General features: G+C 36.2%; 2 protein-coding genes across 2 annotated transcripts; one reads left to right on the top strand and one right to left on the bottom strand.

Moving 5' to 3' along the window:
* Positions 1-12,715: 12,715 nt before the first annotated feature.
* Positions 12,716-53,312, bottom strand: LOC106058713 (C-type mannose receptor 2-like). The gene is made up of 16 exons (XM_056004420.1): positions 53,127-53,312; positions 51,755-51,934; positions 45,513-45,664; positions 44,489-44,596; positions 41,782-41,891; positions 41,441-41,580; positions 37,083-37,570; positions 32,889-33,001; positions 24,158-24,216; positions 23,945-24,036; positions 21,266-21,335; positions 18,670-19,856; positions 17,582-17,765; positions 16,377-16,634; positions 14,880-15,047; positions 12,716-13,867 (listed from the first exon to the last, which is right to left on the bottom strand). The coding sequence occupies exons 1-16, from the start codon at positions 53,203-53,205 to the stop codon at positions 13,617-13,619; spliced, it is 3,639 nt and encodes a 1,212-aa protein (XP_055860395.1). The 5' UTR covers positions 53,206-53,312; the 3' UTR covers positions 12,716-13,616.
* A 695-nt stretch (positions 53,313-54,007) lies between these two features.
* Positions 54,008-55,036, top strand: LOC129928974 (uncharacterized). Its single transcript, XM_056045585.1, has one exon. It carries the CDS (start codon positions 54,008-54,010, stop codon positions 55,034-55,036), a length of 1,029 nt encoding a protein of 342 aa, XP_055901560.1.
* Positions 55,037-72,089: the final 17,053 nt, after the last annotated feature.

Raw genomic sequence — 72,089 nt, 5'->3', positions numbered from 1 at the left:
GCTCTATTACGCTGAATGATGACAATAACTCCACACATAGTAAAGATCAAGACACGGAATGTGGTCAGTACAAACTCTAACGTGAAAAGATATATTTTGAGAAATTGGGTAGAGGTGATTTGAGTGACACATCTCGCATTGACGCAGGTAGAGTTAAATAAATGAAGACAAGACCAGCACCGAGCACTGGTCGTTGGCGTCATGCGTCTGGCGATCATCTCTTTGGGAATGGTCATTACATGTGACGCCTATCCCGCCCCCTCTCTTCTGCTCACATTTCACTCCTTGTACATACTCTTTCCTCCAACCCTCCCCTCTCTAACGCGATATTTGTTTTTAATTTTAAAGTAATATCTTAAAAAACATTTTTGAAAATAAAAGTGTGCCTTTTTATAAACACACATACACAAGCCAAAATGTTTATTAAAGAAAATGGTGTGAAAAACAAACACACATTTACATATAGTACGTGAAAAATATGTCTTAACACAAATACTCAGGCAAAACATAGATATGAATAATTCTTTTAAAAGAAATAATACAATAAACGTACATAATTTATTTCGCGCCAAAACGTCCCGTCGCCAAAACGGCTAGCGCCAAAACGACCTTCGCGCCAAAACGGCGGGGCCAAAACGGCGGCGCCAAAACGGCGGCGCCAAAACGTCCTGCTTCGCTAAATAAATATGTGTGCTTGTATTTTTGCCTTGAATTAAAACCTTTAGAAAAGAACTTATTATAACCCTAACTTATTATATAACGGAAAGTCTTACTTACACCGGTAATCTCGTTGCATAACATAGATTTAGAATATCAAATGTAGATCTAGTAACCAAAGAAATAGAAACGAAATAGTTGGAGTTTTATGAAACATTTGACCTGTATAACTATTTTATAGTGTAAAGACTAACCATGGCATGTGCTATTTCCTTGTCTGACCACTAAAAATACAACTAAAGCTATTGCATAAAAGTTAAACGCGCAAGGAAAAAACAACTCGGGTTGTCTTGTCATTATGGACTTCACACTCAGTACACTATATAGACCTACACATGTACGTTTATTTGGCCAGGTTGTTAAAATCAGTCGGACACACCGTCTATTTACTTTCTGGGCAGGGAGGGAGTATAACTATTTTAGCGTAAATCTAGATCTGCGAACATGCTTGACTAACCATGCCAGTGTGTTAGTTTCTTGTCTGACCATTTGACATTAAGCAAACTCTATTGCATAACGCGCAATTTAAAAAAATACAGGGTAGTATCATCTACTACACACGTACAGTACACTAGGCCTACATGTGTATGTCTAGCTGACCAGGTTGTTAAAATCAGTTGGACGCAGTCTATATATTTTAGTGTCAGAGAGGGCGTGGATTAGGATTTTGTTTTGTAGAGTTGGTTATCCTAATGCTTTTAGATCAATATAGGCCTAACTGTCGATTCTTAGATCTCAATAATAAGTATTAAGACTATAAAAAGAGTGTACTTAATATTTCTGCTGTTAATAAATGATTGTTTGCCGCACAAGAATAGATCAAAACCACTAAATATTGACTTAACTAACTAAACAGATTACCACTATAGACAGAAATTAAACACCACCACGTGGCTTACAAAAAATTCAGAACAACCCCATTCATAATATTGCATAGACGCATTTGGCATGTCTAATAACATTTTATAGTACTGCTACTTTCCAGTGCAGTTATTGACTCTCATAACTTCTACTTTACCCCCTTCAAACGCAGACTGACTAAATAGTTGTCAACTGCATCATTTTTTTTTATAACCAAAGTTATTGATATCACATGACCAGAAAGCAGGGATGTGTGTTTCAACCTTGACCAAATGTTGAAAAGTTGTACAAATTGTAATTAAACTTTAAGAAAAAAATTAATTAAACTGCGATTTTAACTAAACTTTTTTTTCTAGTTCAACCTTGGCCTAAATTAACTTTTTAGTTAACTTTTGCCCATCACTAGAAGTACGCTTTTTATTTCTTGTATTATCAAGGCATCAGAACATCTCACAGAACGTATTCACTTAACATAGAGTGTCCCGGCTATCATTGACCTGAAAAAAAAAAAGGCTAAATATTGTATACTAGTCGACCGGCGGCGTAGCATACGCCGCTATTTTGCAGGGCCGACATTAGGCGCCTGCAACCAATGCGACCGCAGTGGCACCCGCACTTTCATAAGACCCGCACTTTTATAGTGCCCGCTCTTATTCAAGGATTAGAAATTATTAAATTAAACCATTTTATAACTTAAAAGAGATTTCCCGCGCCCTCCTGTCGATTTACCAGGAGCACTTTCATAGGACCCGCACTTTCATAGGACCCGCGCTTTCATAAGACCCGCGCTAATTCAAGGTGCATAAATTAATTAATTTAACCATGTTATAATTTAAAACATACTTCCCGCACCCTCCTGGCGATTTACCAGCAGCTTTTGGAAATCTCCCGAAATCGCTAAATATACGAAAAAGTTCTTAAAATATACGGAAATATATACACGAAAATTGTCATTTTGGGTGTCATTCAATATGGAAAACGCCAATCTTACGCGCGACATTATGCATCAGCCGTAATTGTGTAATTTGGTGAAAGAAGCTTCTCGCGCCTCAAACTAATGAAGAATTACTTGAGGTCAATAATTCTCAAAGATAGATTGAAACATTTGGTAATTCTTGCTATTGAGCGTGATTTATGTAGGAAACAGAATTTTTATGATATACTGTATGACTTCGCTACACGCAAGGCTCGTAAAGTATTTCTGTACGTAGAAAAGAATGAATAAAATGGATAGACGAATTTATTTTCTAAAACAAACTCTTAAATTTCACTTATTATCCGTTTCCCTACTCAAACTTGGCCCCGTTTCGCTTAGGGCCCCACAAGGGTAAGTCCGAACCTGCTATTTACATATATATATATATATATATATATATATATATATATATATATATATATATATATATATATATATACATAGTAGATTACATAGATTAGTTCCTAGTCCAAACCTCCCGCTGGACAAATGGGAGGATGGGAGCGGGCAGAGTTTGATACATTTAAACGACAGTCCATCGAGCAGCCAGTCATCCGTAGTGTGAACACTACTCTTGTTTTCTCGTGAACTATCCGCAGAGTGATCTTTCCTTTACTTCTTGACAAAACTCTTCGTATTTTTTGTTTACAATTCCCTTTCTCAGCTTACAAATTCTTCATGGAATAAGGATGGGTGTACACTGGACATGAATCTTGAAAACGGCTCTACACTTTATGTTTAATTTTGTGACAAGAATTACACTTTAATTTGCCACACAAAGAAAACTCAGGTTTGAATGTTATAATTTTTTAAAATATAATAATCTAACAAGTTTACAAAGACAGTTTGTGTGGGAACACAAACTCAAAAAGTAAAATTTTTTTGTAAATATAGTATTAGTATTACAGAACATTTATAACTTAGCAATACAATTGTTAAAAAAAAATTTGACAAAAAATTTAAAACCGTTTGCATCAATGTATTAAAAATATCTTACATGGTCATCTCCCTGACTAAATACGCTCTAGTGTTTGTTACTATTAATAGTGAATAGTTGTAAAAATGATGTAATTTTATGAAAAATCTGCTTGCATAGTTGATTTCAAAAATTAAAATTTTCACTTTAAGAAAAGAAAAAAGTAGCCCTCGCATGAGAACTTTGAATGGTCTAAAATATCATAATGTCGGATTTTCAATATCTTTTCTAGTTTACGAGATCTAAACGGAACGGACGGACGGACAGACGTAAAGAAAAACCACACAAAACTAATAGCGTCTATTTCACTTTCGGGGGCGCTAAAAATGACTAATGGTGTAGTGTTCAAGACAGTCTATATCTTAAACACATGCAAGTCAACGGATATTCCCGGATTTCTTAATGACTAAAGATATAAAACAAATTAGTAGATGTTCAATTTGCGCATCGTCTTCTAAATCTAGGTTCATAAGTCTATAATTAGAATTTCAAGTACTCTAGAGTAGATTTATACATTCGCTTAACCAAGATTTTTTTTTTCGGGGGGGGGGGGGCACTGGGGCTGGGTATAAAAAATTCTTTTTTTAAATTCTATCATTCATTTGTGGCGAATAGCATAATGATCGCTCTAATAAAGTTATGTCGACTGTGTCTTTATCTTCGTACCAGATTCAAAGCGAGAGGGGGGGGGGGACAAGGGGCAATATACACCCTGGCGCTACTTCCAGGGGGGCGCCACACGCAGAGAGGGGCCCAAATAAATAAACATTATTGTAGATATTTTAGTGAGGTAAAACATTGTGAGGCTATTTGTCTTATATTATTATTAAATACTTTTTATTTATAAAACTATTTTTCTATGTCATGTTCATAGTTGATTTCCCTGGGCGCACATTTCGCTCACTACGCCTCTGCTTTATATTTTTTATGTTTATTATGACTGTTTGTCTGGATGACTCCAATAGACCTCTTTTGTGAATGACGCCTTAATATTTTAATATGCCAGAATGGCCATTGTGTAATGCGTACATAGACGGAAGTAGCCCTGTAACTTTTAAGAGGAGGCCAAGTTATTGACTTAAGTACGGTTCGGTCAAATTTCATATGTTAGTGCTGTTAAAAAAAACAACCTTGGTCATCTATCCACTTTTAAGTGGGTAAGTTAATTGTATTGTTTGTTCTCAAGCTCTTGCATTGTTGCGATTGTAGATGATATTGTTTAACTGTTAGAATGAGACAAGAGCGATTGTTACGACATTATTGTTTTAGGTCCAGTGTCAGTGTGGCTTGAAACCCTGTTATGTTAATTGTGATTGCATCGTCAAGAAGATAGAGAGGGTTGGTATGGGTCAAGCGAGACCAAATCGTTATAGAAGGCCTCAACACTGACCTGCAACGTCACAACCTGTGGGCAGTTGAGACCAATAGCTTGTTGCCACGTCGTGCAGACCTTCCCACCCCCTTTTTTTTTTTCTAACTGGTCCAAATAAGGGACAAAATCATAGCGTATTGAAAAAAGCTAAAAGCAAGGAATTGCTCTAAACAAAAACTATTGATTAAAATATTTGTATTCTCACAGATGTATTATTGTTAGTCTAGATCTATTACAAATTTTAATTACATGATTGATCCAAACTAATTGATGCTATTACACTCTCACCCCCCCCCCTTTTTTCAAAGTTAATGGTACACAAAATCGGACCATAGCGCAATGAGCATGCTAAAAAGCATAAAACTTGGGCTAAGAAACTTAACTCTGTATCTCCGTAATTATTTTCCGCGCTCATGAGTAATTATTCATTATTCCCATTTATATTTCACTGGCTTGTTAGGGTTAAACAATGGACAATGGACACAATTGGTAGAGATAAACGCATGTCCATTTTATAACACCAATTAAAGTTTATAAACCAAAAAAATTAAGTTAAATTCATGATGCCAAGATAACGATGGTATCTTCAATCAGGAGAGAAAGAGTAAAGATCAAAGCCAGTAATAACAATATTTCATATCGTCAAAGCTATTATTGTTAGTCTCTATGAACTAGAAATTGATTATATGATTGATTCAGAATAATGGAAAAATTAATTCACTCAATATAAGCTTAGTTGTTTGTTTGTTTTTTAATTTTACTTTTTTCTGTGATTTTCTAAAGATATTTTAGGACACTGTTTCTGAGTGAAATCTGGACTGCCTTTACTTACTCGTTCAAAGGAGAAGCTTAAAGAGGAATTTATTTTCAAAACTAGTTGGATAAGAAAAAAAGCTGTCATCATGAAAGGAACCGAATCTAAAATTCAACAAAGTTTACCCTTGGAAAAATAATATTGCTTTTTGTTCAAAAGAGTTTCGTGGGTTGAAATAACGTCGTCAGATTTAAATTCTTTTGGTCAAATTGACAAAGCAACATGAGAGAAACTGAGCAGCTGACATCATTTTAAACCTCATCATCATCATCATCAAACTCCCTTTGTGTGAGGGTTTGAGAGGCTCGAATCCGCTCATGCAAAAGCCCTGGACAGAAACCCTGTTGTCTTACGTAGTGCGTAGATCTAGATGTCGAGACGAGACGGAAAGTTTTAAACTGCAAGGATATTAAAGAAAAAAAAAGGCAATAAATTTGTGGTCGAGGGCTAAATATGCTTGATCTTGGCTTGTCTTGGCTACCTATGTAGAGGGGCTCGAGGTTCGACACCCGACGTCAGCAGAGTTGTGTTTACTGAGCGCCTAAAGGCAGCACGGAAAAACCTTCTCCCAGAAACCCCCTACCCCCACTGGTTCACAAATGAGATTGGACCACAGCGCTCTGAGTATGCTATAAGCATGAAATAAGTTCTATTTAAAGCAATAATTTATAAAGTATTTATTTCTCCATCTCAGCAAAGATAAAATCTTTCAAAGAATAACATTTGCTGTTTACATGTGAACACTGAACCAAACTAAGGGATGTAGCTCATATATCAACTATCATATTTGTCCTTTACAGAAACACAAAAAAGTTACACCAGAAAAAATATTAACAGCTTTAAAGGTCAAAATCAGAGCATGCATAAGTCGAGTATGTATTTCAAACCATTAGCTACAATAAAAAAAAAAACGCAAGCTAAAAATCTATGGCTATATTACAAGGTTTTCGGGGCTTGCAAAGATACCACCTTCTTCCCTACCCCTTTCCGAAACTAGTCCAGGCAAGTGATAGGGTCATAGCGCATTGATAACACTAAAGTTTAATAAAAACCAATGGAAATATATTTGTAATCGCACAGATTTATTATGTACAAGTTAGTCATAGTTATAATTACATGACTGATCAAAACTAATTGACACAATTACATTTCATATAAGTTGTTTTTTTTTAAGTATTCCTTTTTTTTCTTTAACATACTGACCTTCTAATAACTAAAGAAGATCCTTCTTTTAACCTGTTTTATAACTTATTTTTAAGTAATAAAGTACTTTAGTGTATGCATCACTTTCTCTGACAGTATTAATAAATCTTAAACATGTGAGCCCATTGATTTTTGTTAAAAGAAACAAACATTTTTTATCAGATGTTTATATTTTATTCATCTGTTCATGGCTGGCACTACAGCTGACATAAGCGACATTATCGAAACCATTGCTTTATAGGACTTGTCCATCACTGGCTGGTCTCCCCCTTCCACGTCTTACAGCGTACACTAAAGCAAAGATGCAGAGACTGCAAGCTGACAAAACAGCTATCACAAATGCTGCTACACAACCACCACTGATGGATGATCCCAGGAGCTCACTACTTGGTGGAATGTTGACATCCTCTGGGCCTGGGAAATAAGAAATTTAATGCTTTAATTAAGATCAATTTAGTGTAACGCGTAGCAGAAATATAATGAAATGCATATGGGTCATGCAATGAAAGGAGTGGTAAATGTGCTTGGCTGCTAAACCGAAAGGGTGTCAGGTTCGAATTCCGGTTAAGACTGCTTTAGAATTTCTCCCACACCCATTCTCGGATCAAGCCTAGACTTAGCAAAATTATTCAATGACATAGACAGGACATGAGAAAAGTGTTAATCAATTAGACAATTAATTACTGGTAATTCGTTATTGTATATAATAGCAGCAAAGGAAACTAATCCTTCAGTATTCACAGATATAGCTAAATGTGTTGAATTTAGTCTCTCTAAATAATTGTTAACGCTATTTCTCGCTCACGTATTTTCCGATCAAAGTGATACTATCAACACGTATTCATTGTTCCAAACGAAACATGAATCAATAAACAAAAATACTCAGTTAGTCAATTAATTATTAGTATTTAATTATTTTGCTTGATACCGAATAAGGGAAATAACTTGCACATAATTTGTAGATATAGTCTTAAGGACGGAGTTCTTCCCCTTAGTTATTTTTAAAACCATTTTAAATTTTGGAGACCTCTGAGTAAACCCAAGTAGACAAAGAAAGAAACACTGATCATTATGGGTAAAGTCTGTTGGTCGTTGTGCTGGCCACATGCCACCCTCGTTAACCGTGGGCCACAAAAACAGACGACCTTCACAACATCTGCCCCATAGATCTCAAGGTCTTAAACTTTACTTTTATTCTAAGTTTCTGTCTTCACCGAGATTCGAATCCAGGACCCCAGGATCGGACGCCAAGCACCTAACCACTTAGTCACCACTCCCCTTGGATTCAAAAACAATAATTTAAAAGTGTTTAACAACAGAATTAAATATACAATTTCATCACTGAAATTTAACTCATTTAAAAATCTCTTTACATGTCAAACAACTTTGAAATTACATTGAGATGATAGAAGAAATATAACATTAGTAAAGCTTGTCTTTGATTTCGGTGATTAATAACGACTGCAGTATTTCCTGTGGCTAGAAAAATAACAAATTATAAGATAAAAACTTTGCACAGTTCGGGCCACATTTCGATACCCGGGAGTCGGGGGTGCACGTCATGCGAGAATGCCTGAAGCACAATGACAGCATTCATCTCTAGACTGTTCCTGTCTAGTGTCTAACAGCGCTCTGGTACGCACTATGACATCATTCATCTCTAGACTGTTCCTGTCTAGTGTCTAACAGCGCGCTGGTACGGACTATGACAGCATTCATCTCTAGACTGTTCATGTCTAGTGTCTAACAGCGCTCTGGTACGCACTATGACAGCATTCATCTCTAGACTGTTCATGTCTAGTGTCTAACAGCGCTCTGGTACGCACTATGACAGCATTCATCTCTAGACTGTTCCTGTCTAGTGTCTAACAGCGCGCTGGTACGCACTGTGTCAACATTCATCTCTAGACTGTTCATGTCTAGTGTCTAACAGCGCGCTGGTACGCACTATGACAGCATTCATCTCTAGACTGTTCCTGTCTAGTGTCTAACAGCGCGCTGGTACGCACTGTGTCAACATTCATCTCTAGACTGTTCATGTCTAGTGTCTAACAGCGCGCTGGTACGCACTATGACAGCATTCATCTCTAGACTGTTCATGTCTAGTGTCTAACAGCGCTCTGGTACGCACTATGACAGCATTCATCTCTAGACTGTTCCTGTCTAGTGTCTAACAGCGCGCTGGTACGCACTGTGTCAACATTCATCTCTAGACTGTTCATGTCTAGTGTCTAACAGCGCGCTGGTACGCACTATGACAGCATTCATCTCTAGACTGTTCATGTCTAGTGTCTAACAGCGCTCTGGTACGCACTATGACAGCATTCATCTCTAGACTGTTCCTGTCTAGTGTCTAACAGCGCGCTGGTACGCACTGTGTCAACATTCATCTCTAGACTGTTCATGTCTAGTGTCTAACAGCGCGCTGGTACGCACTATGACAGCATTCATCTCTAGACTGTTCATGTCTAGTGTCTAACAGCGCTCTGGTACGCACTATGACAGCATTCATCTCTAGACTGTTCCTGTCTAGTGTCTAACAGCGCGCTGGTACGCACTGTGTCAACATTCATCTCTAGACTGTTCCTGTCTAGTGTCTAACAGCGCGCTGGTACGCACTATGTCAACACTCATCTCTAGACTGTTCCTGTCTAGTGTCTAACAGCGCTCTGGTACGCACTATGACAGCATTCATCTCTAGACTGTTCCTGTCTAGTGTCTAACAGCGCGCTGGTACGCACTGTGTCAACATTCATCTCTAGACTGTTCATGTCTAGTGTCTAACAGCGCGCTGGTACGCACTATGACAGCATTCATCTCTAGACTGTTCCTGTCTAGTGTCTAACAGCGCGCTGGTACGCACTGTGTCAACATTCATCTCTAGACTGTTCATGTCTAGTGTCTAACAGCGCGCTGGTACGCACTATGACAGCATTCATCTCTAGACTGTTCATGTCTAGTGTCTAACAGCGCTCTGGTACGCACTATGACAGCATTCATCTCTAGACTGTTCCTGTCTAGTGTCTAACAGCGCGCTGGTACGCACTGTGTCAACATTCATCTCTAGACTGTTCATGTCTAGTGTCTAACAGCGCGCTGGTACGCACTATGACAGCATTCATCTCTAGACTGTTCATGTCTAGTGTCTAACAGCGCTCTGGTACGCACTATGACAGCATTCATCTCTAGACTGTTCCTGTCTAGTGTCTAACAGCGCGCTGGTACGCACTGTGTCAACATTCATCTCTAGACTGTTCATGTCTAGTGTCTAACAGCGCGCTGGTACGCACTATGACAGCATTCATCTCTAGACTGTTCATGTCTAGTGTCTAACAGCGCTCTGGTACGCACTATGACAGCATTCATCTCTAGACTGTTCCTGTCTAGTGTCTAACAGCGCTCTGGTACGCACTATGTCAACACTCATCTCTAGACTGTTCCTGTCTAGTGTCTAACAGCGCTCTGGTACGCACTATGTCAACACTCATCTCTAGACTGTTCCTGTCTAGTGTCTAACAGCGCTCTGGTACGCACTATGACAGCATTCATCTCTAGATTGTTCCTGTCTAGTGTATAACAGCGCTCTGGTACGCACTATGACAGCATTCATCTCTAGACTGTTCCTGTCTAGTGTCTAACAGCGCTCTGGTACGCACTATGACAGCATTCATCTCTAGACTTGAGACAACAGTCACAGATGGTGCTACAATCCCCAGCGCCTTCTTCGTTACCTTTTGTGCAACGTTTTTCACTTAATCCAAGAATGGGAAGTAGGAGAAATAACGTGAGCAATATACCATCCAGACCGGAAGATGTATTGATATAAGCTTTGTAAAAAAAAGTGTGTGTTTAGTTTATGGTACATTGAATTTTATATTATTATTATAGTTTTTATATAGCGCTACTTTCATGCTTATAGCATGCTCAGAGCGCTTTTGGTCCTATCTCGTTTGTGGACCAGTTGGAGGGGGGTTGGTTTTCCGGGCTGCCTTTAGGATTCGATTTTGTTCCATTATTAAAAAAAATACATAATTTATTTAGTGGCTATTAAGCATTGCTCTGTAGGTTGTGTAAAGGAGATACTGTCTTTAAAAACAGTAGTAAGTTTTTCTTCTAAAGAATACCCGTAATATACTTCGGCCTCAGAGAACTTGGCTTGCACAGTACTATATAACAGTGCCTGTATATACTTGCAGATAAGATCATTGACGTTACGATTGCATGCTGTGACTGACATAAAGTTAAAGTATCTCTGGGTTTGCGAAGTGTGAATGACCTGCATTGGTTGTACGTACATAGATCGTAGTTATTGCCCTTTTGGTGTTAAATATTTGTCGGCTGACCAATGTTTGTTTTATGTATGACACATTTGAGATCAAATTTTAAAAAAATAATGTTTTAAATGTATTGTATCTGAGATTTTTTCACTTTAATCTCAGTTATTATCATTCCGACTCTCTCTGTCTCTCTCTTTCTCTCTCCCTCTTTTTCTTATATTCTGTCTTTTTCTCTTATACTTTTTGCTACCTCTCGCTCTTTCACTTTATTTATTTCTTATACTCACATTTCTCTTCTACTCTTATACTTTCTGGTTCTCTGTCTTTCTATCTTACAATCTCTTATAAGCCCATTCTGCCTATCTCTTATTTTCACACATCATAGGCGTACATTTCAAACACCCTCGAGACGAGGCTGGTCACCGCCAAATAGTATTGAATCCAGAGGAAACGTTGACGGACTCAATAAGCGATGTATGGTAAAGTTTTCAGGGACTGAAAACAAAAGGAAGGGGGATTGATTTACATGGACAATGACTTAAAATGGCTTACAATAATGGCTTACAGTGAAGTGCTGGAGTTTTCTTGTGGGAGGGACATAATTAATAAGGACTGTAGCGAGGGTGTAAGCTGAGTGGTAACGCGTTTGGTTTCCAAACCGAGAGGTCCCTGGTTCGAATCTCTGCGAAGAATGGGATTTTTAATTTTGAGATTTTAAAGGACGCCCTGTGTCCACTCAACTCTTGTTGAACCAAGTAAATCTGTTGGTCGTTGTACTGGCAACATAGTATACTGGTCGTTAACCGCTGGTCAAAGAAACAGATGACCTCTACATCATCTGCCCTAGAGATCCCAAGGTGTCAAGGGAGAGGGGAGTAGCAAGCATGGGTTTAAACATATCAATAACTAATATTTCTTTTTTTTTCTTTTATTATTACAAAACTTATATTTCTTCTTCTTCTTCTTCTAGACAGATTTTTGCTGCTGAGCTGTGAGCTCTTTTGTAGACTGTACCAAGGAAAAATAGAAAGCTGTTCTCTTCAGTTGTTCAGCACTGCCGTACAGGGCTACGTTGGGCTGTAGTGGAAGTAGGGTCTGTCTAAGGTGGATTAGGGAGGGGCATTCAAAGAGGATATGGTTTACGGTTTAAGGGTGGGCGCAGTGTCTACAAAGTGGGAGTTGTGTGGAATTTATTTTGTTAAGATGGTAATTTAACAGAGGTGTGTGTGTGCTGTTCATAAGTTGGAAGATTGTAGATTGTTCTTTGCGGGGGAGGAAGTTAATACTGTCCAGTTTGTTTGGTATACTCATTTCTTTGTACATTGCTCTGCTTGTGTTTCCCGACGTCCAATTGTTGAGCCACAAAACGTATATAAAATGTACTCTGTCTGGTAAAAAGTGTGTACAGGTTATTTCTCCCACAACCATTCTCGGATTAAGCTGAAACTTCGCACACATTTTCATTGACAAAAGACATGAATCAATTAAAAAAAAAGAAAGCCATTAGACAACTAATTACTGGTATTTCATTATTTTGTTTAATAGCAACAAGAGAAACTAATACTTCAGTATCCACATATATGACTAAATTAGTTGGGTTTAGTCCCCTTAAATAATTGTTAACGCTATTTTTCTGGCTCACGCATTCTCCGATCAAAGTGATACTTTAAACAATTATTTATTGTACCTAACAAAACATGAATCAATAAACAAAAATACTCAATTAGTCAATTAATTATTGGTATTTAATTGTTTTGTTTGTATCGAATAAAAGAAAAATAGATTTTAAATTATTGGTATTCAATGGTAGATATAGTTTTAAGGACGGTTTTTTTCTCCTTTAGATAAGCTGTTGGTTGTTGTTTTTTTTAAGGAATTTTTTTATATTTAGTTTGTTTTAAAGAATAAATTTATCTAATATTGATCATGTGATGAAGTTTTATTATATTAATTCCGTAAATCGCCTGGTGAATCTTTTAAGTTACACCCGGAAAGTTAAGGGTTTATTAATAAAATAAATCGCAAGTATTACCTTTCTAATTTTAAATTTATCAATATTCTGTAAACATTGAAATGATATTTATTCAAACAATAAATCACAGAATTGGATCAAAACAAAAAGAAAAAAAAGCAATCTAGAGAAATGTAATGATGTAATGGAACCTAAAGAAAAACGTAAGAACTAGTTCAGGTACTAATTAATGTAGACATAGATCTAAGCAAAACTATTTACTCAGTGTGGGTTACCATTTAGTTATAATAAATACAAGAAGAGAGTTGCCATACTTATTTAGCTACTACAATATAATCGGAACCTTGTTACTTAATATAATCTATGGCCATAGCTTTAAATGCATCATTTTTAGTTGGAAGCCCTTAAATTCGACAACGATGGTAGTGAATACAATCTGGCAATCTGGTCAGACATTGGCAATAAATGTGGTTTGTTCGTCGTCCGTACTGCTGCTAACGTAGAGGGCGTCCTCAAAGGCGGTGCTGTCGAGAAGTTCTTCATCACTGGGTTGTCTCCTTCTTTGTCGTCTTAGTAAAAACACTACAGCGAAGACGAGGAGACCACAAACAGACAAAGCAGCCATCACAATGGCCGCTCTGACACCATCACGGATGTAAGGCCTAACAGGCTCACTACTGGGTAATATTTTGACATCTCCTGGAAAATATATGTTGATGTGCTAAGTGGTATGTAATAAACTACTTAGCATTTCTGTAATTAAGCACTTATCAATAAAAAAAAATAATATGCCTAAAATAATAGTAACTAGAGCCAACATTATAAACTTAAGTTTTTATTGACACTTAAAGTGCTGAACTGTTTTACAATACGTGCATACGCAATTCTGATGTTTACAGGCTAAACTACCTCACGCGTTTTAAGGGTTAAAGAAAAATTTGTAAGGGTAATTTTAAAAAAATGATATATGCACATATAATTTTAAGATTATATTAAATCAATTAAAAATGTGGGCCCACGGGGGCCGCCTACGAGTTCATGTCGAACAAAAGCGTGTTATCTGCCCATTGAAATTGTATTGTTATATATTCTATTTTCATGACATCCTAAAAAAATATCGTGGAACATTAATTTATTTAGGATTTTTTTTTGTTTTAAATTTTCCTTTACTGAATTTAAAGGTTATTTAGATCCATTTCCGACAAAATTAGCTAATGTATAGTGTATTCCATGTATAATAGTAATGGTACGAATGAGAATAGTTCGTGGAAACTTATACTCTTTAATGTACAATAAAAGGTATGGCTCTCTACAAGTAGTCTATCAATATCACGGGATAAAACCAATGTTTACTGGTCTAGTATAATAGTACTAAATAAAAGTACTAGTAAAGTAAAAGAACAGTTCCCATTTCAGACCATGCGGTCTATAGGGCAGATGATGTAAAAAATTTGTTTCTGTGGTCCACGGTTAATGAGGGTGTACGAGGGTGTAATGTGGCCAGCACAACGACCAAACGCCTATACTTTTCCCCACTAATGTCAGGTGTACGCCACAGCACCTCCAGTAAAAAGTACTTTAATGTACTAAATTACCGTCACTCTCCTAAATGATTCAAGACATGTACTTTATCGTACTTTTTGAAGCTTCAGACAGCAGGATAATAGTTTAATATTTGTGTATGTACTTTTAGCTCACAATAATGGCTCACTTGAGTGAGACGAGCAGATATAGCCGTGGGACTCTGTCCGACAATTTGTTGGATACCAGAGTGCCTTGTTGCTGTCCAGTACAGCACACTTCTCCTCTGGGTCTTCTCGGGGATCTTCAGCCCAGTTAACGTAGGTTATAGATGACCCGTCACTCCAGTGGAACGATCCTTACATAAAAAATAAATAAAATGTATTAGGATTTCATTAGTATTATAGTTGTATTACAATGTAGATTTCTCTCTCTCTCTCTCTGTATGTATCTATGTATCTATATATCTATATCTATAATGTATCTATATATTCTTCTTTTTATAAGTCATCAGTTCACCTACCCATGAATTAATTTATTTTAATTTATTTATATTCTCTTTTTTTTTTAGTATTTGTATTAATAGTATTTGTATTTATAGCGTTTGCATTTATAGTATTTATAGTCATTGTATTTAAAGTATTTATATTTATAGTATTTTTGTTTATATTATTTATATTGTTACAAATGAACAGTGACAAGTAGAGGTCAACGTGTGACCCCAGCGAGATGACACAGCAGCCAGTGTTCTCTGGAATCTACGCGTATAAACAAAGACAGGATGTGACGTGTCCTCAGGTGTTATTCCAGAGGACGAACAGATCTAAGAAGGGGGCAGTGTTACGAATGAACAGTGACAGACAAAGGTCACTACGAGTGACCTCGGCGAGATGACACTGCAGCAGGTGTTCTCTGGAATCGACATGTATAAACAACGACAGGATATGACCTTTCCTCCCGTGTTGTTCCAGAGGATACTAGCAGTGTTTGTGTAACTTTGGAGAAGCGATTAGGGACTCTATATAAGCCAGAGAGTTAATGTGAAAGTCAGTCGTGAGTGAGTCGTTACAGTCGATACAGACTATGTAAGACGTGTGCGGCCCTAGTAGAAGAGAAATGTTGATCTGTTCTGTGGACTACTGCTCGATGCAAGTTGAGAAGAGATGAATTGCAACGAAGTATAGCTAACTGTAAACTGACAGATATTGTACAGTCTTCTACGCTACATGTTACAGTGACGAATTGTTAGAGTTAATAGTCATTAAAGTTATATGAAAATGAAAGTTTAGTCGTCAAGTTCTTTACAGTGTTTTTATTTCTGTGCCTACTAATACATTTAGCCAGAAGATTCAGAAATAAGTAACAATATCTAGACAGACAGAGAAAGCGATGGGAGGACATTAGAAAGAAACGGACGGGACTGCTATTGAAAGAGTTTCTAACTAAGGCACAAAATAGGAATGGAGAAAAGACGGTTGTCGAAAGTCTGTGAATGCCCCAACGTTCAAACAGACTAAGGGATAGGTAAAAGTAAAGGTAAAAAATGTGTATCTATCTTAATTTATTGTATTTTGAATAATGATTTGTTCTTAAATTGTGTATTTTCGATATATCCGTCATAACAAACTGAGAGTCTCTATGTAACGTTGATAAAATAGTTTAGTATTGTTCAATCAGACAATATTACCGTTTTTATAGCTAACTAATCCAATCCAATAATACAATGTTTTAGATGTGTGCTGAGTAAAGTTTACAAGGAAGTTTGTTTGGCTATTTGAATGGATACTGACAAGCTGCATGCCGCGATGTTTACACACGTGATCCGCTTCAGGCCAGGAGACTTGATGCTTTGTCTTGAGGTAACAGTAATCTCCGTGTTGAACTGATTTGCCATCTTTACACAGAATTTGATTGTTATGTAAGGGAACTGTGGCTGTAGGTCTAACTGTTAAAATAAAAAGACATATAATGAATCTTCCAGTGCTTTAAAATATATCTGCCTAATAGTTGCCTGTCGACAAATAAATGAGCAATACAAACACTACCGTTAAGAAAAGCGTAATATTTTTATAAATCCTATTATCGAAGGGAACGAACTCCGCACTTATAACTTGGCCTCTCAATGATGTAAAAGTTATTTCCCTTATTCTATATCAACCAAAATAACTAATGACCTATAATCAATCGACTAATTTGTTATTTTTTAAATTAATTCAGCTTTTATTAGTACAATAATTGTTTAAAGTTTCAACTGAATCTGAGAATCGGTCTGGGATGAATAACGTGTTCAATTAAGGGGACAAAACTTACATACTAAGTCACATCCGTCAATACTTGAAGATTAATTTCCCTTCTTAATATCAAACAAAATAATGAATTAGCAGTAATTAATTGACTGATTGTTTTTGTTTTTTTTTTTGCTTGTTTTTTTAATTCATGTCTTGTCTATGCCGATGAATAAATGTACAGAGCGGCGACCTATAAAAGGGGACTAATTCAGCTACTACCAACACTTCAGTCAAGTACAATATCTTTCCCTTGTTCGAGATACCAAACTAAATAATTAATTACCAATAGTAAATTAACTCATTGTTCATTTTTTTAATCGACTCTTCTGTTGTCAGGTAAAAGAAATAATTGTTCAAAATTTCAGCTTGATCCGAGATTTGGTGTGGGAGAAATAACGAGTACAAACATTTTCCAGACAGACAAACAGACAGACAGACACTTTAATCTTAGAACATAGTATATTTAGATTTGAATGTCTGTGTAAAATGTAATGGTCCTGGGGTCGTAATAAAAGTTCAAAGCTGCTAAAACGTTCTCGAGTTTTCATTTCTATTTAAGAATAAACTAAAGAACTCTCAGGCGATACTAGTAATAACAATTTACCTAATTTACTTTGACAGATGTAAGCTCTCTTCTCTCTACAATCAGTGCGTCTCCATTTACTGTCAGATAAAGAGACACAGAAAGGTGTCGAATGATTGGCACTGTCGTTAGGGGTCTTATTATTAGCCCAGAAGAATCTGCGCACTGGCGTACGATCAGTCCACTCAATGCGAGAAGCATCCGTCTGTATCAGCACACATTGGATCAAATGAAATAAAAAGTGTGGTGAAGAAACCGTCGTATCATGTAAAATGAACATTTTAAAATGAAATCATATATTAATTTAAATTGACAAATCATTAGAATATCTCGACACAGATTTCACGACCTTTTCTTTACATTTCAGGAAGGCGCTTTGCTTCCGATGCTGGGGTCCCGGGCTCAAATCCAAGTGAAGACTGGGATATTTAATTTTGGGAACCTTGGGCGCCTCTGTGTCCACCCAGCTCTAATGGGTACCTGACATTAGTTGGGAAAACGTAAAGGCTCTTGGTCGTTGTGCTGGCCACATGACAACCTTGTTAACCGTGGGCCACAGAAACTGATGACCTTTACATCATCTGCCCTATAGAACACAAGGTCTGAAAGGGAAATTCTACTTTTTTTTTCATTTTAAGTAAACATCATAATGTCATTTCCACATTATATTAAATCAAGATGTCTTGATGTCATCTTGTACATGACATAATGGGCATAGGCCAATGTTTTTAATAATGAATTAATATCTCTCCTGTGGGTGCTTTTAAGTTTCTTTGAAGTAGATATCCCCTTTTAGACCTTGTTGTATATAGGGCAGACGATGTAAAGGTCACCTGATTCTGTGACCCACGGTTAACGACGATGTCATCTGGCCAGCACAACGACCAACCGCTTTTACTCTGCTCTATTCATATTTTACAATATCAAAAGTATTTCTAGCAACATGTCTTAACCATATTTTTTTTCCGCGCTAGTTGGTTGACGATTCTATATCGGGGACCCCAATTAAAGTTTTAATGTAATGATAAACTAATAAATCTTACAATTAGTTTACCCTTACTAGACATCGCTCTCTATATATAACAACAATATAAGAGGACTCTCTCTACCTGTTTGATCCCAATCCACGCTGGTTTCTTTACGCCGTAGTCTGCTAGAAGTAAAGTTATTTTTGAAAGCTGAAGAATATGTTCCGTTTTCGCGAGATCAGCTCCACGTGCCTGGCACGAGCTTCTGGCTTCATCCCAGGTCTCTAACTGACTGACCACCAAATAACAGGAGGTATGGAATTTCTGAAACTTTTTTGGACATTCAGCAGGACTAGATGAAGATTTAAAAGCGCCAGACGATTTAGTTGGTATAGATGTTGACTTAGGAATTCTCAAGGCTGTTGTCGGTATAGATGATGACTTAGAAACCCCAGATGCTTTTGTCAGTATAGCTGACTTAGAAGCTTTAGAAGTTGTAGTTGGTAAAGATGATTTAGAAACCCCAGATGCTTTTGTCAGTATAGCTGATTTAGAAGTTGTAGTTGGTAAAGATGACTTAGAAACTTCCGAAGTTGTAGCTGGTAAAGATGACTTAGAAACTTTAGAAGTTGTAGCTGGTAAAGATGACTTAGAAACTTCAATAGTTGTAGCTGGTAAAGATGACTTAGAAACTTTAGAAGTTGTAGCTGGTAAAGATGACTTAGAAACTTTAGAAGTTGTATCTGGTAAAGATGACTTAGAAACTTCAGACGTTGTATCTGGTAAAGATGACATAGAAACTTCAGAAGTTGTAGCTGGTAAAGATGACTTAGAAATTTTAGAAGTTGTAGCTGGTAAAGATGACATAGAAACTTCAGAAGTTGTATCTGGTAAAGATGACTTAGAAACTTCAGACGTTGTATCTGGTAAAGATGACTTAGAAACTTCAGACGTTGTATCTGGTAAAGATGACATAGAAATTTCAGACGTTGTATCTGGTAAAGATGACATAGAAATTTCAGAAGTTGTAGCTGGTAAAGATGACATAGATACTTCAGAAGTTAAAGCTGGTAAAGATGACATAGAAACTTCAGACGTTGTAGCTGGTAAAGATGACTTAGAAACTTCTGAAGCTGTAGTAGGTAAAGATAATGGCTTCGTAACTCTGGTCGTTGTAGATGTTATAGTGGACTTTGAAACTTCAGAAGTTGTAGCTGGTATAGACGACTTAGATACTACATGCATCTTAGTTGTTATAGATGACAACGTAGTAACTCCAGGAGTTGTATCTGGTCCAGCTGACGAATTTGTAACAGCTGTTATAGGAACTAAAGCATAAAACAAAGAAATGATAAAATAACTGCCTCGTCATCTTTACATATATTACAAATGTAATGAGATCGAATGCTTTCATGGAAAGTTTTTGACCACTTTATATAAAATACAAAATATAATTTTTCTTACACCCAAGCATTTAATTGTACAAATGCCTTAAATTAAAATATATAAAGCACACTAAACATTTAGTTAAACCATCGAAGTCAACGTCAAGAAGTGGATATTGTTTTCCTCCATTACAACAGCAGGAGTTTCATTACCCCACAACTTATTTAGACGAGATTTAAATCTAATTCACTACAAATATACTTTTTTAAAATGGAAGCTTCTTCTGGGTTTTAAAGACTACTACATATCTCTTCACGAGACGCGGTGGCTGAGTGATAATGCGCTTGGCTGCCGAACCAGGGAATCCTGTTTTCGAATCCTGGCACCCCTGAATCCACTCAGTTAATATATTTAAGTTTTTAAGTTGGGGAAACATAACAGCGGTTGGTCGTTGTGCTGACCACACGACTCCTTGATTAACCGTGGGCCACAGAAACAGATAACCTTAATAGAGCGCTGGTCTAAAAGCGTGACTTTACTTTAATACATATCTCTTGAATAATGTCCCCATGTTTCCTTTGTCCAAACTCACATATTCGGATCTCCATGTTAACAGTAGAGCAAGATATACACTCAAACGTGGCTCGAACGTCATGCAGAGTGCAAAAATAAAAATAATAATAAAACAAAGCTTACAGGAAGTAGCCTATAGAGGTATCAATTAGTTTGGATCAGTCATGTTATTACATTTGTTATAGATCTAGACCAACAACAATTAATCTGTGCGATCAGAAATAGTTTTAAGAATTGGTTCATGCTATTAGCGTTCTCAGTACGTACTACGCTATGATCCTATCATTCATCAATCTTATCTGCACCTGTTAGAAAAATGGAGGGGGGGGGATGAAAGGAATAGCTGGGTGGATTTTACCGTAACTACTTTTTAAAAGCATTTACAGAAGAAAAAAAAGGAGTACGAGCTGAATTCGAACTCGTGGATAACGCCCCCTGAGGCCGGGCCTGTTAACCACTCGGCTAGTGGGCTACTTCTGACTGAGAAGATTCTATAGTTAGATACTAGTTTAGAGCCGCGACTTATTAAGAGGACAAATAAAGCTTATACCACCACTTCAGTCAATTTCTTTTCTTGTTCAAAAATAATTAATTACAAATAGTTAATAAACTAATTAGTTCTTTTTTTTTTAAATCGATTCTTGTGTTGGCTTGAAAATGGAATAATTGTACAAAATTTCAGCTTGATGCAAGATTGGGTAGAAACAACTTGTGCAAACTTTTTTTACCAGACAGAATGAGTTGATTGATATAAGCTGTGTAACAAAAAAATACCTACCTAATTTCTTGATACAAACGTATGGCCTGACATAATTGCAATTATCGTCATTCCAACTTCCATAGTACAGCTATTTTCATGTTAATATTAAAAATGTAAATAAATAAACTTGTAAATAAATAAACATGGAAATAAATAAACATGGGAATAAAGATAAAATTTGATTAATATATAGATCAAAGCAAGAGAGAAAACTAAACTAATTCCATTTGCGATGTCTCCGTAGGACTTTGAAAATCACATGGAAAGAAAAAGTGTGCAATACTGTGATCCTTGCGCGAACAGGTATTCCCAGCATCTTTACAGCCCTCAGACAATGCCGCTTGCGCTGGCTTGGACATGTTCGCCGGATGGAGGACAATCGCATCCCGAAAGTCATCCTCTATGGTCAACTCGCGACTGGCACAAGAAAAACTGGTCGCCCCCACCTCCGTTATATAGGTGTAATAAAACGGGACCTCAAATCAGTGAACATCAATACTGACCATTGGGAAGACATAGCTCTATACCGCACCAGATGGAGAGAGACAGTGACCAAGAAAGCTATGGACAGTGAAAGAACATGGGCCTCAGTTCAGGAAGAAAAACGTACAATACGAAAAATGGGCAGCTCCTCTACAACCGAAGCAAAAGCCACCTTAACCTGCGATATTTGTGGACGGGAGTGTCTCTCCAAAATAAGGCTCCACAGCCACATGAGGAAGTGTGCTCTGTGATGAACCATAGTCGTTCTACGACTGAAGGAGGCCAATGAATACCAAGCTGTGTGAGACGGAGGCACTGAGAAATAGAGAGGGGAAGATCCTAGAAAGAAATTTAGAAATACATAGGCTGATAAATAAAATGTATTTTATAATAATATAATAGAAATATAATACAAATAACCTTAGAATGAAATACTTAACTAAAATATCTACAACAATTTACTTCTACAATATACTCTACTTTTTCACATGTTTCATAGAACTGAATTACACCGAGGTGTTTTTGAATTTTTTGTAAATCAATTTTTTCTAAAAACAATCACTTTTTTCTTTGTTCAATAGAACAGATACTGGTATGGAAAATAGTTATAGTCCCCAAGGTCAATATAATGATGAGATGCTGAGGGCTGGCAAATTGGGAGCCCCGTGTGAATTGATGGCAACAAGTAAACTGTATGTCGCTTTCAAGTATTTCGTAGAGGAAAGAATGCTTGTGAAGAAGTCTTGGTTTTAGAGGTGTGGATTTGAATTATGGCCACTTTGATATAGGGTGAGGGGACAATGGATACTGAAATTCACAGACCGGAAGTGAGTGTGATTGTGAGGACGTTTACTAGCGGGCCGTTCCGATCCAAAGCAACAAACCGATGTTAGAATCCAGGGTCCAAAAGAAGGAGCGTTGAATGAGGGCAGTGTATGTAAAAAAAAAAAAGAAGAAAAAAAGTAAAGTACCCCTTTCAGACATTGCAATTTATGGGACAGATCTTGAAGCATAGTAAAGACTTAGAGCTACGCTAGTAGAAGATTTCTGCTATATTTGAGATTTGATGAAGTTTCGCAATATTTGGCTCTAAAATATTTATGTTTGAGTACTTGCAATATATATTTATTTCAAAGTATAATAAAAGTACAATGGACCTCATTCACCGGAAAGAACAATCACCTGATAATATTAATATAACAATGAAAAAAATGTCACGTGATAATTATTATTCATTAAAATTAGATCGTAATTTGTATAGAAGAGATAGAAGATCATGTGGCTCAATGTTGTTTGTTTGCGATTGGTGAATAAATTCCATTAATTTGGCTAGAGAACTAGAAATTATAAAGTCTTCGGGTATTCCCGCATGTATGCTCTATTCATTTAAGACATTTAAAAAAATCAATGTTCAGGAAAATAACTCTAGATCAGTGATTCCCAAAGTGGTCTATATAGACCCCCAGGGGTCTATGGGGACTTCCAGGGGGTCTACGGAAGTGAAGAAATAAATTGGGGGTCTATGGCCTGTAAATGGGGGTCTACGATAGTGGATCTCATTGAAGCATGTCGTGACTTTAAATTTCATTTCCCATTAATGAGTTGTGCCTTAGTTAATCCTTTGAAGTTTAATCGAATGAATTTTTCTCTATTATAACATTTTAAAATTGTAACATCTTATTTTAAAGCTTTATTTTATTTTGCTTCATTTTAATTTTAATTTCATCAATGAATATATATGGTCTAGAAATCACAGAAAAAAACACATTTGAGGTTGATGAATCTTACAAAAATGCAGGGGGTTTACCGAAAACTGGAAAACATGGCAAGGGGTCTACGAGACTAAAAAGTTTGGGAACCACTGCTCTAGATCTAAATGGCTTTCATTAGAATATCATATATCCTAGTAGATATAAACTTCACTTAGGAAGGTTTTTTTTCGGGGAATGGGCGGGGGAAGGTGGGTGGGGATGGGAAATAATGCAGTATTAAAAAAATGCTCCATTTTGTTGTTGTTTTTTAGGCAATTAAATCGCTCTATAAGTTAAAGAAAAGAGTTTTTGTCTGTTTTTTTTTCTAAGTGTTTTGTATGTTTGTCTTGTTCCAGTCACTATATACACTAATATACAGCTTCAATTAAAGACGCTTCCAAATGAAGTCTTAAAGCTAACCAGCGTACTTTTTAGTTTTAAGAAATGTTTCTCTTTATTTTACCTCCACACAATCTTCAGATGCTCTGTAGTTATTTGGTTCCCCTGCTAACCAACGCTGGAAGTTATACGATGTCCCGTCAGTCCATTCAAACACTAAAATGTATAATTTATGTAATAACATATAAGACTGTACTAGCGTTAACATATTTTGAAATGAATACACCGCGGCTTGTTATAAATAACTATTTTATGTACACAGCGCCATTGACCTCACCTGTTTCCTGTGATGAATCATGCAGGCCAATCCAAATTTCATACACGCCATATTCAATACTAGACGTGAAACAGTTATAAAATGTGTTATCAAATAATTTGTAATTGGTTTGTTGAAGAAGTGAATTAGCGCACCCACACACACACACACATACACACACATAGATACATACATACACATCCCTATATAACTTTAATTTTACGAGTGGCATCCCTAAAACCAACAAAATTTCGTTCACAACACCCTTATCATGAAAAGGGGGGCTGGTGTCTGGGAGAGCGTCTGAGCTGGCCCCCAGTGCTACCAGTGCTATGTGAAGAAGGTGTGGATAATATGATGTATCGAAATGAAACTTACAAGTAATTTATTTCACAATTTTCCTGTTGTTTTTTTTTTGTTGTTGTTGTTGTTGTTTTTTGTTGTTTTCATTAAAACAAATTGTTAAGTATTTTGCACAGAAGAAAAATTCATTTTGGAGATAGCATTGGAGAGGCAGCGGGGTTTCCACGTAAGCCATCAAAGAGGTCGGGAGGGGGGGGGGAGGGGGTGCTATCATCACCCCCAGAGTGATCCGCATTTTGTCGCCTACGGAGTTTTAGAAATTCCTCCTCCTGTCGACTGCAACTCTATTCTTCTCCTAGAAGATCATATATAAAAAAAGTACGTATTAAATATGGATGAGATGCGTTTCGCATGTCAAGTGTAATAAAGAAGGAGCTCGCACTGGCCATTTCCATTATGTGCGAGAATGATATATAAATATAGAAACGCGTGAGTCTGTAATGGACAAGATCGTTGAAAGGTCGTATTGGTGTTATGTAATAAGTCTTATAGCGGACTTATTTTTAGATTTACAACGCAAAAGTCACCTATATAACATGAAAGGGAGTCCGGGGAAATTCAAACGTTTTGCCATAATAAAAAGCAGAAAAAAATCGCATTTTTAAGACTTAAATCCTCCCGCACCGTTCGGCTAAAGCTTGCAATCATTGAAGCCTCTTGATTGCTCTGAAGTAAGAGGTAAGTTAATTTACCGCATTGGTTCATGGTTGTTCATTATCTGTGTTTTCCTTCTAGTGTGTGCTTGTGGTAAGTCTAAAAATAAACAACTGCATAATATTTTCTTCTTGTTTTAAAATTGGTTTGTATGTATCTGCATAAAAAAATCCAAAGATTGCTTTAAGAGGACCTCCAACGTAGTGTATACCTAATGTCACAGATTACATTATAGAATTGTTTGTACATTTCACTTTTGAAAGTAATATAAGCCCTCGACATGAGTCTCGGGATTTAATCCTCAAATTTAGACACTTGTCATTCAAGTCAGGATTTACCCAAGGGACTTAATTAGTATGTTTGAAATCTATTGGTTGATTTGAATTTAAACAAAGACATTTTTGAAAAGAGTTAGCGCCAGAGAATTGGCGGTAGTAAGAAAGTAAAGTCAGTCGATAATATTAAGTCCTTGTAGCTAGTCACGTTTCGAAGAGCTCTGTTTGAAAAGCCTTTGTAATATGTTCCATGCTCATTGATTTGTAATTTGTACATAAACTGTACTTACGTTGTATTTAATAAAGTTCCAGAGTTTTGTTTTATCAAAGAATTGTCAATTGTGATTCTAGATCTTCATTTTTTGTTAACTATTGAATTCAAATAAAATCCCCGGCATCACAACACATCGTGACGTCATACCATCCGAATGAATGTTGTGACATATTTGGCACTCTCCGACTAACAAAAGTTCATGGACAACTTTTAACGAAATTTATTCAAGATCTAGATCTGGGACCAATTTCTAAACTCTTCAAAGGAACTTCATTCTTATTAACGGAGGACAGAATTTCTGTGTTTAACAGGTCAGTTGGTTATCGATAATTCTTTTATAAAGATTTTCGTTAGAGTTACGTCTAACTCACGAAAACTATTATTATATGTAATTGGCAAAAGGAATAAGACCAATATACATAATAACTGGCATTATAAAAAAGACCAGTAAAGCAAATAACTGGCAATATAAAAGACCAGTAAAGCAAATAACTGGCAGTATAAAAAAGACCAGTAAATCAAATAACTGGCGTTATAAAGAAGACCAGATTTAACCAACTGTTAAACCAGTAAAAAGTACATCGGCTCAATAGATCTATATTATTATTATATCTGAGATAAAGCCAAAATCCAGATATTGAACATTTTGCTCCAATACAAGAAACTAACAAAGAAATTAAATATGGCTTCCAGTTCTAGAACACAACGATTCTTCGAATTAATAGAATTTGCCAAAGAAAAGCAAATTTCAAAGCCAGACCAGTGGGCAGAGAAACAAGAAGAAAAAGAATATCAAGAGCAAGAATCTGAAAAACGCATACAATTAGAAGAAAAAAAATTACAAGAATCTGAAAAACGCATGCAATTAGAAGAAAAAAAATTGCAAGACGCCGAAAAACAAAGGCAAGAATCTGAAAAACAAAGGCAAGACGCCGAAAAGCAAAGACAACATGAAAAAGAAAAAATGGAATTCGAAAGGCAAAATAAAGAAAGCATTTCAATTCAAGGTCACTCAAGTATGTTTGACAAATACAGATTAATGAACAAAATATCGGCATTCAACGAAAACATTGACAATATGGACTCGTATCTCATAAGATTTGAAGAAATAGCTACAACATCCGGTCTACCTGAAGCACATTGGTCGAGCTCACTCCTCACCCTTTTGACTGGCAAAGCTGTCAACATTTGCTCACAACTGTCAATCAATGAACGCAGCACTTACTCTGATATCAAGGAAGCTCTACTGCGCCAATACGGAGCAACTTCAGCCAACTATAGAAAGAAATTCTATAATGAAAGGCCACAGCAAAATGATGATCCTCAAATTTTTGTAGCTAATATGTCAATGTGGTTTGATAGATGGGTATCCATGGCAAAAATAGAAGAAAGTTACCAAGCTCTTCGTCAACATATTATTATCGACAACATTACCCATGCTCACTCAGAAGATATTCAATCCTACATTATAGAGAGAAATCCTACTGATATACAGACATTAACCAAGATCATCAGACAATATAGAGCAGCCTATCCAAACAAGTCAGTCAAACCATCTGTCGAAGAAAATTTTGTCTGCTTTGCTCAAGACAAAAATGCAAGATATAAGTCAGATGACAAAGTCAAATGCAACAAATGTCATAAACTAGGGCATTTCACGTCTCAATGCCGCAGCAGAACCACAGAATGTTCATTTTGCCATAAAAAGGGTCACCAAACTCATGAATGTTGGAAAAAACAGGCAGTCTCCAAAAATCAAAATTTTGATAGACCCACATCACCAACTCAAAGATACAGCAATAGAGAGCAATACAATCTCAACAAAGCACCTAGAAATAATAAACCAGATAACAACAAACCTCGCTACAGAAGTCATTCACAGGACTCCAGACCACAATATATGCCAAACAGAAGCTCATATAACAGAAGCTATTACAATGAGCACTCAACTATGACAGTCATTGCAAAGTCCAATGGTCTCAAATTTTACCCAGGCTTTGTAGGAGACAAGAAGGTGGAAGTTCTTCGTGACACCGGAAGCACGTCCACATTAGTACATGAACGCTTCGTACACGCAAACCGTTTCACAGGCAACCACGTCCAAGCCACTGCATTCAACGGAACTGTCAGCAAGTTGCCTGAAGCCATCATTTATGTTACTACACCATTCTTCAGTGGTCAAACAAAAGCATTAGTAACACCCAATCTACCAGTGGACCTAATCATTGGAAACATAGAGGGAGTTAAAGAATGCACTCCTCAAGAACTTACTGAATGGACGAATGCCATACAGCAAGGTCAAAAATGTTTAGCAGTAATGACAAGATCCATGACCAGACAACAAGAACATTTGGCACCTGAACAAGTTAGCCAAAATAATCACATGGCTACCTCAGTTACTCAAGTTATGCAGAATGCAACAGAACCAGTTACTAGTCCAGTAGCCAGCAACAATCAAGAACACTCAACATGGACACCCCCAGTTACATCAAGCCCATCCCTACCGGTCATAAGTCCACCTCCAATTCCCGAATGTCCATTGTTGAACTTTGAAGAACAATACGACATGCCCAGAGTCTCTAACAATGATACAAGAACTCTAACTAGTCAAACTGAAGTCCATCAAGACAAGTCATATTTCACACATGATGACTTCAAAGAAGAACAGAAACGAGATCCAACATTGCGAATACTTTATCAGAAGGCTCAAGCAAACAAACAACTGAATCTACCAAATAAACCATATTTTCAAGATGGCCTCCTGGTGAAGAATGCCATGCATAAAGACAATACCATTCAGCAAATAATAGTGCCACAGAAATACAGGAAAGAAATACTGGCAACAGGACATAACATTCCACACGCCAGCCATATGGGTGTAGTCAAAACTAAAGCCAGAATCCTCAAAGAATTTTATTGGCCAAGTATCATTAAAGACGTCAAGAAATACGTGAAGTCATGTCATATTTGCCAAGTCAAAGGACCTAAGAACAACAAATCACAGGCACCTATTCAGGATATGGAATTGACAGACAAGCCATTCCAAAAAGTCTCAGTTGATTTGATTGGTCCTATGCCAGTAGCTTCAGCAAGAAACCATCGATATGTCCTGACATTGATTGACACATGTACAAGATGGACAGAAGCAGTACCTCTAGTCAACATTACAGCACTTGACATAACCAGAGCTTTGTCAGAGATATTTTCCAGAATTGGTTTCCCAGAAGTTATCCTCTCTGACAGAGGCACACAGTTCACAGCTGACATTACCAAAGACTTCATGAACATGTACCACATCAAGATGAAGTTCACAACGCCCTATCATCCCCAAAGCAACGGGCTTTGCGAACGATTCAACGGTACTTTGAAGAGGTGCATTTCAAAAATAGCACACGACAATCCACAGAATTGGGACTTATTGCTACCAGCAGCTCTGTTTGCATACAGAGAAAGTCCTCAAGAAACCACAGGATTCTCACCTTTTGAGATGGTTTATGGCGCCAACCCACGAGGACCAATGGCAATCCTCAAAGAAGCTATTATTCGCCAAAACTCAATCTCATCAGAAACCAAGACAGCGTTTCAACATGTGCAAGATACCAGAAACATAGTCATATCTGCATGTGGAAAAGCAAATGAAGCCACAGCCATAGCAAACTCCAATACCAGAATGAGAGTCAATGGAAACAGAACACTGAAACAATTTGAACCAGGAGATCAAGTATGTCTGTTACTACCAGACAAAAGCAACAGACTATTCATCAAATGGCAAGGTCCATTCCCCATACTCAGAAAGATAACAGATGTTGATTATGAGATAGACATACACAACAAAAAGAAAATCTATCACGTCAACATGTTACAAAAATATAACACAATAACTGAAGGTTCCACAAGCCCAGAACAAAATGAAAGAGCCATATCATGTCTTGCAGTCATACCAGAAGAAGATGAAAATGACACGTCTGAATTTGACGACATCAATATGCCACAAACAACTACCAAACAAACTGAATTTTGGCAAGACATCAAACTCAATTCAATGACACCGCAAAAGCAGAAAGAACTGACTACCATTCTCAAAGAAAATTCAGAAATATTCACAGATGTTCCAGGCAAAACGTCAATTGCGGAACACAATATAATACTTACTGATTCCAAGCCTACTAAAGCAAGACCTTATCCATTACCAGTACACTACAGAGACTTTCTTAAACAAGAAATTAATCAACTATTAGAGCAAGGAATCATTGAACATTCCAACTCTCCATATGCTGCACCAATAGTCCTTGTCAAACGAAAGCAAACGACAACTCCAAGAATGTGTGTCGACTTCAGACAGTTGAACAAAATAACCCAACTCGACTCATATCCTATGCCAAATCCTGAAGATCTTATGACTAAATTTTCAGAGGCAAAGTTCTTCACCAAAATAGACCTGTCCAGAGGTTATTATCAAATACCAGTCAGACAAGAATGCAAACAGTTTACGGCATTCACCACAGCTTATGGACTATTCCATTTCAACTTCATGCCATTTGGTCTAGTCAACGCCAGCAGTACCTTTAATAGAGCCATTCACAGCATACTAGGCAACCGCTCTGACACAGTGTCATATATAGATGACATTTGCATATTCCATAAGACATGGAACGAACATATCAAAGGACTACAAGAAGTTTTCAGCATACTGAAACAACATGGTTTTACCATAAAGCCTAGTAAGGTAGAACTAGCCATGTCAGAAATATCCTTCCTGGGTTATAAAGTCAGCTACAATTCGCTGAGACCACAAGAGAACATTATTCAACGCATACTAGACATCAAAGTCCCCACCAGTAAAAAGCAAGTGAGAAGTATTTTGGGTCTGTGTAATTTCTACAGACATTTCATACCAGGTTACACAGCACTCATAGCTCCATTGACCGAACTCACTAAGAAAGGACAACCAACGAAGATTCCATGGTCTACAGAGTTACATACCACGGTTGAGAACATTAAAACTGAATTTTCAAGAGACACTATTCTCAAACTTCCAAATCCAGAGAAGCAATTTTACCTCGCCACAGATGCTTCATCTTCAGCCATAGGAGCATGCCTAATGCAGAGTTACCAAGACACTTCACAGAAATGCCAAGAGACGTTGCACCCAGTATTTTTCATCAGCAGGAAGTTGTCACCAGCTGAAACCAGATACTCAACCATCGAACGGGAATGTCTAGCCATTGTATGGGCCATTGCCAAGTTCTCCAGATATCTACTAGGTGCCCATTTCACACTCCTAACTGATCATGCACCACTAGCATTTCTAAACTCAAAGAAGTTAGCGAACAGTCGTTTAACTCGTTGGAGTCTACAACTTACAGACTACCAATTTGAGGTCAAGACAATTCCTGGACGTGAGAATGTCTTCGCTGACACACTTTCCAGATGTATTTAATTCTTAACATAATTGTATATATATTTTTCTTCCACATATTTTTTTCAACAGCTATATCAGATGTTACATTTATTTCAGCACCAAGCAACCCACTGAGGAAGGTCACTCATTCAAGATACTTTGTTTATTATGTTTCAGCATCTTTGCATATGACATGCATCAGACATCTTAATTTTTAAATCATGTGCATTTTATTTCAGGTATTTTATTTCAGGTCGAATATTATTGCATATATCCTATTTTAATAGTACAGATACATGACAGACAATTGGAATTTTTCATTGCTTCACACATGTTGAGATTTATATCACATTGAGTATTATTATTCAGAAGATTGATCACACTGGGTATTATTTTCTCAGAAGATTGTCATGTACTATCACAATTATTTTTTCTATGTCAATTTTTCATATGCAATATATTTTTTCCATGTACACATTTTCACAAATGAGTTATAATGTCATATTTTAATTTCATCATGAAGCTTCATAACTTGTTCAATTCAAGATTTATGCTTTGTGCAACTTTTGATATTGTTCATGACAGGCATTGTCTCATTTTCATAACCACTTGTATAGTGAAACAGGTGTTCAAAGTCATCAATAATTTTATTCACTGCATTTACATATTTTTTATCTCCAAGTTGACTTTATTTTGTCATATGTTACCTCAACCATTTTTCTATAATTTCATGTATGGTATTTTGTGTATATTTAAATATTTTTAATACATATGAGCATTTCTATTACCATACAAATGCTAAATGGAGGGGGGGGTAATATGTCACAGATTACATTATAGAATTGTTTGTACATTTCACTTTTGAAAGTAATATAAGCCCTCGACATGAGTCTCGGGATTTAATCCTCAAATTTAGACACTTGTCATTCAAGTCAGGATTTACCCAAGGGACTTAATTAGTATGTTTGAAATCTATTGGTTGATTTGAATTTAAACAAAGACATTTTTGAAAAGAGTTAGCGCCAGAGAATTGGCGGTAGTAAGAAAGTAAAGTCAGTCGATAATATTAAGTCCTTGTAGCTAGTCACGTTTCGAAGAGCTCTGTTTGAAAAGCCTTTGTAATATGTTCCATGCTCATTGATTTGTAATTTGTACATAAACTGTACTTACGTTGTATTTAATAAAGTTCCAGAGTTTTGTTTTATCAAAGAATTGTCAATTGTGATTCTAGATCTTCATTTTTTGTTAACTATTGAATTCAAATAAAATCCCCGGCATCACAACACATCGTGACGTCATACCATCCGAATGAATGTTGTGACACCTAATTTAAGCGTGAAGAAAACAGCGATTACACTTAAGTTTTAATAGAAACAGGCCGACTCACGGACAGAGACACTAGAGTGACTAGACAAACGTAGTAACGGCAGCGTAAGATGTCCAAGAAAATGATCACCACTCTCTTTAAATAAGCATTGTCCGGCTATACATTTAACACGATGAAACTCTCTCTCTCTCTCTCTCTCTCTCTCTCTCTCTCTCTCTCTCTCTGTGCGACTTATACATTGCATTAAAAAAAAATTGCACAAAAAATGTGATTAAGTTAGTTGACTTTTTGTTGATGTAGTTTAGGGGGATTAGCAAGAGCGTCATGAGGACATAATAGTTACTAAACTCTTGTTACTACTCAAGTGAATTATGACTAATTTTTGGATAAACTAATAGACTATATCATCTACCATTTAAGTACAATTTATTTTAGCAACGTATTATACTGTAACTTACGCAATTCTATTGAGAAAATCATTCTCTAAACGGCTATGAATGCTGGGTAAGTTGGCACCAAGACTCTCGCAATATTTCCTGGCTCCGTGCCAATCTTCTCCTTTTAATATGACCTATAAAATTATAATTTCAGAAACAAAGGTTATTCATGTAGGCTACTTAAATTGTAAGTTTTATTTTATTAACACACCAGTTAATTATGTAAATTTTTAGTACTTAGTTTAGAACGAAAATATTTAATTGGAGATTTTGAAAGGGGCGGAAAATTAATACATAGAAAACACACTCTGGGTGAATCCGGTGTACAAAATAAAGGAAATGTTGTTAACCTAATTTTATTTTTCTCGCAATGCTTCTATTCAAGTCAGAACTTCATATAGAGCCTGGGTCCAGGAACCTGGACAGCTGATTTCAAAAATGGCTCTAACGATTATCTAGAAATGTAACAGTTGGTGTATATCGATTAGAAGCTAATTACTAGCTCCATGGGCACACGGTAGCACTCTAGTTTGACTGCTATAATTTTTCAAGTAAAAAAAATAAATAAATGTAAATTTGGCTGGAGACTATATCTAGGTCTAGAGGCTGTATGGCGTAGTCAGCCGAATGACCGTAGTTATGCGATAACAGTAAATTTAATGTTGCTTCAATTTGATTAAAGTTTATAAGCGTTGCTTATATATTTACGCAAATCTAATATAGATTACATCTACATTCTACATCTAGAAGTACATCTAGACTAGATCTTAAGAGTTTGAAATCAAAACGTTAGGTCTAGTGTAAAGTCTAGATGTCCGTATAATAAACATACCAATAAATAAACGCAGAAATTTGCTTTACTTGCTGGCCACATCAGGAAATGCGGACGTTCAGCTTTGAGGCAATCAAGCAGTTGACTGTGTTACGGGTTCTATACCCAAACTGAATAGGATATTTCTTTTTTTTTTATATATATGTATTTTATTATATCTAGAGTTTAACGATGAAGGAATTGTCTTTTTAAAAAATACATATTTAAAAAAAATGTTTGTTAAAAGTGTAAGATCAATTTTGTGCCTTTTTTTTTTTTTTTTTTTTTGCAATGTGGTATCAAATGTTCTACGGACTTTTTGTTTGAATTATAATTTACTTAAAAGACAAATGGCCACCTAATTAGCAACAATAACTTATATTTAATAAGAAGATCAAGTCCAGGTATGGAGTTCAACATATAGGTAGACCACAAGTCTACTTTAGCGGCCCCCGAAAGGGGAAAAGACGCTATTAGTTTTGTGCGAAATGTCTGTCCGTCTGTCCATCCGTCCCGTTTAGATCTCGTAAACTAGAAAAGATATTGAAAATCCGACATCACAATATTTTAGACCATTCAAAGTTCTGATGCAACGGCTACTTTTTTTTTCCTGAAAGCGAAAAAACTAATTTTTAAAATCAGTTATGCAAGCAGGTTTTTAAAGAGAAAAAGCTAATTAGTATGCATTATAAGTTAGACCTAATTTAAAATAAATAGTAATCTTATAAACTTCATTTTCTTGAACTTTTTTTTTATACATCGTTTGAAAGAGTTCAAATAAGAGATTGAGCCTTTCCAAAACAATTACATTTTGTAAGACCAGGAGAGGCTTGGTAAAGCTTAGCTTCCGAACCGATGGTCCCGGGTTCGAATCCTGTTGAAGACTGGGATTTTCAACTTCGGAATCCTTGGGCTCCTCTGAGTCTACCCAGCTCTAATGGGTACCTGACATTAGTTGGGGAAAATTAAAGGCGGTTGGTCGTTGTGCTGGCTACATGACACCCTCGTTAACCGTAGGCCACAAAATCAGATGAACTTTACATCATCTGCCCTATAGACCACAAGGTCTGAAAGGGGAAGTAATTAGGCCAGGTTCACATCTAACTTTGCATTCACTTGCACGTATCCTTTGATCTGCAGCACCATTGGGGCACTACACAAGATCTGTCAATCTTCTTTCTCCATTCTTATCTCTCATTTGTCTTTGATATAATTTCATTTGGATGTTCTTTCTGAAAATATTGAAGCCTGCCTGGGTGGACCACTTCGGGGGCCGATTTTAAGTTTGTGTTTTCACACAAACTGTCTTTGTAACCTTGTTATTTACTTGTTTACTTTATTGTTAAAATCGCAAATAGTTGAACTATTTAAAAGTTGGATATTTACTTTCGAATTTTGTCACATCTTTTTATAGCTTTAATACATTTTATCTAGAGTTAATGCGGCGTTGACAGACAGACAGACAGATAGATAGATAGGTAGATAGATAGATAGATAGATAGATAGATAGATAGATAGATGGATAGATAGATAGATAGATAGATAGATAGATAGATAGATAGATAGATAGATAGATAGATAGATGGGGTATATAAATGTTGATGTTAATGTACAAAAGCCGACAAATAATCATTGAGTGTCTTCAGGACTTATTAATTTTTTTATTTTTTTTTTGGATGTGCGGGTCTTATTATTACGTTATTATCAAGCATTAATCTACCACCTTCGGACAGTGGTTATGCTTGACAGGGGTCTGGCAAAATATGTAGGTCACAGCTGGGGCTGCATAGCCACGGGAAATACTGCATTCCTTATTAATCTTCGGACTCGAAGACGAGCCTTTTATTTTATTATCAAGCATCCCCTTTAGGTTTTTCTGGGTAGAGGAATAGATAGAAGAATTAATTAATTAATTTATTAATTAAAGAATGATAGTAACAACATGGTACTTAATTATTTTTTGGCATGTTTCGATTGTTCCTTCAGAACAAACGATTAATACAGTGTATTCCAAAAACCGAAAGAATACCCTTTCGAGACTATCAGTACAACAGCATAGAGCGCATACCAATCGCCAAATAAACATATCCAAAACTGGGGAAGAGGGAAATAAGTGATACATAGGCTAAAAGTAGGTATCGGGGGGGGGGCGATATAAAGTGGGCCGTTTTAATTTAACATAACAGATACTGGAATCTACGTGCTAAAACCATGGAGACTTAGGACGGGACAAAACTCGTGTGCTACATTGGAAATTGTCAGACAACTAATGCGGGGGAGAGCAGAAAGATGCAATTTAAATAAAATATATATAAGTAGTAGGAGGAACCCCTATCGTTTTATTAAAAGTGGATAAGATAAAAAGAGGCGGGTGTTAACTGATCGAAATAACAAGCGTGGACCCTGGCAATAAATCAACGGGCGTAGCCAGTGTTGAATTATAATTAATAGCTATCTAAATCTAACACAGTGCCTAGATCACGATTTCTGTAAAAAAACAACAACCCTGGACAATAGACTTTTTCCCTATCTAGATCTAGGTCTATATTTATTAGATTCAGTTGTATCACCTTATCTCTGATGCTATATAGTCTTTACAGGAATTTAGAGACCTATAAGGAGAAGACGTTTCTATAGGTCTACATCTTATAATACAGACGTTACTTCAAAAAAGAAGATGATTACGTCCTTCGCGTCATGCATTCAGTCATGCATATTAACCAATGACTTAAATTCTGCCAAGTCACTGCTTATCCTGGCTAGTTCAGGCAACCCATTCCATGCTCTAATAACACTAGGGAAGAAGGAGTATTTGTACAAATTTGTCCTAGCATATGGGATGAGGAATGTACCTTTATCTTTGTGTCTTTCTGAGTATTTTATTAAAATTTTGTTTTTGTATTTGAAGATTATGGTTCAATGTTTTATGTATAATTGCTACTTTACTTTTGCGTCTTCTGTCCTGAAAGCTTTCTAAATTTAGTGATTTAACATCTCAAATAAAAGATTCATTTTTGTTTTTGAAAAGAATGTTTTCTAGTCTAGATTTAGGTCTATTTGTCAGATGTTTAAAAATAACTATTGACGATTCCTATCTAAAACGAAATAAAGATTTATTTTACTTAGATCTACCAAAAGAAAAGAAAGCTATACGTATTTAAAACAAGTAAATATATACTAAAACACTATATTGAGTGAAATAGTTTTGAAATTACATATATTGAATCAGTCATGTTAATAATTTTGTAAATATCTACATTGACAGCAATAAATGTGTGTGATGTGTGCCCACTATTCTGTTTGGCAAGAAAAACATACGCTATGTTTAGTAAAATATATTTAAGTACATTAATTCACCGCACAGCTCACTATGACAGTATATTGATAAAAAAAAACTAAATTACCTTGTAGCATTTATCCATATTTGGAATCCACCCAGAAGGACACTGTACATCATTCGCAGCTTCACGGATCACTAAAGATTTGGGTCGAGATTTTCGGACAACAAACTTATCGGTGTCTGTCTCATCCAGGATCTGCTTCGGTCTGCTGATCGTTTGAGAATGCAGACCTGGAACTAAGCGTGGGCTTACAACAGAGCGTGTCAGGGTAGCAAGACTCATTCTTGACATTGTATCATCAATAGAAGTGTCCGGCCAATTCATGGAAGTGTCCTGCCAATTCATGGAAGTGTCCTGCCTGTTTAAAGACGTGTCCAGCCTGTTTGTAGCAGTGTTCTGCCTGTTCATAGAAGTATCCAGCCAGTTCATAGCAGTGTCCTGCTTGTTCATAGCAGTGTCCTGCCTGTTCTCACACAGAAACGGTAATGAATTGTTACAATTATTTGCCTTCCACACAAACGACTTCAAGGCCACACATCCAGAGACTGCTGCTGTGAAAAGGACATTTTGTTTTAATGCAACGCTCTTCAAAGAAAATAGCAATCAAAATATAAAAAAAAACTCTTACAAAAAAAAAAACTTAGATAAAGGGAAGAACCACAAAATCACAGCCGCATAAATCATCACTGCAAAGTTTAACTCCCTTTTTTTTCATATAAAACTAAATTAATTAGTAACAACGAATTGATTTAATAATTGTTGTGACCTAATATTAGGTTAGGTCATAAGACCAGTGACCTGTACTGTACTGGCAAGTTAGTCCAGTGGTACTTTGTGGTCCCAATCATATTATCTAGGCTAATAACTATAGCCTCTAAATGTACAAAGCTACTGAGACAGACAAGTAATAATACTGAGATTTCAGTTGCAACAAAAAAAAAAGGAGTTTATTTACAAACAAAAGAAAAAGATCATGGAAAATATAAATGTTCCGGTCAATATAATTAAAGAACCATCATCATAGAGGCACAATAATGTCTTATGCCGAAAAACCAAAAAGATGGTTTACAATAATATCATACAGCATTAACAATGAAATGACGTCATTATTGAGACATTTTATGTCAAATACCAAAAAGATGGTTTACAATAATATCATACATGCATAGACAATGAAATGACGTCATTTATGAGACACACTACTGTCTCGTATCTAAACAAAAGATGTCTTTAAAAAAACATACAGGAGAGGATAAGAGACTAAGTAGACCTATACTATTTACATAAACCAACTTAGTACTAACAAATAAATAAAGTCTACTTAGCTCATTATTGAAAAACACTTCTCACAACAGTGGCACACTCCTCTTGAGTAACACAGTAATAGAACAACAACACAAGCATTAGTTAAACATTATAGAGATTTAGTTCAAACTACACTGGTCAGACTACACTGGTCAGTTAAAAGACTCAAGAGAGAGTGGCAATTGTAAACAGTTGACAGGGACTTAAATCAAGTAATAAAGGGGACTAACTCTAATAAAAATAAATAAAGGTAGCCACCCTTATTGTCCCTCTTGTCACAATTGTGAACATTGATACTGACCATTGGACAGACATAGCTCTAGACCGCACTAGGTGGGGGAGAGACGGTGACCAAGAAAGCTATGGACAATGAAAAAACATGCGCGTCACCTATGGAAGAAAAGCGCGTCATCTGAAAAATGTCCGGCTCCTCTGCCACCAAAGCGAAAGCCACATTAGCCTGCGATATATGTGGAGGGGAGTCTCTCCAAAATAGGGCTCCAAAGTCACACGAAAAAGTGTTCGAGATGAACCATAGTAATTATACGACTAAAGGAGGCCAACTAATATTTTGATTGTATATTGATATCGAGTATGAATAATTGTGCAAAATTTCAACTTGATCCGAGAATCGGAAGTGGGAGAAAAAGGGTGCACAATATTTGTACCAGACAGAATGTAAATTTTGTAGAAAGCATATAATCTAATTTTAAAACGATTCAATTTTTTCATTAGTTGGGCGCGGTGGCTGAGTGGTTAAGCGCTCGGCTTCCGAACCAGGGGTCCTGGGTTCGAATCTCGGTGAAGACTGGGATTTTGAATTTCGGGATTTTTAGGGCGCCACTGAGTCCACCCAACTCTAATGGATGCCTGACTTTGTTGTTGGTCACATGACACCCTGCTCGTTAACCGTTGGCCACAGAAACAGATGACCTTAACATCTTTTTGTTTTCTCATTAGCTAGATCTAAATTTTGATTGTAAATCTAGTTTTAAATATAATAATCATATGATGTAATAAAAGCAACCGTTTCGTCATTTCTAAATACAGTAATGTTGTTGCAAGATTTATATGTGTCACAGGCTGCTCCAAGAACAGAACGACTTCAGAGGCGGCCTTAGGAGCTGGCCAGTGGATCAACCACTATAGGCTACGACTCAATGGGAATCACCGCTATAGGAGATTCCCTTGTCATCATCATCTTCGGAACCAAAACCAGTTCCCATAAACGAGTAGTTAATCTTTATAACAGAAGCCTTTCTTGGTATCTATATGATACTTAATACAGTGGTCATTTCTTTTATAGCTTTAAATAACGTAGTGCCAGTGTCTACGTCAGGTGCCATGTTTTGTAACAATAATAAGGCCTATAACATTAGAAGCAGACGTGCCCGGTAAACTATATATAGTCTACGCTCAATGTTCAGTACATTTATGTGTTTATTCTGTTTAGTTTATCTTGAAATATTTCAGCTCGTATACAATAGTCTCACACATAGTCATAGAGAGTACAAGTTGTTATAGTAAGTTAAAGTAAACTTCGTAAAATTCAATGTGCAATTTATATCATCAACATAAGTTAAAAGCCGTTTACACCACAATGGTAAATAAGAATACAATTGACGAAGAACATTATACATGTCTGCTGCTTGGTGCTTCTGTAGCTGGTGGTTTTACTACAGGGTTGGGTAGCCAGCCTTACGCCCAACAATCTTCCTTTTTTTTTAGCCGAGCTTGGGATTGTAATAAATTTAACAAGTTTTAATGTTCACATATTTCCCCTTTCAGACCCTTCCTTCTATATGGCAGATGATGTAAAGGTCATCTGTTTCTTTGGCTCAAGGTTAACGAGGGTCCCATGTGACCAACACAACACTTTTGTCCGGTACCCATTACAGCTGGGTGGATTCAAAAGCGCACATGATCCTGAAATTAATAATCCAAGTCTTCACCAGTATTCGAACCCGAGACCCCGGTTGAGAAGCGAAGCGCTTTACCGCTCGATCACCATTACAAATATTTTTTTAAAATTGATTTTTATGCAGAAAGCTATGAATTATGAGTGGATAAATATTTGGTCTGCTTATATTAAAGTATGTCAGCATCATGAATATAATGTGACCGGTAAAGTTAAACAAAAAAAAAAAAAAGAAAAGTGTTTTTTTTTTTAATTCTCTCAAAACATTGAAAATATTTATAGGTATAAAAGTAAACAGAGTTGAAAATGTTGGACAAATATTTAGGACCGAATAATCATTTTAAACTGATATCGTTTTTTTAATTATTATTATTTAGAGATGTTTATACATAAAGAGTATTTTTTTTAATAGTAATAGTAGTAATAGAGTTATTGTATTGTGTAGAGGTGTTCAATCTGGGTCTGTAGAGTTTGTGCAGATCGTAGAAGATTAATGGCGTGTTTCTGTACGTAGAGTATTACTTTTGAGTTCTTGTTAATAGACACACAGATCCAGACACTCAACAATAAAGTCAATCATCAAGTGCGTATAGAATATAAACGTTTAATTCAGAACGTCAACTGTCGGGAACAGTCTTAGTCTCAGTCACTAGACCGGGAACAGTTTTAGTCTCAGTCACTAGACCGGGAACAATCTTAGTCTCAGTCACTAGACCGGGAACAGTCTTAGTCTCAGTCACTAGACCGGGAACAGTCTAGTCCCAGTCACTAGACCGGGAACAATCTTAGTCTCAGTCACTAGGCCGGGAACAGTCTTAGTCTCAGTCACTAGACCGGGAACAGTCTTAGTCTCAGTCACTAGACCGGGAACAGTCTTAGTCTCAGTCACTAGACAGGTAACAGTCTTAGTCTCAGTCACTAGACCGGGAACAGTCTTAGTCTCAGTCACTAGACCGGGAACAGTCAAGTCTCAGTCACTAGACCGGGAACAGTCTAGTCTCAGTCACTAGACCGGGAACAGTCTAGTCCCAGTCACTAGACTCAAAGATGTTGCCCCTATGAAAGCCTAGCCTCAACTGTTTATCTATATCTACACTACAGTCTCGCTTACCCAGATTGCTTCTCCTACAATTGATAGTGATATGGGGATGTAGGCATCAGATCTGGGTAAAATGTGCGTCTTTATTATGGGTCTTACCTTTACCTGTTGATATCCATGGATATGGATCTTGCATTTCTCCGCTGTCCCATTTAAAGCTACCATTATTTAATGATAATCCAGTCCATATTGAGATTGAATTGGTTTCTACGATTGACTTCAGATACAGTAGTGTCCGTCTGTAAGTAGGTATAACAAGCCATACATACATGTATTTTGTGTATTTAAAAAAAAAAAAAAGAAAAAGTATCTAATTTAAAACTTTCGGAAATCTAAACAAAAAAGGTGAACAATTGTAGGCATCTTTTTTTTTTCAATCAGGCAAATAAAATGTCATAAATTAATTATAAGTTACTGACACATTTCAAATATTTTGTTACCTGTCTGTGATAGTCACCAAGTTCTGATTCTGTTCTCTACACAATCTCTGAGCCTCTTCCCATGGTCTACGCTCTGTGTATAATGTATAGCAAGTTCTGGGACTTCCTTTCTGGAAAATATTGACAAATAACCCTAATTGGTAGTGTGAAAGTGAAATGCTTCCTATGTAATCAAATAAGTTCGTAATACAAACTTGCTTAGAAAATTTTTATGCGAAAATAAGCGATATAAGCGAAAATGATCATTTTCCTTTCAATTAACTCTTTCTCTCTGTAATTATTTACCACATTCTGGTGGAATCAACGCTGTTATCGTCAGTTAGGAGAGAAAGAGTTAAAATAACTTTATCTATTTCTTGTGTTCAGTTACGAGCCACAATTTGGAACAGTTCCGTCTTGAATGAAAATCTTAAACAGATTAATGTAACAATTATATTTAAAATGCCCAGTTTTAAATACACGGTTCGGCTTTTATTTTAAAGCCACGGATCTTTAAGGAAATCCATTTTCATTATTTCCCAACAATTTTTTAAGTTTACAAAATAAATGGCCAAATGCTGTTGTGGGAATATCAGTACTAAAAAACTCGTAAAGTATTTACTAGCCTTTTAGACCGACCCTTTCAGGCTACCATTTTAATAGCAATGTCACGATTGTATTCAGGGGCGTAGCTAGGAATTTTCCATCGTTATGGGGCTCGGGTACTTTATCTCATTTGGGGCCCTTGCATTTTGAGTAATATTTAATTTTTTATGTAAAATGTGGGGGGTGGGCCTGAGGAATTTTAAAATTCTTCCCTTCCTCCAGAAAACCCTTGCTACGCCACTGATTGTATTGCTAAAGAGCTAGGTATTGTATCCACAATCATATGACATATGCGGATTCGGAGCTGACTATAAGTATATTCCAACTCAGTACTTGGATACACTAAAGAAAAACAGCACTGAATATATTCTTCTTGGGTTGAATGCTTTCAAACTTAGTTCATTAATAGAATTAACCCAGTGTGATATGAACAATAAGAGATAAATCACTTGTACAATGATAACTTGGCTGACACAAAATATTGCTGCAGAATAAAAAACAACATATGCGATCAATAATAATTAAGCTGTGAACGTAAATATAGACATCCCAATGGTCTAGAGCAGTGATGCCCAAAATACGGCCCGCGGGCCAGATCCGGCCCGCGATGTGGTTTTATCCGGCCCGCCGAAACGTCTGCACAAAGTGTAAAATTTATCTTTACCCACGTTAGGGTCCTGACTTTTTCTCTGATGCATTGGTACCAAGCCATTTACAATGTGTAGGTTTATGAAATGAGAGAGCCGAAGAATCTTCAAGTTGACTCTGAATTTAGAATCATACCAGGAAAATTGAACGGATCTTTAATTATTTTTGTTTTGGAACATGATAATAAACCAACATATTTGTTTTGTAAATTGTAGCTGTTTTAAAAACAACAACATCTATACGGCTTTTTAAAACAAATATGACGGCATTCTTGGTTTGAGCCGCGAATAAAAAGGTTGTTAAACTAAGACTAGAAATTGGAGGATCGATGGGAATATTTACCAAAAAGAGACAAGAAAATGAGTCGTTGGTAAAGCTAGCTACAATGTTGCTCACATTTTAAGAGAGAAATGAAGCCAGTTAATATCCTATAAATTAATGCAAGTATTAGATCCACTGGTTTCTAATACAATTCTTTTAGGTCAATTTCATTTCGTTTATGTGGCCCGCGACACGAGTGACGGAAAATAAAAATGGCCCACAGGTCGAATTAGGCTGAGCATCACTGGTCTAGAGGTTAAGTTTGCTTAGTGCGTTTTCGCTAGTCGGTGTTGCCGTTTCCAAGGTCACTGGTTCGAGTCTTGGTCGGCGCAGTCTCTTATTTTCGTCGCATTTGATTCACTACTTTCTCTCATTTAAAAACGTGGTCCCTGGTGCTGCTGTTCATTTATGTTTGATCAATAATAATCCATCGAAAATAAGCACACTGAACAATGTTCTTACTTGGAACAATGACCAAAACCTAAGGACCCAGATAGCTAGCTCTACGTCTATTAATAGAGTATCTTACAAATATTTTTTCGTATTACTTTCGTCACTCTAATAAATTCTGCAATATATGTGGGAGGAAGTGTCTTTCCAAAGTAGGGCTCCACAGTCACACGAGAAAGTGTTCGAGATGAACCATAGTCCCTCTATGACTGAAGGTGGCCAACAATACATCTTTAAAATGTATGAAAGTTCTACCATAAACTTGCATCTACTTTATTCCAACCAAAACTATGTAGAAATATTTTTTTCCCACACACACTTATAGTAACGTAGCACTGGTCAGCTACTATACACTTACAGTGACGTACCACTGGTCAGCTACTATACACGTACAGTGACGTAGCACTGGTCAGCTACTATACACGTACAGTGACGTAGCACTGGTCAGCTACTATACACGTACAGTGACGTAGCACTGGTCAGCTACTATACACGTACAGTTACGTACCACTGGTCAGCTACTATACACGTACAGTGACGTACCACTGGTCAGCTACTATCGTGGGCGGAAAATCGGTACACATACACAATGTTACAACACGTTACAATACAGAGTAGTAACAAACATTGTAATAAGTGCTATTACAGTTATATATGTAGATTTTTGTTAAATCCTTCTCTTGCAATGTATTACCGTACAAACCTCTTGAGCCTGGGACTGTGTATGAACTGGTCCACTGTATGCAGATCTCTTACAAATGTATCCATTGATTGATATAAACTGACAATCTGATGTCTTCCAGTAGCCACTCTGTTGAACATGATTTTAAGTAATTAATAAAATATTTCAATGCATTTACTCCCATTCTGTATTTTGACTATTTGTTTAAGAAGCGAATATAAAAGAAATATAGTATTTTTGCTACGTAGTTATCACATTTTGTAGTTTTTAACCCTCATTCTACATAATATGTGTTTATTTTAAAAATAAATTTGTTTGTAGGATTTAATAATGTTCAAGTTATTTCCCCTATTCGATATCAAACAAAGTAATTAATCAGCAATAATTAATTGACTAATTGAGTATGTTTGTTTATTGATTGATGTTTTGTTAGGTACAATAATAGTTTAAAGTATCAAATTGATCGGAGAATGTGTGAGGGAGAAATAGCGTTAACAATTATTTAAGGGGACTAAACCCAACAAATATGGCAATATTTGTTAATACTGGCATATTAGTTTTCTTTGTTGATATTAAACAAAATAATGAATTACCGGTAATTAATTGTGTAATTTGGTACTTTTTAAATTGATTCATGTCTTGCATATGTTTCAGCTAGATCCAAGAATGGGTGTTGGAGAAATAACGTGTACAAATATTTTACCAAACAGATAGACAGAGTGAGTGGGTAAAAGCTTTGTAAAAAAAAAAAAACTTAATTAAGTAGCCTTCTTGATATCTTAAAAGAAAAACTATATATTTTTATATCAACAAAAAGCATGGTGGCTATTGACTGCTGCAATTGGTGTTTAAATGTAAGAATTTTGTTCTATTTTTTTCTTGCCAGTCGGCTATAGTAGACTGGACACCTGAATAAACAGCAAGATTAAGAAATTTTACTAGTCACTTTGAAAAACCACGTTAGCTAATATAATGAGCATGGTTGATGCTTAATACTTAGTTCTTGTACCTACTTTTAAAAATAGCATGTCCTAAAATATCCTACCTTTTGCTCTATATAAACACAAAAGCCTGGTGAGAATTTCAATACATCTTCGGACCAAACGTTGAAACCCAAAAAGTTTAGAGAAGATTTATCTGTCCAGTGGTTGTCTTTCCTTAGCTTCAAACTTTCAAGTCCAATCCAGAATTTAGAGTCTAATTTAAAAAAACATAATAAAGAATAATGGAGAATAAAAATTTTATGAGCTTTTTATGGATTCTGAGATAAAGTTTTGGCTTTATCAATAACAACAAAATCTTGACAAACTAGGAATCATTGTTAAACGGATTTTTACCAAAAAGATAAATGAATTTAGGTGTTTTCAAAAAAGGCAAATTTTTTTTTTTTTAATTTAAAAGCATTTACATTTTTTCTTGACCGACCAAATCGTCAACATCGTTTGGATATGTGCCCGAGCGTCAATAGCCACGTGATAACCTCATAAGACGGTTCGATTTAAAATCCCGACTCGAAAAAAAATTGCAGCACGGAAAACCTTCTTCCAGATACTCTTTCGCCCCACGGGTCCACAAAAGAGATTGAACCACAGAATACTAAGGATGCTTTAACATGAAAGATAAGCTAGACAGAAACATTTATTTTTAAATAAGCGCCACTTTCTAAATGTTTGATACAGTTTGATAATGATTAAAGAAGAGAGAGCACTATTTGATACTACTAACCAGACTGATTTGTGGCCTGCACAATTGCTCCATTTCCTTACTATGTTTTTTTTTTTTAATAAAGTTAAATTCATATCACACTGTCTGTCAGTTTGGTTTAAAGTTTGTTCATTCCCATTCTCTGATCGAGTTGAAACTTTGCAGAAGTATTCATTATACCTGACAAGACTTGAATCAATAAAAAATCAATTAGTTAATTAATAATCTTAATTTTCCTTTTGTTTGATATTAAAAAGGGCAATAAATGCAACTTAATGAGAGATGGATGTGGATGTATTTAGAGATGTTACCCTTTGAGACGTTTTTGTCTCCCACTTCCCATTCTCGGGTCATTTTGCATAATTTATTCATAATGAGTGACAATACATGAACCAATCAGTGGCGTAGCATTCATGGCGCAAACGGGTTCAATGAACCATGGCCCACGACCATTAGGGGCCCACAGCCGAGTAGCAACAATGGCGCAAAGGGGTTCATTGCACTTGGGCCCATGACTCTTGACTATTTGGGGCCCACGTGAGAACTTACGGATGACAATAAAGTCCTGATGTTCACGAATGAAAATTTCGACACAGCTGCTTAATTATTCAATTTTCTGAAAGATCAATCACTTTCTTTATTTCTCTGTATTTAAAATGTGAAATTTCAACTCTTGTTTTATTAAATTAGTCAAGGTATTTGAATGTAAATTTGGTCTTAACATATTACAATGAACAGTTTAAATGATCATGAAGGAGGAAATCAAAAATTGTCATTAAAAGCGAGACAACAAAAGAAACAATATAAATGTTTAATGCTTATGTTCGCATAAGTGTGTACACACATAGATGTGTATGCACGTTTGATAGAAGTTAATATAAAGAACTGGGGTAATGTAGCAAAGCACAAAGGAAATAACCATAAGCAATGTAGACAAAGTGGAAAAAAATGTGACTACGATGTTTAAAATGTTTTAATATCAATTTAAGTTTCTACTTTCACTCTTTGATTGTTTCTATTTAACTATCTATTGTTGACATTCTCACCACATATATTTTAAGAACATTAAATTTCAAAAATATTCATTATATGCTATTGGAAAAAAATAACGCCATACACAAAGCAATTTAAATCGTTAAAATATTATGACAACCTAAATGTAACTATATACTATATTCAATTCTATGTTTTGCAATCATTATACTTTAAAATGTAAATACTTAATTTGTACGCTTACTAAAAAAAATATGCATCCTTTGTTATTAAAAAAAAAAAAAAAGCCCAATAAAGATGCCAATAGCCCAAAAAAGAGGCAATGCCCAAAAAAGAGGCAAAGAAAAGAGGCAAAGGCCCAAGGATTCCTAGGATGTAAACAGCTCGACAACTGAAGTCAAAAGCTAAAAAGCTGAGGTATCCTTTAAGAAAAAAAAAAAAAAATTGCAATTTTAGAATAAATAATAGTTCACACTAACGGAATCTGGTTGATATGTTATATCCTCTTTATGACGAATGTACACTTTGGTTTCTTATAGTTATAATGTTTTTTTGTTTGGTGTAATGCACAAATTGTAAGACAAATTTCCTTACGGATAATAAAGATTATTATTATTAAAAAAAAAAATTAAAAAAAATGATCATGAACTATATACAATTTCTCAATAACCTTGACTGTTCAAGAGTATTAAATGGTCTGGACGTCGATGCGTTAACCTGTTAGTCTTGTCTGTTATCGTATGTGAAACTATAATCTGAATAAACCACATTAAAAAAAATGGAACTATTATATTTTAACTGACTTTCAACTGTTAAATAAGTAGCAAACTATCTCAACAGTTGTGGTTTTTAATAGCTTGTATCCGAGCCAAAGAAGTAGATACTTTGAAATAGTGTAAAACATTCATTTGAGACAAACTCTGAGGTCTTCATCACATTTTTGTTGTTGTCTTTGTATTGTGTAAAAAATATTATGTAATCATTAGAAAAGAATATAAAAAAAAGGAGATGAAATAAAAAAAAATATAAATAAAAATAAATAATATTAAATATTTAGCAAGCAAACCAAACACCATTATGGCCTATGTTTCATATGTCTTGTTAAAGTTGAATATGTTTGTTCTGTTACGATAAATGGCGAAACCAAATTAGGGAGCAGCCTTATAGTAAAGATCAAGAACAGGGGTGGGCAACATTTTTGTATCGAGGGCCGCATTAAAAAAAGTTTAGTAATGGTGGGCCGCATATATATATATATATATATATATATATATATATATATATATATATATATATATATATATATATATATATATATATATATATATATATATATATATATATATATATTAGAAAGATGAGCTTGCTATGTAGAATATCTTTTAATTCATATATACACTGTATTACGATTTGTATTAAATTGCTGTTGTCTTTTTATATCACAATATCCCCACAAATATACAGTTGTACTTAATGTGCAGTATTTTACTTCTTACACTCGTGCATAATGTTTCTTAGCTGTGAAACTATCTTACTAGTTGTCACCCCTGTGTGTGACTGCTGTCAAATTACAGTCAGTCAACATTGACCAGTGATTACACTTGTTTAGTTTCCACAAAAAATGCTTGCTCACTGAATGAGACAATTTATGTTCCGGAAGTTAAATGTCGTGGAGTATCACCAGAATATCACCTTCAATGGTGCATACTAAATCAAGGGACCCGAACAAGACTCTCGAAAGACTATTCGGAGAACTGCCTGATCTAGAAACCAAATAGTGTGAACAGCAGCAAAGGTTTTTTAAGTGTGGAAATACAGCTTCTGGCACCCATAAAGCTCCCGTGGTAGTGATGACTGGAACTTCTCTTTGCTTTGAGTTATGTCCTCTGGAGCTGATTCAACTTCTCTTAATAAGTGTTGTACTTTTAATCATTTCACTAATGATAGTTTCACCTTTCAACAAAGGAAAATGACAAAAAAACTATTTTTTTTTTGCTTGCCTGTAGAAATGGGAAAGCCTTGTTTGAAAAGATTTAACATGCATTTACATTTCATATGTAAGCAATCAATTGCTATAGAGATTATGGAGAACATGAAATTTTGTCTTCCACTCTTCATTAGAAATATTGGTAACAAAGTCACAGTCAATGTCATTCAAGTAACATACAATTTCATTCTTGAGATTTTATATTCTTCTCCTTTGCCTTGCCCATGATAAACGATCGGATACATTGGATTACTTATTCATAAATCAGAACTGCCCGTGGTTAACTCCCCTAGCTCTAGTAACAAGTACTTCTTTTAGTCTGAGTGCTCAATTTGTGTTCAAATTCTATGCAGCTTTGTGCAAACATTCCTGTTTCAAGTTTATGGTTCTCAGTCAAAGATCGAGCTCCATCTGTTGTTACACTTGCCATCTTGTTCCAAGCAAACCCAACACTCAGACATTGTGTCTTGAATTGAGTGTATTGATGTATAGCCAATAAGCATAATCTTCGTTTACTTAAAACTTTTTTTTAATGAGACAGTTTCAATAATTTATATAGATATTTTTTTTAATATTTGCATTTTTATATCTATATACTATGGGCACAATTGATTTCAGTAGGTGTCGGCGGGCCGCATAAAACCCCTCGGCGGGCCGCATGTGGCCCGCGGGCCGTAATTTGCTTACCCCTGATCTAGAATATAGAGAGATGTCCAAATTAATCATGGAATAGTGTCTTTCTCTGACCAATGCTTAGTATTTTGGTTCATAGTTCTTAAAGAATATCAACACCATTATATTTATACAAAAACTTCTGACCAGGTTCTATTTGAAATTGTTATGAATATTGAAATTTGACAGGAAAACAAAGCGCACAAATTCAAAATAAGATAATAGACCTGTTGGGCGAAAAATAGACCTGTTGGGTGAGAAATAGACCTGTTGGGCGAAAAATAGACCTGTTGGGCGAAAAATAGACCTGTTGGGCGATGCAGTTCTGGCAAAAAATCCCGAGGTCCAATCTGCACCATTTTTCTCTTTCATAGTTTATCAAATTAGCATGATTTAAAAAAATAATTGTGTGATCTCCGATGATAGAATGCCCCCCAAAAAAATAGCAATCAGACAGTTTTTTTCTAGATTCTCGTTTTTGTGAGAACCAGACGTCTGCGTCAATGGCTGAACAAATGCTCCAAGTAATGAATAATCTCTATTTATCCTTAAATAAACTGCTAGGCTAAAGCTATGATGGTGCTTCCAATATAAGTGGATATTGAGGCCTACAATGGTCTTTGAATATTGCTTCATCAAAAGAAGCCGCTTGAGCATTTTCACTATTCTAACCACGACTTCAAATTGATCTTAAATGATTCCGTCAGCTGTGTTCAAGACGTTGCAGATTTCTAGGACTTGGTATGTGTTTGTTGGCTCACAGCATCTCAAGATGGACGCGTCTTGAATCCAATAGGAAGATCATTGTTTACATTACGCTCAAGTACTTTTGCCCACAAGGTGGTCTTCAAGGAATGCTCTAAGAAATTGAGATTCATATATTTTGATTTACTAAAGTTGATTACTCAAATTACTTTGTGTTCTTCAAAAGAAAAGAGCGCCTGGAAGCTGCAGCACTTTGAGGAAAATTAGAAACATTCGATACAATTGTTCTGCTTATTGTCGAGTACAAAAGTGTAAGCGCAGCCAGTGTTACGTTAAATCAAGCAGAAAGTATTGGAATGTCTTTTGGTGAATGTGCCCATACATTCAGATGACTCAATTGTTCTGTCACACACTATATTCGTTTTATTTGGAGGAAGGGGCCCAACAAGATAGTCTTGAACCCGGGCCCACGGATACCTTGCTACGCCACTGGAACCAATAAAAAAATTAACCAATTAATTACTCATTTAGTACTAATTAATACATTTTGTTTCATAAAGCAGTTAAAAGTAAAGTTCCCCTTTCAGACCTTGTGGTCTATAGGGCAGATGATGTAAAGGCCATCTGATTCTGTGGCCTACGGTTAACGAGGGTTTCATGTGGCCAGCACAACGACCAACCGCCTTTACTACTCCCCAACTAATGTCTAGTACCCTTTAGAGCTGGGTGGACTCGAAGACGCACAAAGATCCCGAAATTAAAAATCCCAGTATTCGAACCCGGGAACCCCAGTTCAGAAGCCAAGCGCTTTACCGCTAAGCCACCGCGCCTCATACAGCAGAAAGGAAGCTAAAATCTTGCCCTTTTCACAGTTATTAGCAGTTAACTTTGTGTGTTTTTTTTTTAATTAATCTTTTTTTTTTCATTGCTTGTTTTTTTTTTAAAGAAATAGAAAAACAAAACACAATAAATTACGCCTAGAGACACAAAGATAAAGATACATTTCTTATTCCATTAGCCAGGACGAAGTAGCACAAGTTCTTCTTCTTTTATAGTTACATTATAGAGCATGGAACCGTAATCAGCCAGGGAAACCAATGATTAAAAAGCGTTTTAAGTCTCTAGTTGACAAACAGGACTAGATGAGTACATTGGTACGGGATGAAAGAACGTTTTCTAGTTTGACATACACATTTTACTTGAGGACTCAACAGTCCAAATCTTACTGTTTGGAAGTCTGGAGGAGAGAAACGTGTTTTCTTCAAGGGAGTGAATGCTGGTCAGTTCTGATGATTCATGAAGACATTTTGACCTCGCCTCTGTCCACGTGACGTTACTTTGAACTAGGAGATAACAGTCGTCTTTATATTGTATCCATCCTTGACCACAACTGCCGGACTGTCCAACTAAAAAATAGTTTAAAAAAAAAAAACAGTATTTTTATGAACACCAAAACGAAGTTTGATTTTGGCACCGAACTTGTTCTCAGTGTTAGGGAACACATACACATTGAACCGCTACACACACACACATATGGCGTATATATTCTTAGAATGCAGTACTGCGTTTGAAAAAAATAATATATTAATAGTTGTTTTTTGTTTCCCTTTTTTAGATTTTTCACAACCAACTAAATAATGTCAAGGACGCTCAATTGAACTTGACAGTTGCCAACTAAATGAAATAAAAATAATAATTTTAACACTTTCTCTATACGTAGCAATGGACCTCATTCACCAATCGTAAATAAACACAGTTAGCCACGTCATAATATAGATAAAACAATGAAAAATACGTATCACGTGACAGCCTTTATGGATTACATAATTTGTATAGAAGATATATAGAATCACGTGGCTAAATGTTGTCTGTATACGATTGGTGAATGAGGTCCATTCATCTTCGTATCAAATCACTTTGGCTATATTACTTCTAATTAGTTGCTCATTTGTTTAAAGTCATTGAGTAAAAGTTTCAAATACTTCCTGTATATTAAAATAATTGTGTGCTATGAACGGGAGAGCTTAGTGAAATGGCAGTGCCAAGAATTGCACAACTATTTAATACCTTTTAAAAGAAATTGTGTATCGACACGTCCATTATTTCGTATACCGGAGACACCAAAGTACTACCTATTTATAATGTTTCCGCCAATTAACGAAAAATCTTTAATACTAACACGAATTAATTATAGGCAAATTTTTCTTAATCAATATTTTCCTTAGCAGCATGGCGAAACTGTACTTTTGAAAAATCTTGTAATCTTCTAAATCAAATTTACAACCTTTATCAAGTTACCCTGAATAATTTAGCACGCATTACAAAATTTAAAAAAAAATATATATGTTTGAAAATACCATCTTATGTAACGTAGCTGACAGCCCATGATGCGGGGCTTGTTTGTTAATTAGTTTTGTGCTTAAGAATAAACGAAGTTCGAAAAATCCATTATTATCGTCTTTCCAATCAGATTTCTACAAAAGGAAATGTTATTTTCTTCTTCAGTAGTAGGAAAAAAGGTTGAGCACAGGAACAGGTTACCCTTACATTTTATGCATCATAGACTTTAGTTTCTCTAGAATATCACTCATCACTTACTCTCTCCTCTACAGCGGCTACACACGACTCCTAGAATCACAAATAGTTGACTATAGCGACTCAAAACATTCGTTGTCATTATGTACGTGGCTTTGTATGTTCTATAATCTATCTGATAACCTAAGTGTTATTGTGATACACAGTGTGTTATTTCCTTCCTTTTAGAGTGCATTGTACACTGTACACCATGGCATGTAGATGACCACGTAGGCGAATAAACTCCTGCTTTTGAAGTGGGTATATTAATTGGGTTATATTCTAATCCGAGTTACGATGGCTCTGAATGAAAATGGACAACTACTTAGCTATATGTAAGGGAGACCACTGTTACTTTGTACTGTTACAATATGCAGGGGAGACCACTGTTACTTCGTACTACAATATGTAGGGGAGACTACAATGGCTTTATGTTCTCACTGATTCAGTCTCCAGACATTACTGATTACTCGCCCGCCACCTACCCCCCCAAAGGAAGTTGGGCTATTTCTTCTTTCTTTATTAGTACCACTTTTATATGCAATTGAAGGCTCTAAGCAGCGGCTTTCTATTGACAGAAGGGAGGGGAGAAAGGAGAGGTAATTGTATGAAACCTTCTCTTAATTTCATATTAGACAGGGGAGACTACACACCATAATAATGTGTTGAACATAAAAAGCACATTGTGTTGCTTATCCACAACACCAACCACTCACCACCCTCCCCTCCCCCAAAAATCCCAACACGCACGCAAAAATAGATTCCTGTGTTACTAACATTATATACTTTTTTTTCTTTAGGGCAGAAATGAGATGCTGTTCCTGGGTATTTACTCTATAAGGTACCGCGCCCCACTCTGTTCTCTAAAGATTATTGAAGACGTTTTAGATTAGGTGACACTATATATGAACGGGCTGAATTATCGTACATGTTATAGCAGCGCTACTTTCATTCTTATAGAAGGTTCAGTGCGCTATGGCCCAGTACACCAGTTGGGGGAAGTGCGCTGTGGCCCAGCAGACCAGTTGGGGGAAGTGCGCTATGGCCCAGTACACAAGTTGGGGGAAGTACGCTATGGCCCAGTACACCAGTTGGGGGAAGTGCGCTATGGCCCAGTAGACCAGTTGGGGGAAGTGCGCTACGGCCCAGCAGACCAGTTGGGGGAAGTGCGCTATGGCCAAGTACACAAGTTGGGGGAAGTACGCTATGGCCCAGCAGACCAGTTGGGGGAAGTGCGCTATGGCCCAGTACACAAGTTGGGGGAAGTGCGCTACGGCCCAGCAGACCAGTTGGGGGAAGTGCGCTATGGCCCAGTACACAAGTTGGGGGAAGTGCGCTATGGCCCAGTAGACCAGTTGGGGGAAGTGCGCTATGGCCCAGCAGACCAGTTGGGGGAAGTGCGCTATGGCCCAGTAGACCAGTTGGGGGAAGTGCGCTACGGCCCAGCAGACCAGTTGGGGGAAGTGCGCAACGGCCCAGCAGACCAGTTGGGGGAAGTGCGCTATGGCCCAGCAGACCAGTTGGGGGAAGTGCGCTATGGCCCAGTACACAAGTTGGGGGAAGTACGCTATGGCCCAGTACACCAGTTGGGGGAAGTGCGCTACGGCCCAGCAGACCAGTTGGGGGAAGTGCGCAACGGCCCAGCAGACCAGTTGGGGGAAGTGCGCTACGGCCCAGCAGACCAGTTGGGGGAAGTGCGCTATGGCCCAGCAGACCAGTTGGGGGAAGTGCGCTACGGCCCAGTAGACCAGTTGGGGGAAGTGCGCTACGGCCCAGTAGACCAGTTGGGGGAAGTGCGCAACGGCCCAGTAGACCAGTTGGGGGAAGTGCGCTACGGCCCAGCAGACCAGTTGGGGGAAGTGCGCTACGGCCCAGCAGACCAGTTTGGGGCAGGAGGGGGGTGTCGGGGAGAAGGTCTCCGTGCTGTCTTTTAGTCGCTCAGCAAATATACAAAGCTGTCGTGGAGTTTCAAACTCGAGCCCACTTCATAGATAACCATTCGGTTTGTCTCTCAGCCACGCATCCAACAGATTTATAGTTACTAATAACAAGTCGGAAAATAGAAGAAATAGCCTGAATATCCTGATTAATCGGGAACTGGGTCTGTCCGGATAATCGATAGTCCAGATAATCAAGTTTGACATATTAAAAACGGTCTATTTCACCAGCAATTTAAAGATACTTCCTATTAAGGTATCTCATCCTACGTCAAGCTAACATTTCAAGTAAACTATTCAGGAGCACAAAGCGTTAGAAGTAAAAGCCTACCAGTAGTCAGAGAGATACTCGCTGATTTACATGCACATTTGCAAGACCACTTTTAGATACCATACAGTAAAATAAAAACAACAACAAAAAAAAACAAGAAAAATAATCAACCTTATCTCTTATTTCATTTAATAAAGACTATATCTTCATTGCAGTGGCGTAGCTAGCTATGTGCGGATGGTGCGGGCCGCACAGGGCATCAAATACCCTAGCTACGCCACTGCTTCATTGTTAAACTTCCAATGTAATAAAATAATTTTTATAAAAATGTAAAAATGTTCTATTCAATTTTGGTATCTATCTAACCCGTCAGCTGCTTAAATGCTTTGCAGTTTCATGTCCGCATTTTCTGCATTGTCAAAGACATGTGAGAATTTATTGGTATGTTCATTATATGGACATCTAGTTCTAACATTAGACCTAAAGTTTTAATTAAGAACTCTTAAGATCTAGTCTAAATCTACTTCTAGGATCTAGAAATAGATGTTAACTTTATTAGATTTACATAAACATATAAGAAACGTTTACAAACTTCAATAAAATATGTATATTTCTATAAGTTTATCTAAAATTGATTTTTATTTAGATAAAGCTAATTTATGCAGTCTCCAAGAGGCATACAAACGTCAGTAATCCCTCTCCAACATGTTGTTTCAAATTTATACTTATAAATATTTAGTCTTTCTTTTGTATTTAAATATTTCAACACTGAGTATGTTTGTGATTATGCTTTAGATATTTAAGTTCAAAGTAAAGACTGTATTATCTCGTGTACATTAAAGAGGCATAAAAATACATACATTTTATTAAGAACATTTAGAAAGAGAGTTTAAAATAGATATAAGCAATGTTACAAAAAACATTCATTGTGTTTGTAATAGATAAAAAAAAAAACACAATAATTTGTTTATATTTTTATAATAAACAATTATGAAATATTTTTGAATATCGTGTTAGTTTTACTATTCATTAAATATACATATATATTTTATGACAAAAAAATGCATATTTTTTCGCAAGAAAAAGTCAATAGAGTTCTCTATGTCATTGTATTGCGAAAATAATATACAGAAAAGGTCATTCGACAAAGGTAGACAACTGTTACAAAAAAAAAGAATAATTTTATTTTTAATTCAACGGTATTACTAGAACTGCAATTAAAAAAAAAAAAATTATCTTATCATCTTTTCTTTTACTAATACAGCTTTTTATCCTATATAAGGATTTGAATTCATATAAATTCTATAATTTTGGCATGATATTTATTAACTAGAACTGAAAATCATTTGTATTTCTCTCCTGGTAACAAAATGTAAGTGATAGTGTTATATTATAACTTTCATTTCATATCTCTATCGTGTTTGTATAACATTTACATTACCTGTTGGCATTTAGTGCAAAAAGTACACGGTTAAGTCACCTTGAGAGAGCAAATTCTTTATATATATATATATATATATATATATATATATATATATATATATATATATATATATATATATATATATATATATATATATATTTGTATTTGTTTTAATAAACCAAAATTTGTATTACGGTAACCTAAAAAAAATATTTTTTCTCATATATTCTTAGCATAAAATTAAGTAAATAATAATATGCGGAAAGGTCATTGGACAAAGATAAATAACAGATGGAAAAAGACTAAATTTATTTTTTATTTATATCAGTATTACTTAAATTACAATTTTAATGGTCAACCGCAAAAATATATATATATAAATTTTAAAATTTGAAGATATATTTATAAAATAGAGAAGAAAATCATTATCTACATTTCTTTTTCGAAAAACAAAATTTTAGTAATAGCGAGTTTATACAATCTTGATTTCATATAAGATCATACTTTTTGGAGAAAGCTAAAAGCAGAAAATGGCGAGATGCAAAAATAATGGTAAAAAAAATTTGTAATCTCTCAGATTTATTATGTTAATCTAGATCTATTACAAATTTAATTACATTACTGATCCAAAATAATTGTTACAGTGGTGTGTTTGGCACAGATAAACTAAATGACATGACGTAGGCAACTCGTAGGACGATTCCAAACTGTTTATTATACATCAAAGACCTGCAGCCATCCATAAACACATGGTGTAGAACCAGGCACAAACAGGGAGTGAAGACGACGTAGGTCCAGTAACGTACGGACACTACAGCGACAAGAGATGCCGGTCAAACGGACAGTGCCCACGTTGGTCTGCCTTGTTATGCGCGGACACAAGGTGCCATCTAGGGGGAAGGGTCACGTGGATATCGGGGTGGCCGGTGTTTCCTGAAAAGGTGTGTCCACTCCACTACATTACAATTATAATTCATTTACGATTTTCCTTTTTTTTTGTTAAGCAAGTCTATAAGAGTATATTTTGTTGTTGTTGTTGTTGTTTTTTTTTTTTTTTTTTGTACATCGACTTGTTTCTGTATGTTTTCTGTCATGTCACGCAATTACTCCGACAGCACGGGAAGTGGCCTACAGACTGATTTATGGAATGGCCCCAACAAAGAAGAAGGGTAAGGACAGGGCAGGCCACACATGTAAACTAGGTGGGGTAGATAATAACAAACTAGAGAAACATCTTGTTTGGGGAGTGTCCAAACTTCACCATTGTGAGAGAAACTCTGTCGAACATTTTAAATGCCAACAGTCTGGCCAAGGTCAACATAGGTCTAGCAATATTTTAAAATAAAATACCCAAAAGCTAAAAGTAAAAAAACTAAAAGATATGAACCTGACTTTGTTAGCAGAGTATAGGGTACTTATGTGGAACATGTATTTAAAAGCTATTTATGAAAACAAAATTCTAAATGGAATACAAGTATATCATATATACAGAAGGATTATACATTGTAGGATAAAAAATGTACAATTAAAAAAAAAATTAATAAAGTAAAATGTACATTAAAGTAAATGAAATTAGCAATGTATAAGAATTTAAAAACTATATTTAAACATTAGAATCTTTCATTAAAGAATAGAAAGACTGAATAGAGGAAAATTCCACTCTTTTAAGCAAAGAAACATATGTATATGTATATGTATATGTATATGTATGTGTATGTGTATATGTATATGTATATGTATATGAGGAAATAAATGTGCTGTTTCTTTGGCATATAATACTGTAAAGAGACTAAATTAAAAGATTTGATCTACAAGGAGATGCGAGGTTGGAAGGAAGAAATGAAAGATCTTTTTGATCAAACAGAAAACCAAATTGAAATGAAGCATTAGGCCAGAAAGTTAAAAAAATGGGAAAGCATAATAAAAAATCAAGAAGCAAACCCAAGACAACGAAACGAAGAATAACTCTAAAGAATAAATACAAGGGCAGACAATTACAGTTTTGTTTTAATATTGAACACCAAACATAACTTAGTGATATTTCAATACAACTTTGTATTATGATTCACTTTTAAAATTTAATATCTACGTAATATTTATGTAAATGTGAATAATTTTTTTTAAAACATATATGTTATTGCTTGACGAATCTTGCAACAATTATTCTCCACTACCAATACCGGACCTGTATATGCTTGTGAAGTCTACAGACAAATATACTATTGAAATTAAATATAGTCCCTACAAAGTGATAGTGAATATATTGTTTGTGAAAACAAAGAAAATAATTAGAACAAAAAGGATGGAATATGTCCCTCTTCCTCCTTATAAGAATTAGAACCTGGACGACTCTATTAGACACCTGCAGAGAAATTGTTGCCAACCTACAATGACCTACCATAGTTTTCTTAAAAATTTTAAATATTTTGGCATTGATGGTCAATTGCATCAGTGGATTAAAGATTTTCTGATAGGGAGAGAACAAACTGTAATAATAAATGGGTCTAAATCAACACCGATAACAGTAAACTCAGGTGTACCTCAAGGAACAGTCTTAGGTCCACTACTATTTTTAATTTACATAAACGATTTACCAACATGCATTAGTTCAGGAACAAAAGTCAGATTATTCGCAGACGATTGTATAATATAAAGAACAATAAAAACAACACAAGATACAGACATTTTGCAAAGAGAATTAGATGAATTACAGAAATGGGAATCGAATTGGAGCATGTCTTTCCACCAAGAAAAATGTCAGTTATTAAGAGTAACAAAAAAACTAAAACAAATGTATTCCACTTTGCTTATTAATTGTAAAGAAGTAACAGATAAAAAAACGCAAAATACCTAGGTGCTATAATAAATGAAAAACTGTCATGGAATCCCCATATTGTTGAAACTATCAAAACATTTTAAAAAAAGCATTAGGATTTATTAAAAGAAATTTCTATAAATCAAATAAAACCATACAACTAAAATGTTATTTAACCTTGGTTAGGTCAATAATAGAATATGCCTCCTCTGTTTGGGACCCCTCTGTTGATGTGTGTTTTATATAGGTTGTACTACTCAGTGTTTGGGAGTAACATCCCTTGTAACTGTTATCAACCAATATGGTGTAAGAAGAAACAGCTGATTTGGCGTCTATAGTTACCACATAGAGTTTTGTTATTATTCGTTTATGATAATCAACACCCTCAACTCAAGAAAACATTAAAAAACTGGAACAGACATAAAATAGAGCAATGAGACTCATAACAAACAAATACTCACATTTAACTAGAGTAACACCTTTAGTAAAATCACTAAATTTAGAAATCTTAAGGATAGAAGACTTAAAAGTAAAGTAGCAATATTAATCTACAAATACTAAAACAAATTTTAATACTCAGAAAGACAAAAAGATAAAGATAATCCTCGCTCCATATGCTAGAACAAATTTTTACAATACTCCTTCTTCCCTAGTGTTAATATAACATGGAATGGGTTGCCTAAGCTAGCCAGGAAAACCAGTGACTTGGCAGAATTTAGTTCATTGGTTAATATGCATAATTAGATGCATGACGCGTAAAAAGTAACCATCTTTTTTGAAGTAACGTCTGTATTATATTAGATAAGAAGACTCTACCAGAAGTCCCTGCTATCTTGATGTTGTAAGACAGTGATGCCCAACCTAATTCGACCTGCGGGTCATTTTTATTTCCAACACTCGTGTCGCGGGCCACATGACCAAAAAGTAGGCCTACAAAAACGATATTAACCTGAAACCTGTAGATCCTGTGCTTCATTAATTAATGGGATATTATAAATGTATCTTCCCCCCCCCCCCCCCTACCGTCAGAAGATGGCTTCATTTATCTACTTGAAATATCAGCAACAATGTAGCTAGCTTTACATCTGAGCCATTTTTCTGTCTCTTTTTGGTAAATATTCCCATCAATCCACAATTTCTAGGCCTAGTTTAACAATCTTTTATTCGCGGCTCAAACCAAGAATGCCGTCATATTTATTTCATATTGTCGTTTATATGTTGTTTTTTTTTTTTAAATAGCCACACTTTCTTTATAAAACAAGTATGTTGAGTTATTATCATGTTCAACAAAAAAGTAAAGAACCGTGTCATTTTTCCTGGTAGAAAACGTACATTCTACACTCAGATACCTATTTCATAAACGCACAAATGTTAAATGTTATGGAACTTATCATCAGGAGAAAAATTGAGGGCCCTATGTCCCTAACGTAAGTATAGATACATTTTACTTTTTTTTTTTTTTTTGGAAAAAGAGTGGATTTTCTACACTTTGTGCCGACATTTCGACGGGCCGGATGGACTCAGGTCGCGGGCCGGATCTGGCCCGCGGGCCATACTTCGGGCATCACTGGTGTAAGAGACTTTTCATACACCTCGAAGTAAACTAAAAAATGTCAATGTGGTATTTCTAAGCGAGGAAAAGAGAGGAACACATTATTGAAAACCAGTACTGTTAGTTTCATTTACCTATGATTATTATTCATACAAATGTGTCTGTTAATAAATCTGTGAATTTATCATGTAGAAAACAAAATGGAGAAAAAAAAGGGTTATATTATTTGACACCATCACAGTTTCTATTTGTAAACTCACCCCACTAGTTAGTGTTATACTTGTGAGGATGTTTTGCTGCATGTTAAACAGGTTATATTACAGGTGAACAGTGTTGCCAATGAGGAATGCCATTAAACTATTTTCTATTAATTAATGTATAGCACCAGTTAGTTTCTTTAGTTTCAGTGTTTTTATTTTTAAAAGAGACAGAGAGAAAACCCCAAAAGAAGCAAGTAGCCCCAAAAAATAGGCAAAGAAAAGAGGCCTAAAGCCCAAGGATCCCTAGGATATAATAGATAGACAACTGATAAAGCCAAAAGCTGAGGTATCCTAAATTTAAAACAAAAAAATAAGAAAGTAAACGTTTTCTGTCTTGTTGAGTTGTTTCCAGCCAGCTGTTTGTCTCATTCCATTATTTTTGTTCGTATCATTTTGTAAGTCGCATTGATCTGTTTCTGTCTGTTGTATTTCACGTTTTTTTTTCGTGCTGTTTGTTTGTTTGTTTTTTACACTTGTAGGTGCCGTTTGATGTTTTTTTTTAACTTGACTATCTCATTGTCTTGAGCATCAAGGTAACCGCTGGTAACAGAAACTTTAGAAACACAATTTTAGGCCTTCCGCAACTCCTTCAAGTTCGGTTTGTTTCGCACATTTTTTTTTATTGAAAACAGTTTAGCCATGATTACACCGACAGCTACCAGAACGCTCACCACTATGGCTGCAATCACAATTAATCTCTGGTTTGACTCAGACAATTTGAAATCTTCTTTGACATTTTGTTTGTTGACATCATCTGTGAAACAATAATCCCGATAGTTCAGATTAATATAGTGATTAATATAGTGATTAATATAGTGAAATACTTAGCAGAATCTGAAATATATAATTCTCTATCATGCGGGATAAGACGCATGCACTCCGACTCTCTAGCCCTGGATGAAACAGTCAGAGAAACATAACGCTTTTATCTCTGAAAGTCGGACAAGAGTTACCCCACGTAACTTTCGCACAACAGAGAGTGCGGCTCAGAAAAAAAGAGGGGGGGGGAGAACAAGTAATCTTATCTATATATCATTCTCTACTTCGCTGAACCACCCACCCCATTAGGACATGCTGTGTCTTTCAGGAAGTGTTCACCCGTCTCTAAAAATCGCGTATGCTACGCCGCGGGTTGGCTCGTATAGCGAAATGTTTATCTTTATATTTTGAAATGCGATACGTAGCACTGTTTCTATGAAAGGAGAAGACAACTTAACACATAATGATAATGACACTAAAGCTAACATCCTAAATTATTAATATTCATCAGCATTCTCAGCCCCAGGAGACTAAGACATATTACTTAATTTGAACCAAGTAGACAACATAGGAGATATAGAAGTACATGAAAAGGGAATCCAAAAACTATTAGCCAACATCAAACCCAATAAAGCGTCTGGACCTGATGGTATTCCAGCTAGATTACTCAAAGAACTAAGCAATGAGCTAGCACCAGTGTTAATACTTTTTCAGGCATCTCTTAACCAGGGCAGAGTACCAAGGGACTGGAAAGAAGCTAATGTCACCCCCCTATTTAAAAAAGGAGAACAATCAGACCCAGGAAACTACAGACCAGTAATAACTTACCAGCATCACATGTAAAATCCTAGAACACATAATATGTAGCAACATCATAAACCACTTAGACAAACATAATGTCCTCACACCATACCAACATGACTTTAGGAAATATAGATCATGTGAAACACAACTAATAGGACTAATTGATGATTTTTCAAAAGGTTTAGATAATAGTGAACAAATAGATGCTATCTTAGTAGTTCACCACCATAATTTGTTAAAAAATTAAAATATTTTGGCATTTATATTCCATTGCATCAGTGGATTAAATATTTTCTGATAGGAAGAGAAAAAACTGTAATAATAAATGGCTCTAAATCAACATCGATAACAATAAACTCAGGCGTACTTCAAGAAACAATCTTAGATCCACTACTATTTTTAATTTACATAAATGATTTACCAAATTGCATTACTTCAGGAACAAAAGTTAGATTATTCGCAGACGATTGTATAATATATAGAACAATAAAAACAACACAAGATACAGAAATTTTACAAAGAGAATTAGATGAATTACAGAAATGGGAATCAAATTGGAGCATGTCTTTCCACCCAGAAAAATGTCAGTTGTTAAGAGAAACAAAAAAACTAAAACAAATTAATTCCACTTATCTTATTCATGGCAAACCAGTAACACAGACTAAAAACGCAAAATACCTAGGTGTTATAATAAATGAAAAATTGTCATGGAATCCCCATATTGATGAAGCGATCAAAAAATCAATCAAAGCATTAGGGTCTATTAAAAGAAATTTCTATAAATCAAATAAGAACATAAAACTAAAATGTTATTTAACCTTGATTAGGTAAATAATAGAATATGCATTCTCTCTTTGGGACCCCTCAACTCAAGAAAACATTAAGAAACTGAGACACAAAATAGAGCAGTGAGATTCATAACAAACCAATATTCACATTTGACTAGAGTAACACCTTTAGTAAAATCACTAAATTGAGAAAGCCTTCAGGACTGAAGACTCAAAAGTAAAGTAGCAATTATACATAAAACACTGAACCAAAATCTTTACAAACTAAAACAAAATGTCATAAAATACCCAGAAAGACACAAAGATAAAGGCAAATTCATCGTCCCATATGCTAGGACAAATTTGTACAAATATCCTTCTTCCCTAGTGCTATTAGAGCATGGAATGGGTTGCCTGAGCTAGTTAGGAAAACCAGTGACTTGGCAGAATTTAAGTCATTGGTTAATATGCATGACTGAATGCATGACGCGTAGGACGTTGTGACAAGGTGGATTAGGATTTGGCTGTTTTGGGTGTCTATGGGGGTTGTATGATTTGAGAACCCACACTTGCACATATAATCTACAGGCACAGCGTTATGCAACAAATACTATACTTAGACAGCTGGTAATATATGTCTAGTATAAGATAAGATAAGATATCGCAATAATTTAGATTAATATATTGAAATACTTAGCAGAATATAACGCAATATTTATCATTCTATTGTGAAATGGAATACGTACGTACTGAAGTAATATTGAGTTTAGAACTTCATGTCTCAAAACAACTATTTCACCTATTAGATATTAAAGTGAATAATACTTCTATTGACTTAATCAAATTAAGCACTTACCATAACTAATTGAGCAGATATAGCCCTCAGGCTTTGTGGAGCAATCAACAAGGTACCATCGTCCATTGTTGCCATTCATCGCGACACACTGTTCTTTTTGAAGCCCTGAAACTACTTGAGAATAGTTAGCCCAGTTACTGTAGCTCATAGCTGACCCGTCAGTCCAACGGAACAATCCTTGCATAATGGTAAAGGAGATTTCACAATTAATGCCTTATGATTTCAGTAATGTCAGACACATTTACAAGTATACGGGGTATATTTATAGACTAACAACTAAACCGGCAGGCTGCCTAGTTATGCGGTATGCGCGCTGGAGTGTCGTTAGGACTTCTCGATGGTCACGGCCGCCCGCTGACATCCTTCGTTGTTCTGCGGGAGTTTTGGACTAAGAAATAACTTATCGGCAACCCTGAAGGAACATCCTCACATGTACATGATTTACAAACAAACATCAACGAAATTGTCAATCAGTAAGTTGGTCAATCTTTGTACCAGTCATTTAGTGTGTTTATCTGTCCGTTCATCTTTTAGTCAACCCATCAATCCATCAATCCATCCTCTTCTTAAACAGTCCATCTCTTTCTCTAGGAGTGTCAATTCAGAAGCCAATTAATATTGTTGACCCCTGATAGTCCGACACTTTGTAATCCGACACAATCCACTAAGATAACAATGTATGCTTCAGCGGCTATGTGTTTAGGTTTGGGGCCCGCAATCGAGTGTTTGAATGTTTTTTTTACATCAAGGCCTTGTAATCTTGCTTTTCACGTTGTTATATAAGTTAAGTGACCCTGTTGCATGCATTCCACACAGATTAACTCTTTCCGTGTGGGATTACCCTCAGAGAGTTACTTCCATAGCGCTGACTAGTGTGGTGTTACTCTCAGGGAATGACTTGGTATGTAAGGTCTGTTTCATTATCACTATAGTTCCCCTCAGGGAGTTACTTCCATAGAGCTGACTAGTGTGGTGTTACTCTCAGGGAATGACTTGGTATGTAAGGTTTGTTTTATTATCACTATAGTTCTTAGTTGTCGTGTCTCGCCAAGTACCAGTATCCCCTATAGTTCTTAGTTGTCGTGTCTCGCCAAGTACCAGTATCCCCTATAGTTCTTAGTTGTCGTGTCTCGCCAAGTACCAGTATCCCCTATAGTTCTTAGTTGTCGTGCCTCGCCAAGTACCAGTATTCCCTATAGTTCTTAGTTGTCGTGCCTCGCCAAGTACCAGTATCCCCTATAGTTCTTAGTTGTCGTGTCTCGCCAAGTACCAGTATCCCCTATAGTTCTTAGTTGTCGTGTCTTGCCAAGTACCAGTATCCCCTATAGTTCTTAGTTGTCGTGCCTCGCCAAGTACCAGTATCCCCTATAGTTCTTAGTTGTCGTGCCTCGCCAAGTACCAGTATCCCCTATAGTTCTTAGTTGTCGTGTCTCGCCAAGTACCAGTATCCCCTATAGTTCTTAGTTGTCGTGTCTCGCCAAGTACCAGTATCCCCTATAGTTCTTAGTTGTCGTGCCTCGCCAAGTACCAGTATCCCCTATAGTTCTTAGTTGTCGTGCCTCGCCAAGTACCAGTATCCCCTATAGTTCTTAGTTGTCGTGTCTCGCCAAGTACCAGTATCCCCTATAGTTCTTAGTTGTCGTGCCTCGCCAAGTACCAGTATCCCCTATAGTTCTTAGTTGTCGTGTCTCGCCAAGTACCAGTATCCCCTATAGTTCTTAGTTGTCGTGTCTCGCCAAGTACCAGTATCCCCTATAGTTCTTAGTTGTCGTGTCTCGCCAAGTACCAGTATCCCCTATAGTTCTTAGTTGTCGTGTCTCGCCAAGTACCAGTATCCCCTATAGTTCTTAGTTGTCGTGTCTCGCCAAGTACCAGTATCCCCTATAGTTCTTAGTTGTCGTGTCTCGCCAAGTACCAGTATCCCCTATAGTTCTTAGTTGTCGTGCCTCGCCAAGTACCAGTATCCCCTATAGTTCTTAGTTGTCGTGCCTCGCCAAGTACCAGTATCCCCTATAGTTCTTAGTTGTCGTGTCTCGCCAAGTACCAGTATCCCCTATAGTTCTTAGTTGTCGTGTCTCGCCAAGTACCAGTATCCCCTATAGTTCGATACTTGGATGTCGAGAAATACTCATTTATTGCTTTCTTGTAAAATTGTGAAGACAGACGTACAACATTTTGAACAACTTTTTTAAAAACTGCTGAAGACTTTGGACTTTACTTAAATCTGTTCAGAGGTCGAACCTATAATAACGCAGCCACAAAGAGTGACCGCCTGTCTGACCTGCAGAAACGTCTCAGAAGACATGAATCCAAAAGCAACTTTTCTGCACTGTGATAATCAGTCTTAACCTGGCAGCTCTTCATTACGCTAAGATAGATCGAGCAATTTTCACTTTCTTTGGAACTGTACATAAATAGTTTAACTTTTTCTTTGCAAATCACAACGAAGTTGGGCAAAACTGGAAAAGGCTGGAGCCGGAATTTTAAAAAAGAAGAGTGGTACAAGTGTGGTCATTGAAGAAGCTACGTTGGCAGTTTCCTTGCATCTTGTCCTCAAGAGAAGAAGCTACGTTGGCAGTTTCCTTGCATCTTGTCCTCAAGAGAAGAATCTACGTTGGCAGTTTCCTTGCATCTTGTCCTCAAGAGAAGAAGCTACGTTGGCAGTTTCCTTGCATCTTGTCCTCAAGAGAAGAAGCTACGACGGCAGTTTCCTTGCATCTTATCCTCAAGAGTAGACGCTACGTCGGCAGTTTCCTTGCATCTTATCCTCAAGAGTAGACGCTACGTCGGCAGTTTCCTTGCATCTTATCCTCAAGAGTAGACGCTACGTCGGCAGTTTCCTTGCATCTTGTCCTCAAGAGTAGACGCTACGTCGGCAGTTTCCTTGCATCTTATCCTCAAGAGTAGACGCTACGTCGGCAGTTTCCTTGCATCTTATCCTCAAGAGTAGACGCTACGTCGGCAGTTTCCTTGCATCTTATCCTCAAGAGTAGACGCTACGTCGGCAGTTTCCTTGCATCTTATCCTCAAGAGTAGACGCTACGTCGGCAGTTTCCTTGCATCTTATCCTCAAGAGAAGAATCTAAGTTGGCAGTTTCCATGCATCTTGACATAAATCATCAAGCTGTCGGAGCATCTTCTGAATCAACAACTGAAAGAATGGATTCCAGAAGCTGTGCTCATAATCTTATTCATTCAATGAAAAATTATAACATTTTTGCTTATCTGGAATACTGGCCAAATTTTCTGCGCCAGATCAATATAGCTCAGAAGAAACTATAATAAAGTCTGGACTGCACATACTGAAGGTGCTTAAGAGTTTAAGACCCTTTCATGATTCTACATATGGATGAGAAACGGACGAAATTGATCGTCTTATTGAAAAAGTAAGAAGGTTGTTAGTGCTATTCATTTTCTGTAAGCAAAACATCCAGAAGAAAGAAAAGACTTGATGAGGAGTTGAGTTCTGATGTAGGACTGTCAGTAGAATTGCCATTTAAACGTGTTGCGACAGAAGTGCTGGACAGACTTCACTTGGAGATGAAGGACAGATTACAAAGGCTTAAAGAGGACACCTTTGTTAGTATTAATGATTAGATTTTATGAATTTTGCTAATATACTGTAGCAATTTGAATTTAGACTTAAATGTATTAAGTACATTATCACATGAAATAATTACTAATGTCAAAATGCAGAGGCTCTTAAAGAGGTCATACCCCCAGGGCCCCCGAATCCCTTGCTACGCCATCGACTATCAGTGCATTTAATTTCATAAGAGACTTAGTGGTAAGGCGCTTGGCTTTCAAACCGGAGGGATTTTTACATTTGGAATCTTTAGGACGCCTAGAATCCAACCACCTCTAATGGGTACCTGACATAAGTTGGGGAAAATAAAAATGGTTGGTCGTTGTGCTGGCCACATGACATCCTCGTTAACCTGAGCCACAGAAACAGATGACTTTTTCAGAGGGGGGAGAGGGGGAGGTTAAATTTTTTGGCAATACCTCTATTCAAGTCACTCTTTCATGGAGGGTGGACGCTGATCTCGAATACTGCTCTAACGATTTACACATCGCTGAGCAATAAATTACAAACTCATTGGCCACATGGGGAAAACTCTATAACTCTAGTTTCAGCGTTATAATTTTTTAAAGTAACAATAAATAAATGTAAATTTAGCTAGAGATTTATAAATCTAAGCCTAGAGCCAACATGGTGTAGTCAGCCGTATTACCGTAAATATGCGATAACAGTAAATTTAAAGTTGTTTAAAGTTGCTTATTGAAGTTTACAAGCATCGCTTATATTTTTTTACGTAAATCTAATATATATTTGATCTAGATTCTAGATCTAGAGGTAGATCTTGACTAGATCCTATTAGTTGTAAATCACAACTTTAGTTCTAGTCTTAGGCCTAGATGTCCACTTCATACCAATAAATAATCAGGTAAGTATGTCTTCCCCTCAGACCGAATCAGAAAATGCAGATGTTAAACTACAAGGCAAGCAAGCAGCTCAAGGTGATACGGGTACGATATCCGAATTTAATCAACTATTTTTTAGTTATTTTTTAAATTATGTATTATATTTCAAGTTTAATGAAGGAGGTAATGCCTTTTAAAAAAATATATTTTTAAAATTATTTTCTTGTTTACATTTTAATTTATCAAATTTATCGACAAGCTGATACAATATTGCTGTTAAATATGGAACTATTCCATTCTTACCATTTCCAATGCTATCTAATCCAATCCAATAATTTTTTGTTCCAACTAATTCCTTGGTTTGATCCACCAGAAAATCAACTTCGCTGTACGAGTGGATACTGACAAGTTCCATACCAAGTTGTTGACACAACAGACTGGCTTCAGACCATGAGACCAGTTGCTCTATGATCAAATAATATACATCTTCATGTTGAACTGAGTTTTCTTTTCTAAAATCTGTCGTTCGTACTGCAAAATCCGCAGTCGATAATAGAGGTACTGGAGACAAAAAGATAAATAAAATATACGAGATATAATCCAAGTGTCCATGATTTAACATAATTTTTTGAGTTAGTAGATATCAAAGTATTGACATCAAAACAATAGCTCAGCTATTTTTAGCATCAATTATAGCGTCATGTTATTTCGAGAAGAAATGCGAAGCAAAACAGCTTGTTGCTATTTTTGGCCAACTTCATGCGTTTGATCACGTGTGTGACCTAAAAATAGGATAGGTCATAAGACCAGTGACCTGTACTGTACTAGCAAGTTAGTCCAGTGGTACTTTGTGGTCCCAATTATATTATCTAGGCTAATAACTATAGCCTCTAGATGTATAATACTACCGAGACAAACAAATAATAATTCTGAGATTTCAGTTACAACAACAAAAAAGGAGTTTATTTACAAACAAAAGGAAAAGATCATGAAAAATATAAATTGCAATAAAGGCTCACCAAAAGAAAATGACATAATGAAACTAAGCAAAGTAGCAAGACAGTTTCAGGTCAATATAATGAAAGGACCACCATCATAGAAGCACAATAATGTCTTATGCCGAAAAACCAAAAAGATGGTTTATAATAATACCATACATGCATTAACAATGAAATGACGTCATTCATGAGACATTTTATGTCAAAAACCACAGCGAGGGTTTACATTAGTTTACAATAATATCATACATACATTAACAATGAAATGACGTCATTCATGAGACACACTACTGTCTCGTATCTAAACAAAATATGTCTTTCAACAAAAAAAACATACAGAAGAGGATAAGAGACTAAGTAGACCTATACCATTTACATAAATCAATTTAGTACTAACAAGTTGATAAAATCTACTTAGCTCATTATCGAAATACTCTTCCCACAACAGTGGCACACTCCTCTTGAGTAACACAACAATAGTACAACACAAGAATGAGTTAAACAGTATATAGATTTAATTCAAAATACACTGGTCAGTTGAAAGGCTCAAGAGAGAGTGGCGATCGTAAACAATTGACAGGGACTTAAATCAAGTAATAAAGGGGGCTAACTCTAATAAAAAAATAAAGGTAGCCACCCTTATTGTCCCTCTTGTCACACCTCCCCCCTTAAAAATGCTCTTGTGGGGAAATTATATGATGCACAAGGCATTCAACTTGTTTACAAAGAATACAGTTTTTTCAAAACCCAAAAATTACATCAGCTCAATATTATCGTCCTTTGTCTATACAACACTTCTAATCCAAAGGAGAGCAAAAAGTCTGAGTAACATTATTTACAATACAAAAGTATCAGTAGACTGATTGTCTTCTACTGTATAATGTTATCTACACTCTTGACAGAGCGTCAGCAACTACATTCTCTTTCCCTTTTACATGTACAATATTTAGATCAAACGGTTGGAGAGTCAAACTCCATCTCAGGATCCGTTGATTCTTCCCCCTCATTTGGTTAATGAAAGTTAGGGGGTTATGATCTGTGTATACTGTTACAGGATACAGATTACTATTTACATAGTAGCTGAAATGAAGAACTGTTAAAACAAGACCCAGTGCTTCCTTTTCTACCACGCTATAGTGCATCTGATGCGACTTAAATTTTTGGGAAAAGAATGATATTGGGTGTTCATTGCCAGTTTCATCGGTTTGGGTCAAGACCGCACCCACCCCAGAGTCACATGCATCAACATGCAAAATGAGAGGTTTAGAATGGTCAATTGCTTTTAAAACTGGGGCTGTACTGAGAACACATTTCAGCTCTTCAAAAGCTCTTTGAGCAGAAGTGTTCCACTGAAATTTCCTTTTCCCTTTTAGGAGGTCAGTTAATGGGACAGCTATAACTGAATAATTACAACAAAGCTTACGATAGTATCCTGTCATACCTAAAAACCTTCTGACCTCCTTTAAAGATTTAGGTACAGGGTACTCTTGAATGGCTTCCACTTTAGCCTGAATAGGTTTAACTTTCCCGTTACCCACAATGTAGCCTAAATATTGTATTTCTGCTCTACAGAAATCACATTTGTTAAGGTTAATAGTAAGATTAGAGTTCTTCAGCTTTTGAAATAAAGTCCTTAGACAAGCCAGATGAGCATCAAAGTCATCATGGTATATGACTAAATCATCAAGATAGGCTGAACAGTTTGGGATGTCGGCAATAACTTTGTTCATCAACCTCTGGAAAGTAGCTGGAGCGTTTTTCATACCAAAAGGCATAACTTTGTACTGATATAGGCCATCTGAAGTGCAAAAGGCAGAAACTTGTTTCGCCTCCTCCGATAAAGGAACTTGCCAATACCCAGACAAGAGATCGACTTTTGTTACATAGGTGGCCTGTCCAACTCGATCAATTAAGTCATCAATGCGGGGAATTGGAAATGCATCTGCTTTGGTCACTAGATTCACCTTTCTATAGTCAGTACAGAATCTATATGTACCATCAGGTTTAGGTACCAACACGCATGGTGAGCTCCATGGGCTTTCACTTCTTTCTATAATGTTATTTTCCAGCATATAGTTTATCTCAGAAACTAGGAATTGAGATTGGGCGAGAGGAAGTCT

This window comes from Biomphalaria glabrata, chromosome 11 (genome assembly GCF_947242115.1).
Source record: "Biomphalaria glabrata chromosome 11, xgBioGlab47.1, whole genome shotgun sequence".
Classification (NCBI taxonomy): domain Eukaryota; kingdom Metazoa; phylum Mollusca; class Gastropoda; family Planorbidae; genus Biomphalaria; species Biomphalaria glabrata.
The sequence above is the reverse complement of the archived record's forward strand: the minus strand, read 5'-3'. Positions and strand labels throughout refer to the sequence as shown.

Bases quoted from the DNA above. Each gene is read 5' to 3' on its own strand.
- LOC106058713 (XM_056004420.1), bottom strand. From the start codon at position 53,205: ATGACAACGAATGTTTTGAGTCGCTATAGTCAACTATTTGTGATTCTA. The intron at 24,217-32,888 runs GTAAGTTACAGT...TTTCACGTCTAG, and splicing joins GATTTTCTCAATAGAATTGC to TATTGAATATGGCGTGTATG. The intron at 24,037-24,157 runs GTGAGGTCAATG...TATACATTTTAG, and splicing joins TGATTCATCACAGGAAACAG to TGTTTGAATGGACTGACGGG.
- LOC129928974 (XM_056045585.1), top strand. From the start codon at position 54,008: ATGAACGGGCTGAATTATCGTACATGTTATAGCAGCGCTACTTTCATT.